Source organism: Camellia sinensis, chromosome 5 (assembly GCF_055761805.1).
Source record: "Camellia sinensis isolate YWXY chromosome 5, ASM5576180v1, whole genome shotgun sequence".
In the NCBI taxonomy this organism is placed as follows: Eukaryota; Viridiplantae; Streptophyta; class Magnoliopsida; order Ericales; family Theaceae; genus Camellia; species Camellia sinensis.
Genome location: NC_138965.1, coordinates 180,255,782 through 180,327,870, shown reverse-complemented (window position 1 = coordinate 180,327,870; position 72,089 = coordinate 180,255,782). Strand labels below are relative to the sequence as shown.

Here is a 72,089-nt window from a genome sequence, read left to right as displayed (position 1 = left end):
CCCCAATTTGTGTAGAATAGTGGGGTAGTTTCATTCGGGTGCATGCCAATTCTCCAGAACAAAAAGACTGATTTGCGTTAATTCAATGATGAGTTCACAAATTAATTCAAATGCAATATCACACTCCTTAGGTTTAACTCAAATTTTTAGTCAACCTTAAAATGGTCACAAGAAGCCAGACAGCAAAATAGCAAACTACCAATTTCAAATAGATATCTAGTATTATATATACACACACAAACAAAAGTAAAATGGTTACAATACTAATCAGGGAACAAATGCACATTCAAAAATAATAATAATAATAATACATATCAAGCAAAATTCCCTAAAACCTAAAATTTCAAAGACTGTACCTGAGATAACACAACTTGGCTGAGAATTTCACCATTACTCCGAACCAAAAATCAAACAATAAACAAATAAATACCCAAATCAAATCCACAAAGTAAACCCTACCCATAAAGTGACTAACAGTAGTATATATACTCCAAACCTAAAATCAAACAATAACCAAATAAATACCCAAATCAAAGCCACAAAGTAAACCATACACATAAAGTGAATATATATATATACAGGGTTTATTTGTGTGTGACTTGCAACAGAAGCGACAGTGTCATCACAGCTCGTCTCAATGCCCAGAATGACCAAATTATCAGATACAGTTTCTGGGTTTTCATTTTGGGGTTTTGGGGAACTCAAATTGGACATTGAGTGTATGGAAGATAAAGAATTGGAAGGAGAAGTTAAGTGCATGATTGACTTGTATGGTAATGATGAAGAGTATATTGTGAAGGGTAGGGTGGAAGTTACTGGGCTAAGAGAAGAAAAAAGCTGTCGAGAAATACATTGTACTTGTAAGAAATTTCAGAACTTTGGAATTTTATGTAGCCATGCAATCAAAGCACTTGATAGAATAAAATGTTATGGAAATTCACAAAAGGTATATATTAGGCCGATGGAGATTGGATGCAAAAGATTGTGAAATTGAAGAGAAAAATGTTATAGTAGATGAGGATGATCCAAAGTTGTTGATATTAGCACGTTATAGAGATTTTTGTCCAAGAATGGTGGAACTAGCAACTCAAGCATCTATGCACAAACTTGCCTATCAATTGGTTGATGAAGGGATTAAGGAATTGTGTGTAAAAGTAAATAATATGATGAAGGGAGTTTTTCACGACCCAAACCCGCCCTTATAGGTTTAGCATCGTAACCGGCCAGTAATCCTTGGATTACCAAAGGCCTCTGAACAGATTAACAAAATTAAGGGGCTAGCGGAAGCTAATACATAAATATAATTGTCCAATGAGCTGTGCTGACTTATATGAAACAAAATATTTAAAAACTTTATATACATAATCAAAAGTCATTCATACATTATACCCACACACGTTAGAGTATCTTAAGTACAGCCAACAGAACAAATGAGTCTAATATATACAGAAACAACAGAACTTAAACACTTGAGACACTCCAGGAACCTCCACGTGAGGCACAAGGGTTGGCTAACAACAGAACACAGATCCAGACAAAAGCCTTTAGGCTCGGGCTCCAGAATGCGCACCTATACATATATATACACACACAATGAGCTAAAGCCCAATGAATAACATTAAGGTAAAGGGGTCAGTGAACGAAATCCGAACATATCATAAGCAGAAAACAGACCAGAGCATAATCATTTTCATATCAGAACATAATAATGGTACATCCCATAGAACACATCACAGAACGTCTTCCGACTAGAGTAATCGGTTCCGGATACCGATTAAACACATATCACCACAATGAAGTGGCTAACGAGATCTCGTAATTACTTGTATGTCATAAACCCGCATTCTCATGTCGTCCCCCATGACTTGGGACTATCTATGGATGCCATAATAGATTTCAAACATGGAATATTCGTTCACAAAAACAGATATCATTTTAGAAATCACAGCTTATCATATTTCATTTAGAACATAATTCATATGAACGTATCTTTACGATAACGTTACTCACAGTGGTTCTAGTAAGTGGCCAATCAATCTTCAAGTCTTGACCTACAAACACAAAATACATAACACAAGCATATCTTATCATTACACATGTACACGGCCAACATGGTTTAGCTTTCATTACATTGGTTCTTATTCTCTCATATCACATTGCCTAAAACACACACACTTGCAGTCTCGGAACTTGGTACATTCTTTTCTTAGTGTGTTTCTAATCCATAAACTCATTACTATGGCTTAATTAAGGCTTAAGAATGCCTAAGATGCAATGAGGATGCCAAAACATGCCTTGGAATACTTAGGTAAAATTTCTGAAAATAAGGTCCACGCTCGAGCGTAGCTTTCCTCGCTCGAGCGGACATGCAAAATGTGAATGGTCGCTCGAGCGCACATTCCTTCGCTCGAGCGATCTGAAAAAGACATGAAACTTCTGAGAGCTTGCAATTCACGCTCGAGCGGACTTTTGGTCGCTCGAGCGGAGTGCACGCACTCAGAGTGGTCGCTCGAGCGTGAACTCCCACGCTCGAGTGTAGATGCAATTTCTGAAATTTCCAGATTGCACCTTTAAGCTCAAAACTCAAATTCCAACCTTCAAAACACATCTCTTGGGCCCTAAAACTTGAGATAACATAGTAAACTTGTAAAACATGAAGAATTTAGGACCATTTCATAAAATCATGGCCCAAAGGTTTGCCAAAAGTTCCCAATTTCAACTTAAACTTCAAGAATGTTTATGAACACAACATGCATGAATTTTTCTTGTATCAAACTTCTCAAAACATGATCAAACACCACAAAACAACTTGAAACTTGATGATTTCCCCAAATGAAGACGAATTTCAAACATGCAAGAGAGGATTCATGGAAATCATTCTCAATTTGTAAGAAAATGTACATGCATGCATGAATTGCAACTCAAATCTTTAGTCTAAGCTCAATATACACATCAAACTTAATCTTGAAGAAATTTTGTGTTAAATGACTTAGTTACACAATCTAGAGGTTGTAATCTTACCTAGAGTCTTGAATTACTCTTGTTCTAGCACAATCTTGGTGAGCTCAAGTCAAAGCCTTTAATTCTTCTTCAATCTCTCCCTTTCTCTCTCTAGAATTGTGCTCCCTCTCTCTCTAAAATGTTTCACTAGATTTTTCCACTCAAGGGATAAAAGAAAATGAGCTCAAAATGAGCTTATGTCTCATATATATGTTTATGGTACTAAAACACATTAATTAGAATATTAGGCCAACCAAACATGACTTAATTAATCAGACTGAATCAATTTTTAATAAAATTTGCCATATGGTTCTAAAAATTCCAAATAACACATCGGTGTAGTCAATTTCGGTTTCGAATGCTGATAAGGCTTTCGATTTACATATTAAAGTGGAATTCCAAACAGATATTTCTATAAATAACAGATAGAAAGCCAAATATCATGCAATTTACATATTAATCCCATAATTCATTTGATCCACTCAATTAGCATCTTTAATCACTTATTAGTAGCTAATTACGGGTCGGGGTTATTACAGAGTTGGAAATTTTGGTACCAAAGAATTAGATGCGGATGACCCCAACTTTGCACAAGTTAAAGGCATAAAGAAGAAAGATGTTGGATACAAAGGGAGGGGTAGATTAAAACCTTGGCATGAGATGATGAATAAGAAAACAAAAGTTATTTCACGACCAACCCGCCTTAGTAAGGTATTACTTACGTACTTTTAAAATTTCAAATGACATGCATTTATTTTTATAAATTGTGTAAAGTATTGATAATTTTTTGAACTTCTTTAGACCATTGGTCAATCATGCAACACGACAAATGTTCAAAATTCATCTTCAAGCCAACCACAGGTTAGTTATTGTTTTATGTTATTTATTTATTTATTTATAAATTGTGTAATGTATTGATAAATTTTACAACTTATTTAGACTATTGGTCAATCAAGCAATATTCAAATGTTCAAAATTCATCTGTAAGCTAACCACAAGTTAGCTCGTTTTGTGTTATTTGTTTATTTTGTAGACTATGTTGTACTAGTGTATTTACTTTTCATGGTGTTTTATGGAGTAGGATGTTGGGAGTTTCTACTGGCCACAACTGATAAATTATGGGTATAATCTTCTCACACGTGATATTAATTCATACTCACCAAGGTATCCACAATCACAACCTCTGTCTTTCCAAGCATCACATAGTCCACAAAGTTCTCAAGTAAGTAATCTCTCTCTATCTCTCTCTCTCTCTATATATATATGTTTGTAATGTAATTTAGTCCATAAAATTTATTCTAATGAATTTTCTTTTTTCTTTTTTTTTAGGGAACATCACTTAATCTAGCGGGGCACAATCCAATGGAGACCGAATTTAGAAATGAGAGTTCTTTTGATCTTTCTATTTATTCCCGGCCGCCTCCACAAAATTGACATGGGAATCCATTTTGTAGTTTTTGTTTTGAGAATTGAAATTGAAGGTTTTTAGAATTTTGTTTGAATGATTTAGAATGGTTGAGAAAGTTTTTGGATATTTGACCGAAGATTTTGAAGTTTGAATGCCTCATAATTATTATTTTTTATACAGATGTTGGATGTGAATTGAATATATTTTGGCCTTAAGTTGGTTTTTTTTTTTTTTTTTTTTTATACAACTTTTTTTTTTAAGTTACATTTTTTTTTTTTTTGCTTATGGTTTGATAAATTGATTTGTTCAATTATAATTTTTTTCCCTTTCAATTTTACTTTTGATGCATTTAAACCAGTTTTGAAAAAGTCAAAATATGTGTGATTTGCTTGATTTTAATTTTAAAATTAATCTTTTAAAAAAAATACGATTTAGTTTGATGAATTGATTGTTTTATTATAATAAAATAATAATTAATGAAACTCTTACCTATATAAAAAAATAAAAATAAATAAAAAAAACTAGCTTTTCTACTCCAACATAGCAGACACCTTTTGCTTGGAGTATAGAAAAAAAACAAAACTAACTTTTCTACTCCAACACGGCAAAGACTTTTGCTTGGAGTGTTAGAAACGACGGCAGCCGATAGGGGTACTAAAGAGTCAATGAAACCTTTACATATGAATTAAATATTAAAAAAAAGTGATAAAACGGTGCCGTTTTGAGGCACACAGCAGGCACGGCAGGGAGTAAACAGAGCAGGACCTTCCATCCGATTTTTTAATGGTTTTACTTTTTCAGATCACTCTCTTGCTTTCACCAAATCCAAAGCAAATACTTTCCAAAGCCAACTTCTTCTTTTTTTTAATGAATAAAAAAAAAATATAGCCAAAATAACGAGACGGCCTCATAATCTTATTCTTTATTTGGTTAAAATTTCCGATTTTATTCTTATATTTTTTAAAACTTGGTTTGGTAAAATAAAAATAAAAATTAGAACTCATTAATTTCATATTTTAAAATTTTAAGAATAACATTTTAATGTTTATTTTTATCAAATTAATTAATTATTATTTTTAAAAAATTTAAAAAGAAATTTAAAAACTGGACAAACTAATATTTTGATTTCCCGAAAGATACATCAATTTGACAGTGCATACCTCTGTAACTATTGCACATATTTATGCCATATCACATTTACGTATCATACATATCAATTTGACAGTGCATAACTCTGTAACTATTGCACATATTTATGCCATATCACATTTACGTATCATACATGAGATTTAAGCCATTAAATTTTCCATTATCTAAAAAAAAGACATTAAATTTCCCAAAGTTAAACTTGCTTCCATTGGCCCGCTTAATCCGCTCAGCTCAATTCTATTTTTTTAGGACTTGGAAAGTATGTTTTAGACCATAGAGTCACATTAGGTCAACATTTTTAACCCGAAATATTAATAGGCTAAGTTTGGAATTTATATTTTCATCTTCGTCTGGCCCGCTATTAAATTAATTAATTAATTAATTATAATACATTAAAATACATAATTTTTTGTTGGGATCTAAACTTTATCTTTATTGATTTTATTAAAACTTGCATACATGGTGATGTGTGATTGAATTTATTTAAGAAATTTTTCAATTTATAATGATGTCAATATATTTATTTAAGAAATATAATGTGTGATTGAATTTAATTATGGAATGATTTAATTTTTTTTTAACATATAACCAACAGATGGTCTTGGAATTTATAATTATTTTTTAGACTGAGTTTGGACAGATATAGAGACCCAATATTAGGACTGGGTCGGACTTGGTAGACACAAAATTTCTTATCATGTAATACCGGCCCGGCCCGGCCCGAATCCAGTTTGGCCCGACGTTTATCCACTCCTATTCACAAGTGGTTAATTTAATTAAAATGTTAAAAAATTATTTAAAAAAAATCAATAAGTCAATAAATTTTGAATTCATATTAAAAAAGGTTATTTTTTTTTATTTACATTATAAAGTCAAAGATTCTTTCTACTTTATTTTTATTTTTTTGCATGTTTTTTAATAAAAAAAGAAATTGAAAAACCCATCCCAAACATATTTAAAAAAAATCATTTTTCAAATAAGGCCTAATACAAAATTTGTGTACAAAAACAGCTCTGATAAGATTTTACCACTTCCCAAAACTTGCAATAATTATTAATTATTTTATTTTATTTTTTAATAAACGGAAAAACCCAACACTTCCTTGCTTATCTATATATATCTATATCTATATCTATATTATTATTAGTAGTAGTATTTATTAATTATCTATTTATACTATTATTAAGTGCAAGCTAGACTTGGTGTCAAAGCCTTCACGTCATGCCACGTGATGGACTTGGAAAGGTTATTTTAACTCATAAGTCGGCCTAGGCTAATATTTTTAGCCTGATATGTTAATGGGTTGAGTTTCAGATTTATATTTTTAATCTAGCTCGGCCTGACAAATTATTAAATTAATTAATAATTAATTATTAAAATATGCATTCTTTGTTAGGATTTAGACTTTATCTTTTGCTAATTTTATTGAAATTCACATTTGTGATGATGTATGATTGAATTTATTTAAAAAATAATAATAATTTATAATGATATTATTATATTTATTTAATAAATATAATGTGCGATTGAATTTAGGAGAATTTTTTTTAAGGTCCCTGGTATTAAGATTTTATAGCATAAAGGACACTCAATATTTTCATGATGTCTAAGGTCCCTCAACATCAATCCAGAGAAAATTCGATCCAGAGAATTTCTCTAGACAAATCACAGAGAAAATTCCAAATTTCTTTGGACACATCACAGAGAAAATCTCACCAAAGAAATTTCCCTCTCCACTCCAGAGAAATTTACTCAACCCCAGAGAAAATCCCCTCCAACCAGAGAAATTCACTTGTGTTGTCTGAGTTTGATGGCTTCAGTGATTTGGATGCATATTCACAGAGAAAATCTCACTAGAGAATTTCTCTGGATTCACCCAGAGAAATTTCCCTCTCTACTCCAGAGAAATTTACTCAATCCCAGAGAAAATCCCCTCCAACCAGAGAAATTCACTTGTTGTCTGCAGTTTGATAGAAGGGTTCAAGAATATAACCAATACGAGACACAATGCAATACATGGAACTAAAGAATGTGCATCTTGATATTGATGGCTGATCAATGCCTTGAATCAACACTTCTGTTAACACTGTAATGCACTTATCTAGAGAAAAAAAGAGAGATACCAAAGGACCAGATATAAGTGCTAATAGTTGTTTTATGACCATAGACCAGCTCAATTTGAGGATTGTATTGACAACAATAAACAACGTACTTACATGTTTAAACAAGTCACAAGTAATATACCATTAATAGAAGATTAAAAAATGAACCAATTAAACCAAAGAACCCAGTAACTGTAGCCATTACCCAGTGTTGGTCATGAAAATGCAGGATGCTGGGAGAGGCAGCTTTGGTACTATAGACAGAGTCTAGCATAATTGCATGAATTGATTGACTTTAGACTATAATAGATTAAATAACACCAGTATTTAATTGAGCATAGTTTTAGTGATGGCAATTGAACTTTCTGGCTATGAAATAGACTAAACAATATAACTTGTCCATAGTATTTTCTATAGCCAAAAATATCTGCTTGTTATCTGCAAGACTTTCTCAAAACAAGAGCATTTTTAATTCAACAAACCAGAAATTTACTCAACCCAGAGAAATTTCCCTCTCCACTCCAAAGAAATTTACTCAATCCCAGAGAAAATCCCCTCAAACTAGAGAAATTCACTTGTTGTCTGCAATTTGACGGCTTCAATGATTTGATCCAACATTATTCTTATACTACAAAAAGAGACTTGATCCAATAACCATATTTATGTCTATATTCATAATGAATTCAACATACAAAGCAATCCTTGGAATTTTTTTGGATGTATCTTGTTCAAGGTAGGCTTATCTTCAAAATCAACCATTTCACTAGAAGAGATGTCTTTTGTGGAAGCATCATTGAAAGTACTACTTGATCCTGGTTTCTCGTGATCCCTATTTTTATATCTGCTAATTGAAAGCTGCTTTTTGAAGCATCTGGTGCGCATTGTTGGATGGGTGATGGAGCCACCTAAACCACAAAATTCTCTACCTCTGATTGATTAACATCTAACCATGATTGTTCTTAATGGCTTTCTTCATGGACCATAGCGAGGAGGAGGAGAGGTTATGGGATCGGGGGATCAACGCTCTAAAGAATCTACGAGAGTGGTTGGAGATCGTCGTCGAGCCACGGTGGAAGACCTTCATATGGCAGTTCAATTGGAGCAAGAGTGGCCGATGAGTTCTTGACATAGGGCTTTTTGGATTGATTGAGCTGGATCGACAAGAGAGAGAGCAAAGCAGCGAGGAGAGGGAAGAGGCGAGGCATAAGTCTGAGAGAGAGAGAGAGAGAGAGAGAGAGAGAGAGGTGAAGGTTTGAAGCTTATACCAAATTTCTCTGTAATACATGCGTGTGGGGTTGAGGGACTTTAGACATCATAAAATAATATTGTGGATATCTTCCATTACTAAAATTAAGAGAGAGACCTTAGACTAATTTTCCCTTGAATTTAATTATGAAATGTTTTAGTTTTTTAACATATAGCCCGATTGGTGGGTTTGGAATTTATAATTATTTTTCAGGTCGGGCTTGCGCAAATATAGAGTCCCGATGTTAGGGTTGGGTCGAGTTTGGACAAACATAATATTTCTTATTATGTAATGCCAGCTCAAGTTATTCAGTGATTTGTATATTGTTTGTTTTTTTGGGGGGGGGAGGAAGGGGAAGAGAAGGGGTCTCAATTAAATTGTTTAGTATTAAAAGTCTTTTTTTTTTTTTTTTGACATTTTCTTAGTCAAACATTTCGACGTAAGTTATGAGCCTAGCTTTGTCCAATTTACTCGCAGATGTTATTAAGAAAAAAATTTGTAATAAAAATTAGGGACAATTATAAAAATAAAAATAAAAATAAAAATAAAAAATTTAAGGTTTGAGTATTGCAACAAAATAAATCTTAAATTTATAATTTTTTCAATTTAAATCTTAATCTTTTGAATTATTTTCAATTTAAACTATTTGTTTATTTTTGTTAAGTAAAATCGACCAAAAAATAATATTTTATTTATTAAATTCAATGCAAGTATATATAAAATGTCTAAAGTACATTTTTCATTGAGTTCAATAATTAAAATATCAAATCGACCTAATTTTTTTTTTTTTTTTATGAATGATGTATACAAAGAGTTTTACAAAATGAACAGTTTGGATCATCAAAACAGAATACGCAATGGATTTCATGAGCCCCTCAAATTTTTTTAGATTCATAGTTGACTATGAAAGAAGTTCAACCCTAATGGATAAGGTGGTTGGAAGTTGGTAGTGGGGTGGGTTTGGAGTTAGGGTTTAAAATGTCAGGGTGTAAGCAAATACAGGTTAGGGATAAATATGTTTTTGGAATTATGGGCTTTGGCATTTAAGCTGAACAAGTACCCAACAACTTGAATTTATGTTAATTCTCAAAACAAATTATCCCTTAGCCTTATAATTCTTATTTATAATAAAAAGCAAACCTTACCAGACTAGGAACAACCAAACTAGACAATTCATTACTGACATTACAAAACTAATAAAAATGCAAAATTCAAAAAAAATATGGAAATAACTAATTTAGACTCCTTAACAAGTGAATTCACCCAAAATCCAATTGGGTCCACTGCGAGGCAAAGGATTTTGATCCGATCCATTTGTTTTACTAGAACTGCTTGGCCAACCACATTACGCCACCTGAGGAGGAGACCAAGATCACTTGAACTTGAATCATTTGCGCTTCAAAGATAAAAATAGTAGGCTTCCTTGCATGTTGCTTGATTCAGACTGGGAGGAAAACTCCACAAATTTATTTAGAGTATGTTCAAACAATTCATTAATAATTTCACTACCAAAATGTTTGGTGAAAATTCCTTCAAAGTCAGCTTTGAGGTGCATTAGTTTTTTGTTACATCCACAACTATTTTTTTTTTCAAAATTTAAGATCTAAGCACACCTTCAAGTAGAGAGTTTGAAGGTTCAAACCAATCCACAAGTGGTACCGCGAAATACATTACGAATAAATGACATCAGCTGCAAAAAGTGGAGTCTCAAATACTTTTGCGATTGCAAGGTTGCCATTGCCATTTTTTCAACACAAAAAGCATAGAGAACTTTAGATACGAATAAGATAACAACATTATAAACAGATCATTCTTGAAAATAAACGACTTGAAATCCATGGTAACATGATTATTATTGTTAGACAAATTTCACTGTGTTAAGAATAAATTCTGTTTGTGTACTTAACAACAAACATATTTATTCTTAACACAGTGAAGTTTGTCTAACAATCTTAAGACAGATTATTTTTTGGTGTCTTCATTGTATTTATTTTTTATGATTTCACAAAGTGATATTCTAGTTGGAAAATACAAATAGTAATCATATATTGTTTGACAAATAGTAGTAATATACTGTTTATTTTCTTTGACAACTAGTAATATACTGGTGTCATTAACAATTTCATAATATTAATTTGGTAGTAGTGGTACAGAAAATTATTGACGAGTATTTTATTTTCCTAGTTTTAGTAACTAGAAAAATAAAATTATTTTGTATTATAATTTATTTTCTGGTTTTAGTAACTAGAAAATTAATTTGTTTTTTGATTTTTTCTGATTTTTGTAATCAGATATTATGGCTACTGCAACTGAAAATCGTACTCCGATTGTTACATCGACTCCGGTCCCTATCCAGAACCATGTTCAAGTTCAATAAATCATGGAGAAAAATCGAAAAAATTTAACAGTACAGAGTTTAATAGATGGCAGCAAAAAATGTTGTTTTATTTGACAACTCTTAATCTTGTCTGGTTTCTCCGTGAAGAGGCTCTGGTACTTAAAGAGGGTGAAAGTGATTGGCAAGGTGTTGTCGCTGTAGACGCCTGGAAATATTCTGATTTTCTGTGTAAAAACTACATCCTCAATGGCCTAGACACACATGCTGTATAATGTTTACAACTCTCTGAAAACAGCAAAATAATTGTGGGATTCTTTGGAGAAAAAACACAAGACAGAGGATGCTGGCACAAAGAAATTTATTGTTGATAAATTTCTGGACTTTGTTATGATAGACTCCCAAACAGTAATTTTTCAAGTTCAAAGTTTTCAATTAATTTTACATGATATTCATGCTAAAGGTATGTTTCTTAGCGAGTCTTTCCAAGTCGCTGCGTTAGTGGAAAAATTACCACCGGCTTGAAAAGATTTCAAAAATTATTTAAAACATAAACGCAAAGAGATGACAATGGATGAATTGATTGTAAGACTAAGAATTGAGAAAGATAGCCATAAGGCTGAAAAGAGGAATGGAAAAAATTCCATTGAGTCCAAGGCTAATGTGGTTGAACAAGTGCCCAAACCACAAAACAAAAAGAGAAAATTTGCTGGAGATGGTCCTAAATAAGGCAACAATAATAGCAATAAAAAGTTCAAAGGTAAATGCTATAATTGTGGCAAGACTGGACATCGTGCCTCTGATTGCCGACACCCTAAAAAGGATCGCGGAAGTGCACACAAGAAGACTACCAATCAAGCCAATGTGACAGAAGTTGATTACATCTCTGATGGGATAAATGACATCAATCTCTATACTGTGGTGTCTGAGGCTAATTTGGTTGGAAATCCTAAAGAATGGTGGGTTGACACAAGAGTAACTCGTCATATTTGCGCGAACAAGAAGATATTCACTACTTATAATGAGGCTGCAAATGGTGAGCAACTATTCATGGGAAATTCATCTACTTCTGCTGTGGCTGGACAAAGGAAAGTAATCTTGAAGATGACATCGGAGAAGGAACTGACCCTCAATAACATGCTGCATTTACTAGACATCCGGAAGAATTTAGTTTCTGGTTCTTTGTTAAGTAAAAACGGTATTAGGCTTGTATTTGAGTTTGATAAATTTGTATTAACAAAGAGTGGTATGTATGTTAGTAAGGGATACATGAGTGATGGTCTTTTCAAATTAAATGTAATGATTGTTATACCAAAACTTTCTATTAATAAGACTAAAACATCTTTTGCTTATATTCTTGAGTCGAATTTACGGCATGGTAGATTAGGACATGTAAATTTTAATGCTTTGAGTAGACTAATTAGTTTGAATTTGTGTAGAAGCGAAACTAACTAAGGCTCCATTTAAATCGGGTGAAAGAAAAACCGAACCTCTAAGATTAATTCATACTGATATATGTGACCTTAAATTTGTTTAAACTAGAGTAACAAAAAGTATTTCATAACATTTATCGATGATTGCATAAGATATTGTTATGTATATTTACTTAGAAGTAAAGATGCAGCCTTGGAAATGTTTAAACTCTACAAAACTGAAGTTGAAAATCAACTTGGTTGTCACGACCCAAACCCGCCCCTGTAGGTCTAGCATTGTAACCGGCCAGTAATCCTTGGATTACCAAAAGCCTCTTGACAGATTAGCAAATAATAAAGGGCTGCGGAAGCAAATATATAAAATAGACAAGGTCCAATGAGCTGTGGTAACGTATATGAGACAGTAGATTTCAAAACTTATATATACATATATATACATGAGCATGCCAGTCAAAGGACGCCAATATTTACAAAGTATTTACAGAAGTGTACATCCCAAGACCTGACTTTACAAAACAGTCACAGAGACTAGCGTGAATACAAAAACAGCCATGGCATTAGGCTTCGATTGGAACCTCCTCGGGAGGCACAACAGTTGACTGACAAAAACGGAACAGAAGGCCGTCAACTCTGGCCCTGGTCATACGCCGGCTCACCTACATACATAATATAAACTGTGAGTAAAAGCCTAGTGAATAATAACAGAGAAAAGGGGTTTCAATGAATGAGTCCGTACATATTCAGAAATCATAATTCAGTTTCGTATCAAATCCATAATTGGTCCAGATCATATACAGAAATAATAAGTCATGCTTGAGTTTGCGTGATACATCCATTAGCAATAACAGAGCAGATATAGAATAGAGGCAGACATGTGAGGGTTACAAGTAACTAGTTCTTTAAAGGAACCTCTGGATCCAGGTAACAGAATAGAAGCTGAGCCCCCATGACGGGGCCTCCGGTACGGGTAACAGAGTGTAGACGGATATAAGTTCCATAAAAGAACCTCCGATACCGGGTAATAGCCAATAGATATCACATGATGCTGAGGATGTCACGAATATATATCAGAAATTGAACAATCATTCATTGTACAGAACATATCATTTCGGAAAACAAATCTTATTTTATCATACAGATAATAGATACAGTTGAACATAACTTTACTAAGTTATTACTCACAGTTGGCCTTGAGACAAACAGACGGAGCAGATTAGTCAGACAGAACGCGGCACGTGACCTACATAACACATAACATATATACACTTGAAACACACGTTCTAATTGGACAAAACTTACGTTGTTGGCTCTTAGTGTGTTTCTAACCTTTAATCCTCATTAAAGGGCCTTAAACATGGCCTAGGAATGCCTAGGATGGAATGAGGATGCATCTTGAAAACCATTTCCTAAATTTTGCTGAAGATAAGGTCCACGCTCGAGCGTGGATTACCCCGCTCGAGCGGACTGTAAAATCGACAAAAGTACTGGATGAATGATTTTCACGCTTGACGGGCGCTCGACCCCCGCTTGAGCGTGAGACTTAGAGTCTCGCTCAAGCGTTGGTTCCCCCGCTCGAGCGAACTGCAAAACACACAAACTTCTGGGTATACGTATTTCACGCTCGAGCGTAACTATCGACGCTCGAGCGGAAGTGCATGTACTCAAGATTCACGCTCGAGCGTGAAAGTACCCGCTCGAGCGTGGATCAAATTTCTAGAAAATCCAGATTGACCTCCAAGCATGAAACTCAACCTTGAAGCCTTCAAAACTCATTTTTCTGGGCCAATATTGGAGGAAACATATAATAACTCATAAAACAACATGTATTAAAAATCATTTCAAGAAATCATGGCCCAAGAGCAACCCAATTTGTGCAAAATCAACATGAACTCTAAGAACATGCCATTAATACAACATGCAAGAATCTCATTGAATCCAAACCCTCCAAAACATTATCAAACTTGATAATTTGATGGACAACAAGATGAATGACCATAATGTGAGTGAAATTAACACATGCATGGAAGAAATCTTAGAATTCAAACTCAAAGCATGGAAATTTATGCATGCATGCATGGATGGACTCTCAAAACCACACTTAGAGCTAGATTTTGACTTTAAATACCAGTTTCACCATGAACCTAGGAAGAACAACTCACATTCATAATTAAAATGATGAATTCTCTACCTTTAGGTCTTCAATTTCAAGCTTAGAAGCCTAATCTTCCAAGTTGCCTTCCATTCTTCTAAGTTCAAGCAAAATTCTAGATGAACTCAATCTTGTTCTCCTACTCTCTCTCTCTCCTACGGTTTGGTCAAGAAAATGGCTAAGGAGAGATGTTTCTAAGTGTAATAAGGTGTGATAAAGTTGGTCTCAATCAAGCCACTAAGTGGCATTTGTGTAATTAGGCAAACTAATGCAATTCAACATTATTTAATCTAATTTACACATTCCAAATTGAATTTTAATTAAGCCTACTAGAAAATCACATAAAATCTAACTAGTATAACACACTAATCAATTTTTGAATCAGTCGTCGATAAGACTTTCAATTCGCAGTTCAAAGTCAACACATAAACAGATCACTTTATAGCAAACAGATAGAAACACAGAATTAATGCAATACACATGCAAATTAATCCCAGATTCCTTCTAAATTACTGTTAGGCATAATTAAGTGCGAATTAACATTAATCAGAGGTCGGGGTTATTACATTGGTAAAACCATTAAAATGGTTAGAAGTGATAGGGGTGGCGAATATGATACATCTTTAGATGAATTTTGCGCACAACATGGCATTATTCACAAAACTACAGCATCATATTCTTCCTTTTTGCAATTCCATTTTGCTGTGAAGAATAGGGTGCAATAGTTTCCTCGTGAGGTATTCTATTAAGAATATAATTAGCAAACAATATTGATTCCCTCCACAAGTTCTGCAGTAAGCCTGAGCTTAGTAACATGGCATTCATCATTTCTTTAAGGGTTCTATTCTTCAATAAGCAGGGTACAGAGTCATATGTACAATGGTAAGTCACGACATATTCATTGTCGACATAATAACGTAAGGCAATTGCTCTTAAATGGAATAATCTCAATAAATTATATAAAATCTAAAAAGAATATTATGGATTCGTTAACAAAAGGTTTGACTACAGAGCAAGTGTATAGTTCGTCAAAGGGGATGGAATCATAATGGTCACTTTACTTAAATGACTGGAGATTCCAAGAACTAAGTTCAAAGGGACAACTAAGTTATGTGTGGCTCACCAGAAATCACCAAGGGATTAAAATTCCGTACCCAGTCTTATAGTGAGAGTGATATCTGCAACATGTGTTGTATGCAGGGGTTTAAGGATAAGCTTTGCTTTTAATGATTACTTATATATTGATTTAAGCATAAAAATCAAGACGAATATAAAAGATACTCACAATAAGAATCACCTATATGAGTGTTGAACTGGGTTGGTTCTATAAGAATGAAAAGGCTAAATTTTCTAGAAACACTCATGAACAACCAGGAGCGTTCAAAGCCAAAATGAATACAACCGCGAGAACCACGATGTATCAGAAGATATTTTGTGTGAAATCTATTGTCTTGGTTTACACAAACGGCTGAACAATTCAAGGCATCACGTCCATTGGTTAGCTAGTAAGCCCGATAGGTTATCACTAGGGAAGGCTCAAGGCCGAAAGTTGTCTATCCTGATGCAAGATATTTTCGATTTATACTCTTTCCATAATTTCTGCATATTTTTGCTTTTCCATTGTTATCAAATTCCATTCATGTAGGGGATTGTTAGAAATGGTTTTGGAAAAATAAGTTTTTTCCTAAAGTCTAATTTTTAGGTGGGACCCATGCGCCAAAGTTGGCGGGTCTAAGTGGTAACGCGTTCTATGCCGCGTTATGATTCATGTGGTGTATTTGATTGCTCAAAACCATTATTGGGTGAATAGGTGCAACAACCCCGACCCATGATTAACGTTAATCCATGCTTAAGTATGCCTAACAAGTAATTAAGAACAAATCATGAGTTAATTACTTGTGCATTGCATTGTTTGTGTTTATATCTATTAAACGTAGAAAGATCTGTTCATGTTTCCGTTTTGGTTTGTGAATTGAAGGCCTTATCCGCATCTGATTCAGAAATTAACTTGATACATGTGTTATTCGGGATTTATAAAAATTTGTAGTAGGTTTAATTGAAATTCGATTCGGAACGAGTTAAATAGATTAATTTTATGCCTATGTGATTAGCCTTAATTAGTTATCATTAGGCAAGCCTATATAAGGCACCTTTTTGCCTCCACTCATCCCTTTTTCCTTCATTCAACACACTCTTGAGCATATACACACACACAAACGTGAGAGAGAGAGAACAACGAGGAGATTGAGCTCACCCAAGAGACTTGCTAAGAAGAGATAGAATTGAACCTAAAGATTCAAGAATTAAGTCTCTAGCCCTTAATCTTAGAAAGTCTAGGTAAGGATTCAGCCTTTATATTGTCTAAATATGATGTGTAGGACTTGAACTCTAAGGAATTAGGAAGGTTGATACAAGATTTGAGTTAAACTTGATGAATTGTAACTCAAATCATGCATGCATGCATGTTTCATAACATTTTGAAGTTGTTTTCAAAGATTTTCCTTCCTGCATGTTGTAATTCTAGCATGGTTTGAAGAATTCATAACATTTCTCACCATTGGACCTCCTTTGATCTTGTTTTGGGAGGTTGAAGTTTATAACAACTCATGCATGTTATGTTTAAAAGCTTTGAGTTTGAATTTTTGTACAATTCACATGCTCTTGAACCTTAATTTTGCGAAATGATCCTAAATTCACTTAGTTTTCCAAGTTTACATAAGTTGTCTTAAGTTTTCCTCCCAAAAGAACACGAATTTCATCATTGGATTCGAGTTTGGAGCTTGGGAGTGCAATCTAGAAATTCCAGATTTTGCACTTCTGCTCGAGCGAAAGACCTCGCGCTCGAGCGGCCACCTTTGTTTTCGCATCTTCGCTCGAATGACCAGAAGTCCGCTCGAGCGTGAGATGCATGCTCCCAGAAATTTCATGTTTTGCAAACCGCTCGAGCGGCAAAAGTTACACTCGAGCGGGGAGTTGAGTCTCACTCTCGAGCGATCGTCGATCGTCCATCGAGCTTGAAAATCACATAACCAGTACTTTTTCAAAGTTTACAGACCGCTTGAGCATGGAAGGTTAAGCTAGAGCGGCCCCTCACATGTTTGCTAGTCAACTCGAGCGCGGAAAGATACGCTCGAATGGGGACTCTATTTTCAGAAATTTCACCAATTGTTTTCCAACGCATTTTGGCATCCTCATTACATCCTAAGCATTCCTAGGTCATGTTTAAGACACCATAATGAGGATAAAGAAGTAAAAACACACCAAGACTAAGAAGAACTAAGTTAATATTTCCAGGTGTGTAATTTTGTATGTATTCATTTTGTACCCATGTAGGTCACGCGCCTCAAGGGATTTGAATGCCCACTCTATTCGACTATTTGGAGTCATCTGTTATTTGTGAGTAATAACTCTGTAAAGTTATGTTTGACTTTAATTATTTTCTGATGGTATGAAATGATCAGTTTTTTGAAATGCTATGCTTTGTGTGAATAAATGATCGTCTAAGTTTCTAAAACGTACTCGTGGCATCCATAGCATCATGTGGTATTTTGTGTCCCTTTATAGGTAATCAGGTCCCTCCATGGGTCATCAGAATGCCTTTATGGGTCATCGGATACATCTCTGTACACATGAGTCATCGGAATGCCTTCACGGCCGTCCCTTATGGGTCATCGGAATGCCTTCACGACCGTCCCTTTATGGGTCATCAGATTTGTTAACGCTAATGGATGTGCCACGTACGATGATATGAAATGTATGAATTTTGATAATGAAAACGAATATGTATATAAATTTGTTTCTGATTTGAAATCTGAATATGCCTAAGACTCTAATTTCTGACTTTGTGATGGATATCATTCATTAAAACCCTTTACTTGGTTATTATTCACTGGGCTTCTGCTCACTATCTATATTATGTATGTAGGTGATCAGGCACGTGACCAAGCTCAGAGTTGAGGACCTTTGTGCCTCCCGAGGAGGTTCCGAATTAAGTCAAGTTTAGTGGCTATTTTTGTGAATGTAGACTTTGTTTCTTTTGATTCACGGGCAAGATTTTTTTTGAATGATATATTCATGGACTGATGTGTAAATACTGTATTTTTTGACGCCACTCGCAAGATCATAAAAGTTTTAAATTATCCGTCTCATTTATGTCTTCATAGCTCCATAGACTACATATATTTTGTATATTTGCTCCCGCAGCCCCTATCTATATTTTGTATACTAGCCGGTTACGATGTTAAACCTATAGAGTCGGGTTTGGGTCGTGACAATGGGAAATTGAAGCCAAAGTAAGCTCCATGGAAATGGTGGTTTTGGTGAAATTTCCATTAAGGTTTGAGTTAAAGCTTGTCCCACATTGGTTTGGTGGGCAAACTTTGAATGAGTTTATAAGGCTTGGGTTTGGAACTTAAGATAGGCCCCAAGGGGTACTGAAGTTTTGTAGAGGAAGATGTTATGGGAAAAGTGAGCTAGACCTACTAGATCAAAAATAAACACACGCGCGTTGCCGTTATTCGGTCGGGCGGGCTAGACTGAGGCGCGGATGTGTGGTGTGAGTTTGGGTAATTCTTTTTGGGCCAAAAACATTTGAATTTATTTTTTCTTTTTTGGAAAATAAATTCTGACCGTTTGAATTTTATTTTTGGTTTGAAATTTTCAATTTTGGCTTACACCTTTCTATCTGTCCGAACAAATTCAGTTCAAACCCATATTTGTTCAAAATTTAAACCCAACAGGTTTGTATCTGTTCATTCAAACCGAACAGGTCTGGCATCTATTCAAACAAATTTGCCACCTATTTAATTCAAACTGAAAGGCCACTATTCCATCTATAAATAGGCAGTCCCTCATTTGGATTTTTCACTTGAATTTTCATCCTAAATTCTGCTATTGTTCTCTCTACATTTTGCTGCATTATTTTCTTGCTGGAAAGTGTGTAAACACAAAGTGTGTTCACTGTGTGAATAGTTTGTAGTGCTGCTACTATTCACTGATGATTATTTTATCCTGGGAGATAGACGTCCATAATCTAAAAGTACCGTGGAGAGGACAAATTTGTCTTAAGGACACAGTGTTAAACACTAGACTTGATCAAAAATTTGTTTGAGAAATTAATTAGGTAAGTAATTAATTTACTTGTTGTTTTATTTTATTTTATTTACTGTTTTGATTTTTGTAATCAAACAGTCTCTCACATTTCCTTTATTTCTTCTGTGTTCTGTTTGTTGTTAAGTATACAAACAGAATTTATTCTTAATACAGTGAAGTTTGTCTAACAATTATTACAAATTTAGTCAAGCTCATATGATATGATATGATATGATATGATACGATCTGATCTAGAGTATGCGCCTGCACAGTGTAACACCATCACCAATGAAAATCTGAGCGATTTCGATGCGGGGGTCAGAGGCTAAGTACCTGTTGAGTTCAATTATGGGCTTTCGGCCGATACAGAGAAAATCAGGGACTTCTTCTTCATTTCTTACAACTGAACCATACCACAAAGTGTTATCATATGCAATAACGCCTCCTACTTTCACCAATTTTATCGCTTGCTCGTGATAGTTAATATAGTTGGGCTTATCAGCATCCACAAACACAAAATCAAACTCCATTTTCAACGTACCCTCCTGCCATATATACATAATTCATATAATTAGTTCCCAAGTTTAAGAACCGACATCGTATATAAGCATGTTAGTCAGAGATTTATAGGAAATTGGCAGAAAAAATGAGATTAACAATGTTTGCAAAGAATGGCAGATCAAATTGGGAAAATGTTTTATACTCTCACATAGTAAATTTTACAGTGTGAAATTATTAATTGTGTGTAATTGCACTGGTCAATGCAACAAAAAATAGGCTTTAAAATTAAAAACTCACATTGCTCAACATTTCATTGAGAACAGAAATGGCATCTGAGTCTATGAAATTGATCTTGTGCTCCACACCAACCTTCTGAATGAATGGCAGTCCAACTTCAAATGCTTATCGATTTGGATCTATTGCTACTATCTGTTGAAAAATAAAAAAAAAATAATAATAATGAAAACAAAAAGACTGATTTAGATTATGTCTATATTGGAATCTTAACATCATTTTATGAGGGAACAAGAAAAACATTAATTCTAGTTTTCTATTGTAGTTAATTAGAATCTTTGTCGGCTTGTCATGTTTAAATCCCAGTAGAACTTAGTCTCTCATATTAAGCAAGTTCTTGTCCTAGTTACCTCATTACTGAACTCATTCCCCAACCAAAAAAAAAATGTGTTTGTTTTGGAGATAAGACCATGACCATGAGATTAGACTATGTATCTTGATCAATCTTGTATCATATTTGGATATAAAAGGCGTCTTAGGATTGATCGTTCCCCTGAATTGTATATCCCTCATATTGGGAATTATTGAGTCCCATCGAGAAGGATACAAATGACAAAGTAAGGAATCCAAATTATGAGTTTAAAAGACCAAAATACTCGCAAACATAGTCATTGCATTATGTAATCAATGTCTAAGGATTTCAAACAAAAATAGAATATGTTAATACAGGAACATTCCAAATGTGGAATAAGATACGTAATTCCAAAAAATTGGTAATTCCAGAATTATTAGTGTGTGAGTAAAAACTGCGTACCTTAGACCCACGGGGGTGCCTCTCTTTTATAGCCAACTCAATCCTGATCCCACTAGAAGCCTGACTTCTATGGACTCCCATTCATTGCTTACTTTGGATTCTTCAAGAGATAAAGATAAACTCCCTAAAAGCTTTATCCTTATCTTGGCTAAGTCTCCTCTTTACTCTAGGACTCCTGTCCCTTATCTTTTATCCATCTATCTCGGATTTCGATATCTTCGGAGATAACCTCGGCCTTGCCTAGATAACCTCGGCGTCATAACCTGGACACGTGGCACCTCGACTGACACGTCGGTGTCACCTTGCCACGTGTTGGTATCTAGAAAATGCGTCCCCACAACTGCCCCCTAGGTTCTATTACCTCGGCATTCTGAGGTGATGGAACCTATATCGGTATTTTCTTCAGTAAATCGGCTTAAAGTTTGATAGCCGAGATCATCCATTTCTGGCCGACATGCTTTCCCTAAAAAATCAAGTTTTTTAAGGAACTCCTCACGCGCATGAGCTGTCATGCACTTCAACCCAACCGTTTTAATCACGCGTTTCTTTCCTACTGGCTCGTGCCTGTGATGCGCCTATAAGTCATCTCCTTCTCACATGCGCCGTCTGACGTATGCGCTCTTTTAGGCGTATTGATTGCTTTTTTGCCGCCGTTTTCATTTTTTGACAAAAATCTTTCCCGCTTTCTTTCGTCTCTTCATTTTTGCTTATGAGTTCTCTTGTTTTTTCTCTCTCTAAAACTCTTTCTTTCAAATCCGCCATCGCTCAAGCTTCCCAAGTTCTGCAACTTTCTCCGTTCACCCCTTCCGGCGAGATTTCCTCCAGCCTTCTACTCCTGCCACCATCGTAGGACATCGGCAAATCCCTTTCCGGTCTCTTTTTTTTTGGTAAGCTTCTGTTCCTTTTCCTTTTAGTTATGTTAAGATTCTTCATTACTTGTGGCTTTTACTGCATCTGTAGAAACTTTTAATTTTTGTGATTCATACACCTGAATGTGTAGACTTCGCTTTATGTTTATGCCCTAAACACATGTATTGTTCATAGTTCTTCTTGCACGCCCTACCACTGTTCTTGGCCTTCAATCCCTTTGTATTTTTCATGTTCTTGATAGTCCATCTCACTTCTTGACTCTGAAACTTCGTATTGTTTTCTGTTTTTTATGTCTTTTCCAGATCTGTGCCTTTGATCTTCATCTTCATAGCTTAGGTTTGGGATTTGTTTGTAGAACCCACGATTTAGGGCAAAACTGAAATATTCCTTTCAAATTTCTGTACTAGCCTAAACCTAGGTCTTTGCCAAGGTCCCATCAACAAGAAACATCTCCTTTCTGAATTTCAACCCTTCTGATTCAGGCTGGTATCATGGGTATGTAGAGACATAGGGTAGACACCCTGACCAAACTTGAGTACTTTAGGCAGGAGTTCTCCATCCCTGCCGATGTCCATTTGAGACTGGCTGGGATAATGACTCCATCATGCCTACAGAAAACGCCATGCCCGTTCCCATTGTAGCTTTTACTGAGTGTGGACTCCGGCTCCCACTCAACATCCTTTTTCGCGAGATCCTTCATTATTATAAGTTGAACCTTATGCAACTGGCAATCAATTCTTATCGAGTGATTTTTGGTATTATTGCCTTAGCTAGACAATAAAACGTTAGGATCACCTTAGCCGATATACAGTATTGTTACACCATGTGTGCCCTGAACTTGAAAGAAAAAGGCTTCATTTATTATCTTAAGCCGAGGTCTATAGAATTCAAAATCGTAGCCGACCTCCCAGACTCCAACAAGGGGGCTGGAGATGACTATCTTATTACCTCGGGAAATTGAGAGTTTGCTCCAGACGAGGACATCCATCTCTACCCTCTTCCCCGATCAGTTTTAGAGGGCAAGGGTAAGAGCCCAGCATTTAGCTTTGCCCGTTTTCTTTCAAAGTCTTAAATATTCTGTCTGATTCTGACGTCTGTTTTTTTTTTGGCAGCTGTTCGTCAGCCACCAAAAAATTTTTGCCAGTCCTTTGTCCCCAGTGAAGACTTGAAGAGACTTCTGGATTTGCCAATCGAGAAGCGAAAGGCACCCCTGCTTCTTAACTTCATCCCGACATACAAATCAGCTCTCCCCGACGTCCCCAGAAAAAAGAAGAAGAAAAGCTTATCTCCACCTTCTGTCACTACTCCACAGATTGCATCCACATCTCGGACAGATCAGGGGACAACTTCTGATTCGGTCGAGCAACCGTCTACTTCAGTTCCATACTTGGTTCCAATTTCTCAGCGCCGCCGCCGACGTCGAACTGTTTCTACTGCCGAGATGGGTCGCGCAAAATTAGTCGCGAAAGACCTTCTGGCCAGTATTCCAACATCGGTTGATGATCAACCAGCACAAACCCTTACTCCACCTAAGCGAAAAAGAATAAAAAAGGCTCAACCAAAGCCTAAGGTAACTCAGGTCGAGTCCGACGATAGCCTGCCTATCTTAAAGTTGGCGGAGAACGACAAACCTCAGCCCTCTGCTAGGAAGAGGCGCTCTGATACTCAACCATCAGAGTCCCCAAAATCCAAAAAGCCGAGGTCTTCTTCTGCGACGACTTCGGGGTCTAAGCAGAGTGGTGCCCCTTGGACTCCAAAAATAACTCTGGAGGACAAGCCAGTCCTGTCCACTGACAGTGCCAATGATATCAATGTCGGCGTAGCACTCAGTACAGCTCTGCTTCTGCCAGGGGACTTGGAGCGTAATGCTGGCTTTAGCGAGTATGAGAATTACGCCCTAATGGTTCAACACTCTGTTCAGGTAAATGTCTTCTAATTGATAATTTTCCTTTTTCATACTTTGAATTTTTTCTAATACCTCTGTTTTTCTTTTAGGCCATCCAGCATGCCCACTCATTTTTAATGCAGTCCTTTGAGAATCAGCAAAGGCTGGTCGATATGAAGAGGGAGTTCTCTTCTATTCAAAAGATCAATAAGGGCCTTGAATCAAAAATGAAGAAGTTGGAGGATCAAGCCGAAGCTGCAATTAAGGCTCAGAATAATGTCGAAGAGAAGGCCGAGGCTGCTGAGGCTATCAGAAAAGTGGCTGAATCTCAAAGGAGAGAGGCCGAAGAAAAGATAGTCCAAGCTGAGAAAGAGCTTCAGGAGGCCTTGGCCACCAAAGAAGCTGAAATCAAAGAAGCCGATGAAAAGGCCTATAATCAAGGCATGGCCGACGTTACAGAGGCCTATGAACTTCAAGTGAAGCAGGCATGCAACAAGGGTTTCACCCTTGGTTGGATGTCTCTTCTGAAAAAACTAAATGTTCCTGATGATTCGCCTCTGCAAAATGCCGACAATATTCCTCTTCCATTCCCTCCAGCCCAACCTTCAAATCAAGACGTCGGCCAATCTGAGTCCAATGATGCCGATGAGGAAGAGGATGAGGCTTTGATCAGAAAAATCAAAGATGCTGATGGGGTCAAGTCCTCTCCTCAGAATGAGCAAGTTCTAGACTTGACTCAGGATGAGGAAGGTGATGAGGTTGTCCAAGAAGCTGCTCCCGACATCAAACCAGCCGACATCCCTTCTGAGGTCAAGACTGTTGAAGAAACTCTCCAAGAGATTGACGCCGAGATAGCTGCAGAGAAGGAGGCCGAGGTGGTATCTGATTTTCAAATCCAACAATCTGGAGGAGAGGAGCCTTAGCTCTAAGTCTTCTTTTTACTTGTATTTTCTTGCTTCTTTATCTTAGGGAAGGATGTATGTTCTTTGTCTGGCCGATGTGCCCCCTTTTTACTTTGAATGTCAATACAACTTTTCTCTTTTATTGAATGTTTGTATTCCTGTCTTTTCTTCTTTGTCTTCATATAATTCTATACTCAGAATTTTCTGCATATATCGTATGTACTCTTTCTTCTTTGTGTAATCTTCTCAGGGTAACACACCTCGGTTATGCCACCCGATAATATATCTCGGCAAGTATTTGTCCTGTAAATTGCTTATAAGTTTCAACAAGGATAAACATATAATGGTTATAAATTTTTCTCAAGTTATAACAAGTGCTAAGCATTATCTCGGCTTAACTTTAACTTGTAAATTGCTACAAATTTTAACAAGTGTTAAGCATTATTTTAATTTAACTTCAACTTGTAAATTGCTACAAATTTCAACAAGTGAAGATAAACAATTATCTCGGCTTAACTTCAACTTGTAAATTGCTACAAATTTCAACAAGCGTTAAGCATTACTTTAGTTTAACTTCAACTTGTAAATTGCTACAAATTTCAACAAGTGAAGATAAACAATTATCTCGGCTTAACTTCAACTTGTAAATTGCTACAAATTTCAACAAGCGTTAAGCATTACTTTAGTTTAACTTCAACTTGTAAATTGCTACAAATTTCAACAAGTGAAGATAAACAATTATCTCGACTTAACTTCAACTTGTAAATTGCTACAAATTTCAACAAGCGTTAAGCATTACTTTAGTTTAACTTCAACTTGTAAATTGCTACAAATTTCAACAAGTGAAGATAAACAATTATCTCGACTTAACTTCAACTTGTAAATTGCTACAAATTTCAACAAGCGTTAAGCATTACTTTAGTTTAACTTCAACTTGTAAATTGCTACAAATTTCAACAAGTGAAGATAAACAATTATCTCCGGCTTAACTTCAACTTGTAAATTGCTACAAATTTCAACAAGCGTTAAGCATTACTTTAGTTTAACTTCAACTTGTAAATTGCTACAAATTTCAATAAGTGAAGATAAACAATTATCTCGGCTTAAGCGTTAAGCATTACTGTCTTCTCTGTGCCCCCTAATGTGAACCTGAGTTCCACTTGGGTTCTCATTATTCTGAAACAATTATTCTGTATTTTTATCAATTCATAGGTATTGGAGAATTCTGCTAAGATTTTATTGATGATGTTTGGCAAAAAAGTAACAAGGAACATCTAATGATAGAAAAATTTTAAATTACAAGTGTTCCAAGGTCTTGGCAATGCTTTGCCCTCATTATCTTCAAGCCGGTATGCTCCATTGCCCAATACCGAAGTGATTCTGTAGGGTCCTTCCCAGTTTGGTCCAAGCTTGCCTTCTCTGGGGTCCTTCATGTTGCCAACAACTTTTCTTAGGACTAGGTCGCCGACCTGAAAATCCCTTGGATTGACCTTCTTGTTGTAAGTTCTAGCAAGCTGCTGCTGGTATGCTGCGAGCTAAATTGTAGCTTTTTCTCTTCTTTCTTCTAAGAGATCTAGATCTCGGGCTAGAAGTATGTCATTAGTCCCATTTTCTACTCCCTGGGTTCTGATCCCTGGGATGCCGATCTCTAGTGGGATAACTGCTTCTGTGCCGTAAGCCATGGCAAAGGGGGTTTCCCTTGTTGATCTTCTCGGGGTAGTCCGGTATGCCCAGAGTACATTGGGCAACTCGTTTACCCACTTTCCTTTTGCTGCTTGCAGCCTCTTTTTTATCCCATCCAAAATTACTTTGTTGGATGCTTCTGCTTGCCCATTGCTTTGGGGAAAACTCGGTGTTGAAAAGTAATTATTTATCTTGAATTTTGCACAGAAGTTCTTGATGAGTTTGCTATCAAACTGCGTTCCGTTGTCGGCAACTATTGCCCTTGGAATGCCAAATCTGGTGATGATGTTTCTCCATATGAAATTCTTGACGTCCACATCTCGGATTTTGGCAAGAGGTTCTGCTTCTATCCACTTTGTAAAGTAATCTGTTGCTACCAGCAAGTACTTTCTTTGCCCAGTTGCTTGTGGCAACTGCCCAACGAGATCCATGCCCCATTGGGCAAATGGCCATGGACTGGATACAGGGTTCAGGTCAGTAGCTGGCTGATATATCAACGGTGCGAACCTTTGGCATTGTTCACACTTCTTCATGTAGGCTTTTGCATCTTTTTGCATGTAGGGCCACCAATACCCCTGGGTAATGGCCCTGTGAACTAGTGATCTGCCCCCAGTGTGGCTTCCACAAATGCCTTCATGAATTTCGTATAGAAAATCTTCAACCTGCAAAGGGTGTACGCACCTTAAAAGGGGTCCTGTGAAGGACCTTCTGTATAGACGTCCGTCCGCTGTCAGACTGAATCTTGCCGACTTCAATCTGACCTTGTGTGCCTCCTTATGGTCTTCTGGTAGTTTTCTCTCTTTCAGGAATGCAACAATTGCATCCATCCAACTTGGACCCAAGTCCACACACATTGCTTCTTGCTCTGTGATCGACTGTTCTATGCTCGGGCTTGACAGATAGTCAATCATTATTGTTCTTGTTTTTCCAGTTTGTATTGAGCTTGCCAAGTTGGCCAACGTATCAGCGTGGTTGTTATCATCTCGGCTGACTTGAAGAAGTCGGCAATTGCGAAACAAGCTTGCCAGTCTAATGACTTCCTTTGCGTATGCCGACATCCTCTCATCTCGGGTTGCAAACTCTCCTGTTGTTTGATTTACTATAAGTTGTGAATCACAAAAAATTATTACCTCATCTGCCTCTGCTGCCACTGCTAGCTTCAGTCCTGCAATCAGTGCTTCGTATTCTGCCTCATTGTTTGAGGCCTTGAACCCCAATCGAATAGACTGTTCTAATATGTCCCCATCAGGAGATATTAACACTACTCCTGCCCCTGCTCCTTGTCAGTTTGAACTCCCATCGACAAATAGGCGAAAGGAGTTGCTGATGTAAATGCTGCAGGGTCTTAGTTTTTCTTTTCCTTGTTCTTTTGGCTTTGGCTGGGCTTCTCCTTGTTTGCTTGGACATCGTTCATCTCGGCTCAACGGAGCCTGATGTTCGATGGATTCCGGCGTGAATTCGGCCATGAAGTCGGCCAAAACTTGGCCTTTAATTGCTGTTCTTGGTCTGAATTCCAGGTCGTATTGGCCTAAGGCCACTGCCCATCTTGCTATTCTTCCAGTTAAGTCTCCTTGATGTAACAAGGACTTCAGTGGGTGTTCTGTCAGCACTATAATCCTGTGCGCTTGAAAGTAATGGCTCAGCTTCTTTGATGCCATTACTAAAGCTAGCGCCAATTTTTCCAAGGGTAGATACCTTGTTTTTGCATCGGCTAAGGTTTTGCTTACATAGTAAACAGCCCTTTGCTCCCCTTTTTCTTCACGAATTAATACTGCACTTATTGCATGTTCTGAAATGGCTAAGTACAAAAACAGTTCTTCTCCAGATTCAGGTGTTGAGAGGACTGGAGCCGTGGTCAGATACTTCTTTAGGTCGGCCAAAGCGGCCTCACATTCCTCGTTCCATAGGAAGTCTGTGGCCTTCTTTACCAGGTTGAAGAAAGGTTTACATTTGTTTGAGCTTCGGCTTATGAACCTGTTTAGGGCTGCGGCCCTTCCAGTAAGCATCTGAATCTGTTTTGCCAATGTCGGGCTTTTTAGCTCAATGATGGCCTTGATTTGATCTGGACTGGCCTCAATGCCTTTTCTTGTTACCAGGTACCCCAAAAATTTACCTGATCCAACTCCAAACGCACATTTCGATGCGTTGAGTCAGAGCCGGTATGTTTTGAGTATCTCAAAGACCTCTTTTAGGTCGGCAAGATGACCCCTTGGATCCTTGGTCTTCACGACCATGTCGTCAATGTAGACTTCCACTGTTTGGCCAATCAGATTTTTGAACATCTTGGTTACCAACCTTTGGTAAGTTGCTCCTGCGTTTTTCAACCCAAAAGGCATTACCTTGTAACAATACAGTCTTTTCGGGGTGATAAACGTAGTCTTCTCTTCGTCTGGGGGGTACATGGCTATCTGGTGGTATCCTCTGTAAGCGTCCAAGAAGCTTATCCTACCATGTCCAGATGTGGCGTCTACCAACTGGTCAATCTTGGGTAGAGGAAAGCAGTCTTTGGGACAAGCTTTGTTCAGGCTTGTAAAATCTACGCAGACCCGCCATTTACCGTTCTTCTTCTTTACCACTACTGTGTTAGATAGCCATGTCGGGTAATGAACTTCTCGGATGGCCCTGGCCTCTAGAAGTCTGTCCACTTCTTCTTCTACTGCTTCGACGTGCATTAACGTCGGTCTTCTGGCTTGCTGAATCACAGGTTTTGCCGACCTGTCGACATTCAGTCTGTGGCAAGTGACCTTGGGGTTAATACCAGGCATTTCGTAAGGTGTCCAGGCGAACACCTCAATGTTGGCTCTTAAAAAAGTCTCCAACTCTTTTTCTTCTTGTTTGGCTAAGCCCGAGCCGAGAAGAAAGAAGCGTTCTTCATCCTCATCCTGAACGAGGATTTTCTTCAGCGCCTCTTTGCTCTTTTCGACTGGTTCTTTGTCGACGTCTTCCAGGACTATCACGTCCTCATCTTTAATTTCTGCCTTTTCTGGTTCTCGAATGTTGCAGGTGGATTTCATTGTTGTCATGGAGCAATTCTTTGCCTGCAGTTGATCTCCTCTGACTTCTTCAATCCCATGCTCTGTTGGGAATCGCAGTAGTTGATGCAATGTTGAGGGAACTGCCCCCATTGCATGCAACCATGGTCTTCCCAAGATGATGTTTTATGGCGAAGGTGTGTCAACCACCAGGAATTCTGTCCTGATCTTCTTAGTGCCAGCTTGTACTTCCAAGCTTGTTGGGTCTAGTGGCCACGTCGGCGTTCCGTTAAAGCCGACCATCGAGCCATTTGATTGCTCCAAGTCATTAGGATGAAGGCCTAGCTCTTTGTAACATCTAACGTACATGATGTCGCATGAGCTTCCTTGATCAATCAGGATGCGTTTCACTTGGCACTCCCCAACCTGGAGGGATACTACCAAGGCATCATTATGTGGATACTAGACCATCTCTAAGTCGGCTTCAGTAAATGCTATCGTCGGTCCCTGGCATTCTTCAGGCCGAGGTCGTTTATGTCCAACCTGGTTCACGTGTTGCAGGTGTTTTACCTTCTGGGTCTCCCCTCGTATGTCGTTTTCGTTCACCTTTGAGTGAATTATGTTAACCACCCGTGGTCCTCCTACAGGTGGTTGCTGTGCTGGGGGAAGCGGAGCTGCTGGTGCTTGAGGCAATCTTTCCTGTTCTTCTCTAGTCCTGGCCTCATCAACAAGGTCCCTCAGATGTCCTTGCCTTACCAAGTCTTCTAAGTGTGCTTTTAGGGCTCTGCAGCCCTGAGTTGGATGCCCTTCTTCATTATGGTAAGCACAACGCCTACCGACGTTTCTTCCCATGAATTCCCCTGGTGTTCTTATCGGTCCTCTAAAATATGGCTGGTTTCGTATTTGATCTAAGACTTTGTGGATTGGGACTCGGAATATGGTCGTTACTGCCTGTTTTGCCTTCAAGTCCGTTTCTTGCTTGGTCTGTCCGTTCTTACCTCAGCTTCGCTTCGGCGAGCCGTTTCCTTTCTCCTGCTTTATTTCTTTATTTCCCGATGTATCCTCCTCGGCTCTGGCGTACTTCTCAATTCTTGCCATGAGGTCTTCCATGCTTTTTGGCAATGCTTTTGCTAAAGATTTCCGTAATGGGCAGTCATCTTTCAAGCCATTCTTGAAGGACACAACCGCCACCTCTTGGTTGCAATCAGGTATTCGATTGAACACCTCGTAGTACCTTTTTGCATAGGCCCTAAGGCCTTCATCCTTGGCGATCTTTAAAGCCATCAGTGCGTCGACCCTCAAGGGCTGAAGTTTATTCGTCACAAACCTGGCCACAAACATCTCGACCAGGCCTTCCCAAGTCTTTGCGCTTCCCTTCGGTAGTTTATGGAACCAATCTGATGCCAATTCTCCAAAGGACGAGGGGAATACTTTGCAGAGCAACGGCTCGTTCCCACTATATAATGCCATTGAATTCAGGTATAGCCCGACGTGGAAGTTGGGATCTGACTTACCATCATATATTTGGAACCTCAGCATACTGAATCTCTTTGGTGCTTGAAATTTGTCCAGTTCCACCGAGAACGGTGTCTTTGGCTTAACCGGGGAAGTTACCTCGGCCTCAACATTCTGTTGTTTCCTTTTGAGGTAATCTCTTAAGTCTTCTTTACTCCTCCCTGGAGCTCGGCTATCTTTGGACTTCAATCTTTTTGGTACACTATTGCAGCCTCGTAGTGGGCTCGTTTTGATCTCTCTCCATGTGTTGTGTCAAAGCAGAGCACCTGCCCTTGAACATGCCGATGTTCTTTGGGCTCTGGGTCCTTCGTGTGGTACATTTTTCAGGACTCCTCTCGTCTCGGCTCCTCTCGTCCGACTTCCCTGGAAGGTCAGTGAGAGTGTCTTCCGCTCCTGGCGTGCTGAAGGACTTCGGGAATTGTTCTTCCTCCTCCCTTCTGGGTATTAGTTGCTGGCATCAGCTTATCTTGCAGTGGGTATGGTGGCTGCATGACATTGTTTTGCATCATGAAGTTGACGATCAACTGTAAGTCTGCCAACTTGTTCGCCAATTCTTTTACTTCCTCATCCCTCCGTAGGCACCTCTCCCTCCATACGTGAAGGTTGTCTTCGTGATAGTACTTGCCTTGGTCTGTTCTCTTCGAAGTATCACCCTCCTGGCCGACGTCTTTTTCGCCGTGGCCTTGGTCATGAGTTTCTGCATTATGGTTGTCTCCTTCAACGTCAAGGTCAATTGGTCCGCCACTCCCAGCAGGAGTGTCTCCCCCAATGTTTTCCTTCTGTCCGTTACTGGCCATCTATTCTTCTAAGATTCCCATAGACGGCGCCAAATTGTGTGAGTAATTTTTTGACCACACTGCCTGCCTAGTAATCAGCTGGAGAGCACCGGCAGAATAGATGGCTTCAACTAACCTGCAACAGAAAGAAAAGGCTCCGGCGGTGGCTCTTCCACCCGGGGGCACTCCGACGATCAAGTCAGTATATCTCTCAAAGATATTCAAGTGCTAAACTCACTATTCAAAGCATAAAACTGCGTACCTTAGACCCACGGGGGTGCCTCTCTTTTATAGCCAACTCAATCCTGATCCCACTAGAAGCCTGACTTCTATGGACTCCCATTCATTGCTTACTTTGGATTCTTCAAGAGATAAAGATAAACTCCCTAAGAGCTTTATCCTTATCTTGGCTAAGTCTCCTCCTTACTCTAGGACTCCTGTCCCTTATCTTTTATCCATCTATCTCGGATTCCGATATCTTCGGAGATAACCTCGGCCTTGCCGAGATAACCTCGGTGTCATAACCTGGACACGTGGCACCTCGACTGACACGTCGATGTCACCTTGCCACGTGTTGGTATCTAAAAAATACATCCCCACAATTAGTTTCAAAACTAATGATCCCATTTAATCTAAGTCATCCTTTGTAACTTGGCCAAAAATTTAGTTTATTGACTAAACATAGACCCACAAAAATGCAAATGCAAACAAAAACAAAAAACAAAAAAGTTTGAAACAAACATGGTCACAAGTATTCCATTCTGTTCACAAGAAAGGGGTTTGAAAGTTTAAGATAAATTTAATATTTTAAGTGGTCATGATAATAACTCCACCATGCCATTTTCAGATGAAAGGCATGGATTAATTGGAATGACAACTTGTTGATTTAAAAATGTTAAAAACCAAATTTTTAACAAACTCTTTTGGGCTTGATTTAAATTTGATTACAATTTAAAGAGGGAGTTACAAACCTGGCCATCATGAGGTAAAGCAAGGGCAGTGGTAAGAAGAGAATAGCCAGTGAAAACACCAATCTCCAATGCCTTCTTGGCATTCATTAATTTCAAAAGCATAGACAAGAACAATCCTTCATCAGGGGGCACACTTAGCTCCGCTCTACAATTCAAATTGCAATTTTGTTATACTTTTTTTTTATAACAAAAATAAAAATTAACTAAATAAGTTGTGAATAAACAAAATTCTGAAAACTTTTTTTTTTTTTTAATGTTTCATTGGCCACTACTCGGAATCAAGACCATTCAAAAGTTGTAGTGATTTGCGGCCAAGACTTGAAGTAACAAGTTAACTAGGCCGATTAAAAAAAGAAAAAAGAAAAAATCATTTTCAGTCAATGATTTAGATTGGATGGTACTATCCGGGCTTGTGGATCATCACAGATTTCATTACGATGATCCGAGCAATTCATTTTATAGAGTCCTTTGTGTATATCATTCACAAAAAAAAAAACACAAAACAAAACAAAAAAGAAAAGCCGATTTAACAAATGCGATAAATTGAATAGATTGTGATTATCAAATTGACCTGAATTTTTTTGTGAATGATATACACAACGGACATTACAAAATGAACGGTTTAAATTATCGAAACAAAACCCGTAGTTGGCTCCATGGATCCGGACAACACCCCCTAGTCCATTATTTTGACTAGATATATAGAAGCTAGGTCCAATAATTTAATTATAAAAATATATTTCAGGTTCCTTAAAATGAAGTTTGAGTTTCCCTAACCTGTTGCCATATTTCTTGAATGTTGCATCTCTTATCCTCTTGAGCTGCTCATGTTCTCTTGGGTATGCATTGGTACCCAAGATGTACTACTTAACCAAAATTGAATCAATAAGCAAAATGATTGATATAAATCCATAAAATGGTGTTGCCCACATCTAAAACAAGTTTTTATTTTTTTGATGAACAAATAAAAACTTTATTAATGAGAATCAATGTACATATATAGTATACAAAGACAAACATCAATCAACTGGGGGACAAATACACGAAGTATCAAAGCAAAAACTCAACGATATATGAAAAAGGAAAACATAAACCAAAAAGGAACATATAAAAATAAAAGAAAAGAAAAGGGGTGGTTGGCAGTAGGAGTGTATATATTGTTCGCTTCGGTCAAGTTTTAGAAAGAATTTGGCACCAATTTTTTTCTCTACATTTGTAGTTAGCAATAATCGAAGCATACCATTGATCATTGTAAACTGCACCAAACCGTTATGCATTGTGGCGGTTTGGCCACATTTTGAAATTTCATGGTTTTAATGAACAATCAATTAACAATATAATGAAAATACAAAGTTATAAGCTCAGTTTTCCTGTTCAAAATATTGACACCACCAATATAGTTTGATTTTCTCATTTAGAGGAATCAAAGGTATACTTTACACAATAATGCTATAATGGTCAAATTTGTTTAAATGAGCGAAAACAAGTCCTCAAGACTATTTAAGCTACACCTTCAGTCCTACGAAGTTGGTGACGTAACGTAACATTCTTCATCCAATTTTGGACTAACATTAATTGTTGGATTAAATTGAGAAAAATTAAGAAGGTAAGGAAAGTGGGAAAAAAACTTTAAATGCCAAAATTGAAAAACACTAAAACATAAGGAGGCAGTGTATTTACCCTAATTTCTGCCACATGGCTTTTTTCATCCAATTTTAGTCAGATATTGGTTATTGAAGAAAATTAGAAACGTTAAGGATCAAATTGGAAAACAATTAAGGGACAAAGTGAAAAATCACTGAAATTTAAGGGAGTCAAAATGTAATTTATCCTATCAATAATGTTACAATTACCACATTTATATACAATAAAGTGCTTTCCACCTCATGTGTTACCATTGTGTTAGTGACAGATATGAAAACTGGGGCCACATAATATGTTGATGATATATGGATAATAAAATATTATATGGTGTGCAAATTTGACCATTGTAGCATTTTATCCTATATGAAACAGAGCCTAATGCCCAGGGTATACTTCAAGTTTGTTTAGTTTAAATAAATTGTTTATTACCCTTTTTCATCTTTTCTGCTTCTTTTATTCTTATTATTTATTTATTTATTTGTTAATTTTTAAAGATTTTATGTTGGACAATTTGTTGTAGATCTGCTTATAATTATTTGATAAAAAGTGATTAAATAATCAAGATGAAAAATAAAAAAATTGCATAAGGAGCGTTTCTAAATTTTGCTTGAAGATTATCAAATTATCAAATTTGGTGAAATTTTTTACGGAAGTTGATAATAAAAAATAAAACTAAATGCACCCCCATCCACTGCTTTTCAACAATCAATTTTTTCAATTATAAATTATTTTGATTGATTGGACTGGGATTGTCTAATTGAGGACACCTTGTGAAAAAATTCACACCTCATCATGTTTTTTAATCATTTAACAAACAAAAATTCGTGAGCTCCCCTCTCTCCACCAACAACAATACCATTGGAACATCAAGTGGCGGTGCCTCAAAGCCAACCAATAACTTCTCGACTCTGTGGGTCTATTTCTGTCCACTTTTTGTTGTCAATCAATTATTGCCTCTATTTCTGTCCACTATTTGTTGTCAATCAATTATTGTCTTTTTTTTTAACGCACAATTAATTATTTTGTTAAATTTGGCAAATAAATTATTTGTATGAAAAAATCAAATCCAACGATTACATTTGGTCAAAATTCTATCTTAAGAAAAAAAAGTGATGCTATACATAATTTTATTTTTTCATTAGTTTTAACTTCTTTTAAATTGTCATTTTAATTTGAGAGATCATTTGAATTTTTAAGTCTATTTTATAATCGATTTTGATGATTTGAACTGTTTACTTTTAAAAAAAATTTGAGTAGAATATTCATATAAAAAATTATAATGATTTGACATCAGTAACTATATATTAAAATCATATTTAAAAAAAAAATGGACAATAAATATAATTTCAATAATAGCCATTCATTTTTTTATATGTCTATTCGCAATTTCAAATATAATAGCATCTAAGAAATAAGATTATATGTAATATTTTTTTAAAAAAAGAATAGTATCTATTCTCAATTTCATAAATAAAAAAAAAAAAAACAAACAAACAAACAAACAAACATCTCTGATCATGTGAATATCAATGTCCAATTCAATCAATTATATGAATTATTTGCTCCATAAACTAAGTCGAATAGTTTGAATCATCAAAATGACTCTGCATGGAAAGGTGCTTCACGTAGGGTTCAGGAACATTGATAGCTGATTATCCAAAAAAAAAACAGAAAAAAGAAAGAAGTAGACCTTGGTTGAATTCGGATCTTATAGAGTGATTTTTAATAGGGTAATTTTATAATAATTTTTTGAATGATTGAAATTTAATTCTAAGAAAATTAATTGTACAAATAGTATTGAAAATTACTTTTAAAAAAATATCAAACATACGAAAAGCCACTCTAAAAAAATCCTCCCGTCGAAGTATCATAACTAGTCTAGTACAATTAATGGGGTGAAAAATCTCTCTCTCTCTCTCATGTGTGTGTATATATATAGGGAAGTGTTTGAGTAGGTAAAGCGTTTATCATGTGTACTTATATAAGTTTTTACAAATATGTATAAGCTACCTCACACAAGTTATTACATATATTTATGAGAATTTATACAAATATATATGATATATATTTTCACACTTAAAAATTACCTATATATATATATATATATATCAAAAATGCTAAAGATTCCAAAAAATTTATCAAAAATTCTACCAAATGTTTCATATGAGTGTGGAACCCACATGAGACTCATTTTGTGTAAGGCTCATATCCATATGAGACATTTGATAAAACTTTTGATAAAATTTTTGAACTCTTTAACATTTCTCTAGAGAGAGAGAAGCTAGTGTGTTATGAAATCTTGTAGCAAATGAGAAAAGGAAGACATAAAATAAGAAGGAAAACAAAAATTGAAACAGTTGTATGACAAATTTGTCATAAATAACAGCCCTACCCAGCTTCACTTTTGAGTTCACATCATAAAAGGAAAACGAGTTAGATTTCTTTTGGTTTATAATTTGGACTAGGTGTTATTTTTGTCGGTAAAGATTATCATCAGTCTTATTTTAATGATTTGAATAATTGCTTAAGATTTTTTTTGTTTATTTCATTCACACAAAAAGTTAACTTATTCAATTTATTATTTGGACTACAAATGCAAAATATTAAATATGTTATAATTATTAAATTAATTTAATATTTTTAGAAGTAATATATATAATAGATCTTACATTTCTCTAAAGAGAGAGAGAGAGAGAGAAGCTAGTGTGTTATGAAATAGCAAATGAGAAAAGGAAGACATAAAATAAGAAGGAAAACAAAAATTGAAACAGTTGTATGACAAATTTGCCATAAATAACAGCCCTACCCTGCTTCACTTTTGAGTTCACATCATAAAAGGAAAACGAGTTAGATTTCTTTTGATTTATAATTTGGACTAGGTGTTATTTTTGTCGGTAAACATTATCATCAGTCTTATTTTAATGATTTGAATAATTTCTTAAGAGTTTTTTTGTTTATTTCATTCACACAAAAAGTTAACTTATTCAATTTATTATTTGAACTACAAACGCAAAATATTAAATATGTTATAATTATTAAATTAACTTAATTTTTTTACGAGTAATATATATAATAGATCTTACAAAATAAAATATTTAAATTATTAAAATAACACTTGTGATAGAGTTCATGGATCTGACAACACCACCATTCATTGTAAATTATGGACAGCAGGAAAGCCCATTCCTTATAATTAGCTTGCTTGGGGAAGGTTTACATAAATAATTTAATGAAAAATATTTTGGAGTTCTAATTTTTTAACCTTAAAATCAACTCTAATGAATTAGTAATTGATTCCATCCACCGTGTGATATTTTTGTCTTAATTTATTTTATTTTTTTCTCCAAACCAGGTTATTAATGCTCTATTAAAATACTAAAATTAATTCTCTGAATCCTTGTTGATAATTCAATAGCATCAAATGATTGTCATTTCCTAATAACATCGAAAGTATACAAGTTCATAAATAAATACGAAAAATATTTAAAAAGTGATAAAATGGGGAAATTTTTTTCAAATTTATGGGGACACCCCGTTTGTGATAATATAATTTAGTTAAAAAATTAAAAAATTATAATAAATTATCATATTATTTTTTTTTTACATCTTTTTATAAAAAATTAAAAATTATTAAAATAATTTGTTCCTAAATGAAGCCAATTCTCTTGTTTTCTGTTAACCTATTGCACACAAGTGATTATTTTATAATCTTAAAATATTACTTTATATTATTTATCACATGACATTTAAAAAATAATTTTGCAAAAATTCAACAAAAAATTATTAAAGTTTCGTTTGGCATTGGCTACGGTAGCGAACTTTTTTGTGTTGGGATTTTTTTAGCCTGACTTTTTTAGTCTCGTTTGGTTTTTGTTTTTAGGCTTTTTTTATTTTTGTGAGAGAACAAGTGTAATGATTATCGTTTAGATGTGACATTTTGTCTTATTGGCTTATATAGCCTATTTTGTCTTTTTGTACTTTTTTAGCCCCAAAATATTTACCAAACGAGGACTAAATTCTATTATTTTTACCAATGAATATTTAGTTGAAACACTGTAATATTATCTCAGGAGTAAAACATAATTTCTCTACCATCACTTTTGCTCTTACAACAATGATAGGAAGCTTTAATTTTAGAACTCTAAACAGAACTCTAGTAATATGGTAAGAGAAAGAAAAAACAAAACAAAAATATAGCAAAAATGCTAGGGATATTTACACATTTACTAACAATCTTACTAACACACTCACAAATTTTGATAAGATCAACCATCACTTAGTATGAGACTCACATCAACTTGAGAGTTTATTAGTAAGATTGTTAATAAAATTATAAGCCTCCGTTTGGGAAGTGGGTTGGCTTTTTGGCTTTTTGGCTTTTTGGCTATTTTAGCCTGGGCTATTTTAGCCTGGTTTGGGAAGGGCTTTTTGGCTTTTTGGCTTTTTTGGCTTTTTTTGTGAGAGAGGATTGTAATGATTAGGGGTTGGATTTGATGTTTTGTTTTTTGTGGCTAAAATAGCCTATTTTGTTTTTTGTGGCTATTTTAGCCCCAAACCCACCCAAACCTTCTTGCCAAACCTTCTTGCCAAAAACAAAAACAAAAAAGTTTGACAACTTGGAATGACAACTTGTTGATTTAAACTCTTTAAACTTGTTGATCTAAAAATGACAACTTGGAATGACAACTTGTTTTCAAAAAAGCAATGAAAGGCATGGATTAATTGGAATGACAACTTGTTGATTTAAAAATGTTAAAACCAAATTTTTAACAAACTCTTTTGGGCTTGATTTAAATTTGATTACAATTTAAAGAGGGAGTTACAAACCTGGCCATCATGAGGTAAAGCAAGGGCAGTGGTAAGAAGAGAATAGCCAGTGAAAACACCAATCTCCAATGTCTTCTTGGCATTCATTAATTTCAAAAGCATAGACAAGAACAATCCTTCATCAGGGGGCACACTTAGCTCCGCTCTACAATTCAAATTGCAATTTTGTTATACTTTTTTTTTATAACAAAAATAAAAATTAACTAAATAAGTTGTGAATAAACAAAATTCTGAAAACATTTTTTTCTTTAATGTTTCATTGGCCATTACTCCGAATCAAGACCATTCAAAAGTTGTAGTGCTTTGCGGCCAAGACTTGTAGTAACAAGTTAACTAGGCCGATTAAAAAAAAAAAAAAAAATCATTTTCAGTCCATGATTAGACTGGATGGTATTATCTGGGCTTGTGGGGATTATCATGGATTTTCTTACGATGATCCGAACAATTCATTTTATAGAGTTCTTTGTGTATATCATTCACAAAAAAACAAAAACAAAAAAGGAAAGTTGATTTAACAAATGCGATAAATTGAATAGGTTACGATTATCAAATTGACTTAAATTTTTTTGTGAATGATATACACAAAGGACTTTACAAAAGGAACAGTTTGAATTATCGAAACAAAACCCGTGGTTGGCTCCATGGATCCAGACAACACCCTTTAGTCCATGATTTTGAGTAGATAGAAGCTAGGCCCAATAATTTAATTATAAAAATGTGTTTCAGGTTGCTTGAAATGATGTTTGAGTTTATTAATATTGTCAACCATATGTGAGCAAGTCCCTAACCTGTCGCCATATTTCTTGATTGTTGCATCTCTTATCCTCTTGAGCTGCTCATGTTCTCTTGGGTATACATTGGTATCAAAGATGTACTATTTAACCAAAATTGAATCAATAAGCAAAATGATTGATATAAATCCATAAAATGGTGTTGCCCACATCTAAAAAAAGTTTTTTATTTTTTTGATGAACAAATAAAAACTTAATTGATGAGAATCAATGTATACAGAATATTAAGACAAATATCAATCAACTAGGGGGATAAGTGCACAAAGTATCAAAGCAAAAACTCAACAATATATGAAAAAGGAAAACATAAACCAAAAAGGAACAAGTAAAAATAAAAGAAAAGAAAAGAAAAGAAAGGGGGTGGTTGGCAGTAGGAGTGTATATATTATTCAAAACATACCATTCGTCATGGTAAACCACACCAAACCGTTATGCATTGTGGCGGTTTGGTCACATTTTGAAATTTCGTGTTTTTAATGAACAATCAATTAACAATATAATGAAAATACAACGTTATAAACTCAGTTTTCCTGTTCAAAATATTGGCACCACCAATATAGTTTGATCCTCTCATTTAGACGAATCAAAGGTATACTTTACACAATAATGCTAGAATGGTCAAATTTGTTTAAATGAGCGAAAACAAGTCCTCAAGACTATTTAAGCTATACCTTCGGTCCTACGAAGTTGGTGACGTAACATTCTGCATCCAATTTTGGACTAACATTAATTGTTGGATTAAATTGAGAAAAATTAAGAAGGTAAGGAAAGTGGGAAAAAAACTTTAAAGGCCAAAATTGAAAAACACTAAAACATAAGGGGGCCGAGTGTATTTACCCTAATTTCTGCCACATGGCTTTTTTCATTCAATTTTGGTCAGATATTGGTTATTGAAGAAAATTAGAAACTTTAAGGATCAAATTGGAAAACAATTAAGGGACAAAGTGAAAAATCACTGAAATTTAAGGGAGTCAAAATGTAATTTACCCTATCAATAATGTTACAATTACCACATTTATATACAATAAAGTGCTTTTCACCTCATGTGTTACCATTGTGTTAGTAACAGATATGAAAATTGGGGCCACATAATACGTTGATGATATATGGATGACAAAATATTTTATGGTGTTCAAATTTGACCATTGTAGCATTTTAGTGCTGTTTGGTGCAGTTTATTATAGGAAAATGGTTTGTAGCTCGAAACATATTCCCCCGAATGGCCCGATTTTTTAAAACGACGTCGTTTTCAAAAAAAAAAAAAATCTTCTTTCCCTTCCACTTCCCTTTCTCGTTTCTCTCTTGAATCAAACCCAGAGAGAGAGAGAGAAATAGAGAAGGAAGAAAAGAGAAAGAGGAGGGTGACGGTGGTGATGGAGATGAAGATGTGTTGTTGATGGCGATGATGTTGTGTTGATGGTGATGATGTTGCTGTTTGTATGATGGGGTTTAAGAAAGAAGTTGGAAAATTCAAAGATCTTTGAAGATCCTTGAAAAACAACTTCGAATTCTCTAGAAGATGATGAGAGGCTTAGATTATTCAATAGTCTCAACTTAAGAACACAAGAGTAAAGGAGATGATGGAGATAAGAGATTGGGTGAAGAAGAAGGCAAAATGGCTAGAGAGAGAATAATGGCAAGGCTCTCCCATGAATCTCCCACTTTCACTCTCAAGGTTGATAATGGAGAAGGGAAATTAGTTCTTTCCCAAGAGTTAATTCTCCAAAATCCATCACTTGTAAAGCTATGGGTGAGTGCTATTTATAGGCACCTCATGATATAGGATGGAGCCCATGTGCAAGGCACATGGGGAATATTCTCTCTAACCACCTTGTCCGAGGAGGTGACCTCTCCGAAGATGAGGAAAACCCCGAAGAGGAGATCAACCTCTCGGCGAACCCTTCTTCTTAGCCACACCTAACCAATGATCCCGAATCATCCCAAAGGGTCAAGGGTAGTCCCAGAGGACGTCCTGCCGCAAAATATTGTCGAGTCTCATGGACCCCCCAGAGTCGTGCCACCTCAACCCGGGTATAGACTAGTTTAACCGAAGAGTGAATTTATCTCCATTCACCGTTCTCGGGATCGGGTCCTTTGTTCGAACTCCATTACGCCCATAGTTCTGGTGCGTAGATCCCGGAAAGCTCCGAGCCCACAAGTGTTCTGGGACTCATTAACGGAGCGGCTTCTAGATTGTGTTTGAATTCGTTCGAAGCCAAGTGCTTCGGATCTCTAGGTTCGTGGATCCAAACCCTTTCGAGTTCAAGCCCGAGTAGGTCTCTAAGTTCATGGATCCGAACCCTTTCGAGGCCTAGAGCGATTCGGCCCGTTTTGATGGTGATTAATCCGGGCCCACCAATCTTGGACTTGCGATAAATTCGGGCCCACCAACCTTGGACTATTGGGCCTAATTAATTTAGTGGGCCCAAATTAGCTCCTCTTACATTTGCCCCTTGCGTGTATGAGAAATTTTAAATTTCTCGGACATGCATACTGTCATTTCTTCGGCACTGCTTCATATCACGCCCCAAAAAAAAAAAATGTTGTCTTGACAGAGCCTACGGATAAAGTTGATGACACACTGTAATTTAAGGATAAAATTTGACAAAGCAAAAAAAATTTTTTTTTTTTTTTACTTTTTTTTTTTTGGTCCTACTGAAATATATATATTTTATAACATCCGAGAAAAATACACATATTCATATATATATTTTTAATCCAAGCAAATAATAACAAAGCACCCATATTTTTTTTATTCTCTGAACAAATATGAAATGCCAAACAAGTGGAGTCAGCATGCCATTATGTATAGATATATATGAAGGAATATGTGATGGAATATACCAAGCATGATGCCTCTCTTTTTTTCTATTTAAGGAAAATGGCCAAAACCCTATTCTGTGGCTCTTTATTCTCTTTGTAGCATAGTCGTTGCGGCGTTCTCTCTCTCTAGACCGAGAGGCCAAGTTTCTTCCTCTCCAAGAAGGCTTTGTTTCTGCACTGCCAAAGGCCACCGCCATGCTCTTCTTCTTCAACAAACCACATGGCCCCGCTTGCGCACTGACCTTCATCATGACTCCAGGCCCCGTTGCCGCCGTCGTCACTGAAGACCCAGCTCCGACAGCCACAGATGCCATGACCAAGCTGCTAACTTGCGCCAGTTCTGACTACTGCAGACGTTGCAACCCCAGATGCTACTATTCTATGCCATCGCCAACTCTGTCTCACCGTAGGTGCTTCATTTCGGCCTAGAGATTCAGACACTCCGAAGCTCGGTTGTGCCGACCAACACGACATCGACCTCCCTGCAACGTCACTACTCCTTTGCGTCGTTACATCCGACGCCGACCTTGACTGCCCAGCTACTCCAGAGCTCGGCGTTGGCTTCACTCTGCTGCCACTTCACCGGCGGCCTTGGCTGTCCAGCGTTTTTCCTCATCTTTGCTTTTGGTAGGCATTTCGAATATATATATATATATATATATCTATTGATTACGATGTATATATATATTATATATATTTTTTAGAGCTTGGCTTACCCAGACCTTAGTTCTGCTTGCACACGACTACATCGCCGTGGCCTAAGCTGCCGTCGGCTTCTCGTTGCTCCAGCTTCGACCAAGCCGCCATCGGCCTCTCTCTGCTCCACCTCCGATCACTGTTGGCTTCAACGGTTCCAACGCATACCACACACGTTCGCCCACTCAATGCAACGTGTGTTGTCTTGCCCAGCCTAGCTCAGTCTTATTGATCAACGCCGACGCCGACTCCGCGACGTCTTCAACACTGCCTTCGTCTTCAATTGTCCAGCGCCGACTACGCATGTTGCCCTTTCAATGCGACGTGTGTGTGGGCTTGCCTAGCACTGCTCAGCTCGGCGTCGGCCTTGGGTGTATGCGTCTCACATTTGTGGTCTTGCCATTGCTTCCAGCCATGGTTCTCCATCTCCTCTCGAATCTGTGGGTGAGTTTTTTTTTTTGTTTAATTTTTCATTTTGGTGGAAACTCTTGTAAAGACCCACTTTCCTTCTTATTGTTTTGATGGACTTTTGTGCTTAAAATAAAAAAAATAAAATAAAATGAATCCATGCTCTGATACATTAAGCCTTAATATTGGTGATTTGAAATTCCAATGTGAAGCTTGAATTTGTTTGGGCTTTGCAATTTTTGAAATAGGCTGTGGGATTTATTTAAATGGATTTTCTGACTTGAAATTTGCCAAAGAAATTCTGGGCTATTGCATAAATTGAACCATTGCTGCTGAATTTTACACTCGTAATAGAATACTTGCCACTTGAATTGAACAATTAACATTGACTTGAGAGGAATCTTCTTGTAATTCGCATGACAATCCATTGAATCTTGCTACTAATGAGAAATAAGAAATGTGAAATACTTCGGATCTTGGGCCTGAAATTTGCTATTGAACTTCACTCTATCCAAATTTTGAGCCTCGTATAAATTGGACCTTTAATATGGAACGTAGTGATTTTTTTTTTTTTTTTTTTTTTTTTTTTTTTTTTGTTGAGAAAATGACCCGCTTGAACTTCATCACAAAACGGCCTATGACATTACACCTCTTATTGATGATAGAAACTGGAAATCTGTATGTTGATGATACACCCATTGGTATTATAACTTGTTAAGCTTGAAGAATACCCGAGAAAATGAATTGTTGAAGACGTCCGAGGTTGAATTTGTTGATAAACCCATCATATTGCATGTAAATCTTATTATAAAAATGACTGATTGTTGCGACCCTTAGAATAGTAGACATCATGCCTGAATTCTTGGTGTAAAAATTCCTCGTAGAATTTGTTGAATTCATGGATTCTCTGAGAAATGGATAGTTGATGCCAAAATTTCATTAGAATGTGTTGCTTCAATTCCAATATTCTGAATTTTAATACGGTCAACTCCATACTATTTATACCTGTTATTTTAGCCATATGTCTTCTCGAAAGAAACTCGTTATCCTGGGGTCATCAGAACCGGCTCTCATGAAAGAGAGGGATGTACCTCCGACGTCTGAGTGGAGGAAATCTCCTTATTTTGGTCGGAAGGACCCCTTCTGGCAGGCGGCTACCTCCACCACTTCTCTTCTGACTCCGAAGGAAGCTCCAATGTCTCACTGAGGACATTGACTCTGGATATGAGGCCCTTATTTCTCCTTCTTCGGTGCAACGCTTTAGGATTGAGCGGGGGGACTTTTCATACTGCTATCCTTAGTTCAAGGCCTTCTCAAACCCTCCTTTTGGTTGGCAGGAGTGGGTCGATGATGTCCTCTCGGATAGGAGCCTCTGTCAACGGCTTCAGGAGGCCCGGCTATTGATCTTGGTGAAATATCTCGATCCCTATCCACCCGTCAAAACAATGCTAGCCTTGAAGCCATGGCTCTCCGGTAGAGCACAGAGACACACACCTTTATACTTGGCCAGCACAAGATGGGGCCCACCCTCGAGGATGTGTTCATGTTGCTGCGTCTGGAAGTGACTGGCCCTGATGCCTTCTATCCTGAGCAGACACCCCCCGAGGATGACTCTTTGATCCAATCTCTAAAGCTAAATCTTTAAGCTTGTGGTCGGTGGAGTTCCGTATTTGATGGTTCAGCAAGGAGGACCAATCGCCTGAGGACGTACCGTGCCCCCTACACTGCATGGATCAGCCATTTCTTCAAGGATCTTCAGTCCTTGGCTAGAGATGCTGACCTCGATTCTCGGGAGTATGAGGCCGGTCCGATGCATGGATCTCGACTTTATTTCTTGGGATTTTTGGCTTGCTTCCTTTCATTTTTCATTCTTCCGAGCACACCTCCGGATTCTCTCAATCCCTTTGTCTTTCCCTTGGCAGTTAGGCTCTTCAGAGGGGATCAGATTCCTTTGGCTCCGCTATTTCTTGAGAATCTTTATTACCGGCTAGATCTACTACATCGAGACATGGTTCGTTCCATGGGTCGATATGAGTCTGTCTCCTTCATTCACAACCAGTTCCTGCTTTGTTTCTTCTTCGAGAGGTTCCCAAAGTTTGCCCCCACTCCGACTGTATTCGAGGCAGAGGTTCTTCGGGAGATAGTGGATAAAAATAGTATCCCCGTGCTCAATACTGACGGGTCTCGGACATTTGAGAAAGTGAAGTCCTGCCAGCCGTTGATTACACGTTGGTCACGTACCATTCCCACCTTATCCTTGAATACTCTGGTGGATGATCCCCAGCGGTTTGTGGCACGGCCGTATGTATGCCCACCGGTGGGTGTGGCAACACCACTTATTTATCATGGTTCCTCCCGCTCGATGTTCTTTCTTTTGCTGAAGAACATCCCTGCACACTTTGTTGATATGCTGATAATGATCCGTCCTGGTTCGCTACCGGTATGGCATGAGGAAGGCGTTGACAGTGCCATTTATAGACCTGACGGTGTAGCATGTCAATTCGGGTTTGATCAATGTGCCCCGGGGCCAGCACCTCCTTTATTATCATTTTCGGAGAGCTACAGGTGGTTCAGTCGCGGGCTTGTACACACCATGCTTCCCATATCCGGCTCTTTGACGATGCTAGGCTTGAGCCGAGTAGGGGCTTTCACCCCCTCCTTCAGGCGATATTGGCGGAAGAATATCGATGCATTTATTGCATTTGTCCAGAGCAGACCGACCATATGTTTGCCTCCGTTGATCTATAAGAAGGACTCTTCTCTTCGGCTGTCTGAGAGCTGAAAATCTGATCACATGTACGAGAGTTTCTTCATTTCATCTGCTCCAACTGACCCTTCGGCTCGGGCGTCTGCTTCTAGCTTGGCAATTACTTCTCCAGAGCCAGTCCCTTTGAATAAGGCCTCTGGTCCTCGGACAACCCGCTTTAAGAAGATGGCTTACAAGAGAGCTTCTAATGCCAGTCCTTCCGCTCCTCGCCTTTCCAAAAGGCTCCATGAGGTACCCGAAATTTTTTTTTTTTTTTGAAGTTACTTTCTTTCTTGCGACTAGACTTTCTTAAATGAACACTTTTTATTTTCCCCTGTTGTGTAGGACCCTACGACTACTGACGTTCTTAGTACCGTGGCTACTGGCCATGCTCCCTCCACTAGGTCGGATTTAGACTTGGACGACACCCTCCCTTTGTCTGCAAGACTTGTGAAGATGCGCACCCCTCATATAGCGGTTATAGATGATGATGATGATGAGGCTGAGTCCTCTGATCATTTTTGTGACCTTATCCCGTGCATGCGTCGTCACCGTCCTATCGTAACTGAGGAGGAGCGCTATCTTGGTGACGAGGTTGTCGGGGCTCGCCATTCTGATGTTGAGATTGCTGAAGGGACTGATGCCACAGAAATTGATGTCGCAGGCCATGCTTCTAGAAGCTATGTAGAGATGAGGTACGCCTCTGGGAATAGTGTGAAGATGGATGTGCTGGAAATTTCTGAGACTCGCTCTGGCACTTATGGTGATTCTCATCCTCCGACCCTTCTTCCTTCTTCAGAGATGACTGCTACAGTTCAGGCTTCATTAGACATTGAGATCGATCAGGTGCCCTCTGTACGGCCAAGTGACTTTGTTGATGCTAGGAGTCCTTCAGTTGCTCCGGCTTTGCATAATGATTCTCCCTCTGGTAATCTTTCTTTCTGAAATTTGTCATGTACTTCTATCTGTGAGAAATCTTTACTCAAATGGCTTTACTGTTCCTCACTCCTAATAAGACTTCCTTATCTTTTCTTCAGTGTTAGTTGCCACCGGAGTCCTGCCTTCACCTGCCTCGGACTCTGCTCCGACTCTCTTTGTGACTTCTCGTGGTTCTCTTTCTCAAGGGGAGACACCTGCCTTTGAGACGACTGCTAGAGGTTCTTTATCGCCAGTTCCTTTGAATGTTTTGGATTTGAATCTCAGCGATTTCCACTTTGATAGTGATGCCTTTGGTCTTTCCCCTTACCGCTCTGCATTCTCGGGCTCGGGACCTCTACCGGAAGTTACCCCTCTAGGTGGTTCATCTAACCCGATAGACATTCGGGAGATTCCTGAGACTAGTAGCTTTCCGGTCCCAATTCCTCCTTCGGCTTCTGGCAAAGTATCATTTCTTCATTATTGGGTAGCTCCTGAGTTTGCTTGAATTCTACAGCTTGTGCATTCGAGTTATCTGGAGACCTTTGCTTCATTTTCTTGCCAGTATCCGCTCATTCAGATTGCTCTTCTTGAGTCTTTTGCCACTATCTTATATAGCTTGGATAGGCAACGACTGTGTGACCTTAATGGGAAAGTAGTCAAGACAACGTATCAGGGGATCTTTGACATGGAGCGTCACCAAGTGGATTTATCATCGCACGCCAGTCATCAGGAGGAAATTTTGTCTGTGCTTGCCTCTTATCGGACCTCTATAGATGAGACAAAGGCAACTCTTCGTGAGCTTGAGTCAGGCTATGCTCAGGCCTTGGAGACTTTAGAAGCACATTCTGCTGTTTGCCCTCCGGATTTAGATGTGACGGGCAGCTTCTTCGAGGGTGTTTTTAGGAGAGATTGAGTTTTTTTTTTTTTTTATTACTTTCTTGCCCCTTTCGATAAAAAAATGTTTTATCTAGGACAATGCAATAAAATTACAAAATCTTTGCTGTTTGGATATTTTCGCATTGGTTTCTCATTCTACTTGATAAAATATTTATTTCTAATGATACAATGGAAAGAACAATCATATGCACAAGTTACAAAAGCTAAAATATTCTCATTAATTTTCAACTTTCTTGACAAAAGTATAATATATTCACTGCAAGTGATGGGATAAACATACTCCATAAAGAAAACCAGCTTCTTCATAACGTAAGGGTAATACAACTTTTTAGACGAAGTAAGAAAATGAAAATGAATTTCAACATAGATGAGTCTAACTACGGGTAGTAATGCTTGATAAACTTTGCATTAAGCGGGCCAGTTCAGAAGCCATCTTCAACCCTTACATGCTTGTAGTACCCACTTGAGCTTGCCTGAACCACCCTGTAGGGCCCTTCCCATTTTGGAAAAACTTGGGCAAGGGTTGTCCTCGCATGATTGGGTCTACAATCTTCCATGCTAGATCACCTTCTTCGAACTTTCTTGGCACCATGGTCTGATTATAGGCTCGGGCGATGGACTCGTGATACCTTTCCATGACTTTTGCAGCTCTGTCATGCTTTTCCTCTAATGCTTCCAATCTGGTGGTTCGAGGCTCCAGTACCATCCCCGAGGCGAGAGCCATTCGAGCAGATAGTGTTTCCAACTCTATAGGTAACACTGCCTCGGACCCATACACAAGGGAGTAAGGAGTTGCTTGAGTTGGCTTTCTCTTTGAAGTGCGATACGCCCATAGGGCTACTATCAACTGTTCGGACCAAGTCCCCCAAAATTCATCCATCATCTTGCTCAGAATCCTTATCAGTGTCTTGTTTGTGGCCTCCGCTTTCCCGTTCCCTTTTGGATAATAGGGTGTGGGTTTGTGATGCTTCACTTGGTAAGTATCTAGGAGGCTCTTCACATATTTGTTTATGAAGGGAGTGCCATTGTCCGAGAGGATGGTGTTTGGTACTCCAAACCGGCAAATGATATTTTCCTTGATGAAGTTCGAGACTGCGGGACCTGTAGCTTTCTTTAGAGGGATTGCTTCGACCCACTTTGTGCTTAATTCTGCAGCTGCGAGAATCCACTTGTACCCCTTAGAAGGTGTGGAGATGGGCCCTATCAGATCAAAATCCCAGGTATGGAACGGCCATGGCGTTCGGATACTATGCAGGTCTACAATTGGAGTATGGATCAAATTTTCGTGTTTCTGACAAGATTGACACCTTTTCACGTGATGGGACGCATCTGACTCCATGGTCGGCCAGTAATAGCCAAGGTGCATAAGTTGGTCGAACAGCTGAGCCCTTCCTTGATGCTCAATTTTGTGGGCTCTTCCGAGGACTAGATCTGACTCCTCCTTGGAGAGACACCTCAGAGGAGTGCTCTCAATACTTCTTCTGTAAAGCTTGTTCTAATCAAGAAAGTACCGCCTTGCTCTCCTCTTGAGGTGTGCAATGTCCCTTGGGCTTTCAAGTAGTGTTCCCTCTTTGAGATAGTCAATGTAGACTTGCCTCCAGTCAGGGGTATCAATTTCAAAGCAACTCTCATCCTCCCGAATGTATGACTGACACTTGGGGCATTCCTTCTGTAATTGATTCGAGGCCTTCTCCATCTCGGGTCAATAATAGCCTTGTCTTTGAATTCTTCTGTACAGACTGATATCCCCATCCTCGCAAGACTTTTCATGGATCTGTTATAGTCGAAAACTTGCTTCTTGTTGGCCAACACACTGGGCTAGGAATCCGGTACCCCCTCGGAAGTAAAGTTCACCTTGAATAATTATGAATTGGGCAAGCTTGGCTATAGTCAGTTTTCCAACTTTGCTTCTGAGTTGTTCGAGGACTTCTCCTCTCCAGTCCTCCGGAAGGTCTTTGTCTTCGGGTATTATTGAAGGTTCTGTTCTTTTCTTGATAACAATTGTCGCCTCTTCCTCTGGAATGTCAACTCTTGCCTCTAATGTTGTGAGGGCATCTGAAAACTTGTTGTCGGAGCGAGGCACATACTCTATTTCGACCTTCTGAAATTTGTCAAGAAGCCTTTGGACTGTTGTTCGATATGTGGCCAAGGCAGGCTCCTTTAAGACGAATTGTCCTGAAACTTGCTTCACTATCAGCTTTGAGTCCCCCCGAATCCAAATCTTCTTGATACTATGCTTCTCAGCTACTATCAAGCCTAAAATAAGAGCCTCATACTCGGCTTCATTATTCGAACAATGGAAATCCAGTTTATAAGACAAATATAACTTTTTCCCACTTTCGCTTGTAAGGACTATCCTGGTTCCTCCTTTACCTTCGGCTGCTGCTCCGTCAAAGCTCAATGTCCAAAAGCTTTCCTCGGAAGCCATAGCTGTATGCACCTCTCCTCTTAATTCTTCATTCACTGGTTCATAGTCACCACTTGGAAATTGAGCAAGGAGATTAGCTAAGGCTTGGCTTTTGATTGCCTTGGGGGCTACACATGTGATCTCGAATTCACCCAGTGCTAATAACCATCTTGCCACTTTCCCGGTTAGAGTAAGCTTCCTGAGGAGGTATCGGATTGGATCACTTTTAGTAACAATCTGAATCTGATGTGCTAAGAAGTAATGTCTGAGCTTTTGGGCGGTGAATACCAGAGCTAAGTATTGTCTCTCTATTGGAGTATATCGGACTTCTGCTCCTCGAATCTTCCGGCTGATGTAATACACAGGGCGTTCTGCTCCATCTACATCTTGGACCAATAATGGACTTGAGGGTTGAAGTTAAGTACAATATTAGAGGCACCCCGGGTTGCGGGGCTATCATGGTCTGAGGCGAGGTCAAGGCCACCTTGATTCTCTCGAAGGCCTTTTGGTGCTCTTGGTTCCACTCGAACTTGGCATCTCCTTTTAATAATGAGCCGAAAGGGGCGGAGATCTCTGCAAGTGCTGAGATAAACCTCTGAATATAAGACACCTTCCCAAGGAACTTCTTTAACTCTTTCTGAGAATGCGGGGACAGCATTGCTCTGATAGATTTGACCTTGTCTTTATCTGCCTCGATACCATGCCTATGTACAAGAAACCCGAGGAACTTCCCGGCCGTTACCCCAAAAGCACATTTGAGAGGATTCATCCTCATTTTGAATTTATGGCACCTCTTGAATACTTTCTCAAGGTCTTGGAGATGGTCCTATTTTTTCTTGGATTTCACCACTAGATCATCAACATAACCTTCCACCTCATGATGGATCATGTCATGAAAGATTGCAGTCATAGCCCTTTGGTAAGTTGCTCCGGCATGCTTGAGTCCGAAAGGCATGACTGTATAGAAGAAGTTTCTGAGAGGTGTTCTAAAAGCAGTCTTTTCTGCATCCTCTTCAGCCATCTTAATCTGATTGTATCCGCTGAATCCATCCATGAATGAGAACATTTGGTGTCCCGAGGTGGCATCCACAAGGGTATCGATGTAAGGTAGAGGGAATTCATCATTCGGGCAAGATTTGTTCAAATCTCAAAAGTCTACACATGCTCTGATTTGACCATTCTTCTTCTTTACTGGCACTATGTTCGCCAACCACGTGGGGTCCTGTATTGGCCGGATGAAACCAACCTGTTAAAGTTTTTCAATCTCCTTCTTACTCTTCTCTTCGAGATCCGGATGATATTTTCGAGCAGCTTGCTTAATTGGCTTGGAGTTTGGGAACACATCAAGATAATGGGAGACTAGGTCAGGATCTAGTTTGGGCATTTCCTTATATGACCAAGCAAACACATCCGAATACTAGCTTATCAACTTTAACAACTGTTCCCACTTCTCTGGGCTAAGGCTCAAACTTATGAATATCGGCCTCGGTGCATCTTGTCTGTCACTCAGATCTATTTCAATAAGTTGTTCAGGCTGAGGCTTTGGCCCATCTTGCATGCATTATGGAGCAACTTCAGGCTTTATCACTATGTCATTGTCAGGAGGCTCTTCTTTTGACTCGGAGTCTACTGAAGAAACCGACTCCCACATCTTCATAAATAGTACACCATCTTGCCCCCTTCTCAGACTTTTATCACCTTCTGAGGAACAGGCGGACTTTCTGGTCTAGACATCGCCCGTTTACTTGATTCTGCCCTTGGCTCCTTGTCATCTTTGATATCCTCCCAACAAGGAATTTTGACCCCCCGAGGCTTAGAGGTGGTGGGAACTTCTTCGACAGCCAGTTCGGTGAAGTAGATAGCATCAGAGTAATGAGCTTCATGGGTCTCGAAAGGCCTTTCTGTAGCCTGAATTGTCACCGTCTTCTTTCTCCATTTAGCCTTAACACATTGATGATAACTCGATGGTACAACCCCATATCTATGCATCTAGGTCCTCCCTAGGATGATGTGGTAGTTTGCCTCGGAATCGATAATATGGAACTTGGTGGCTGAGCGAATTTCTCCGACGGCTAAAGTCAACTGTTACGCATCCGATAGTAACTCTCCTTTCTCCACCGAAACCAGTGATGACTATCGGCTGCTTCACAATGAGTTCTTCAGAGATTCCGGCCTTTTCTAAAGTAGCGCGGGTCATAATGTTGATAGAGGCTCCACTATCTAGAAAGACCCTTTGAACTCAACCCCGTTAATAAAAGCAGTCACATAAAGCGGGCGATTGTGAGAAAAAGGATACTTCCGATCAGCCTCGAGGAAAGTAATGGCACTAGATTGCTCTTTCGCCTTCCTCGGAATAGATCCGTCAGTCGACATGCATTCCTCATGGTGTGCCTCAGCTATATTGATGATAGACTTGGTGATTTCTGTTCTTGCCTCCCTGGAAAGTCCAAACTAGTTAAAGAATTGCTTGAACTTTACACAGTCTTGCAAGGTTTTGGCATAGTGATCCGGATCTTTTTCCACTCTTGGAGGCTCATAGTTAACCATCTCCTCGGTCTCTTCAAAATAAGATGCCACATAAACATGGAGTCCTCCTCTTTCGTAGTACTCTTCTCCTCCTTCTGGATCAAAGGGATCGTCGACATGAATTGTGAAGGTTCTGCCCTCTGGATCGAGATCACTTCCATAGTAAATTGCTCACCCTCGGGCTCGAGGATGTCGTTCAGATAATAATCATCGTCATCGAGATTGGCGATAGCCTCAATCATCGGGCCTTCATAAGCTATCATAGCAACATTCTTGCCCTTGTCTCGGTGCTGAGGATATGGTTGTTCTCAGATATCTTGAGTCCCTTGCTTTTTGAACCTCAATTCGTCTGCCTCGACTTTATCTCTAAAGATTTTCCTGAGAGTCCAACACTTCTCTGTCGGATGTTTCAATTTATGATGGTAGACACAAAATTTAAGGCTCTCACGGTCCTTTTTTGATGGCATTTCTTCGACATAAGGCAATTTTAGCTCTCCGCCGGCCACCCATTCCTTAACTAGAGCTTTTACTTCCTCGATTCCACATAGATAAGAAACATTCCCCTTTTCACCATTATATTGCTTTCTCTTCTGGCCTCTATGACCTCCTCCTTGTGACTTTCGGGTATCTGGGGCAGAGGCAGTAGCAACAATAGGTCCACGAGATGATTTGAAGCTAGTCTTGTAACTGGCCTTAAATCCGGACTCCTGAGTCTGAGGAATGCTAATGTTCCTTGCTGCTTCTATTAATGCCGAGAAGGTGGGTAGCTTGTGATTAACTAGAAACATTTTGTACCTGCTCAATGCCCCTTCTAAACAGATTTGAACGAGATAACTCTCCTCCACTGCTTCATGGCAATCCACGGCCTTGTCCTGAAACCTTTTGACGTAGTCAAGGATGTCTTCACTTTCCTGCTGCTTTTCTTTACACAATGTAAGTGTGGTCACCTTCTCCGCCACTTGAAAGAACTTAGAGTGGAATTTGTTAACCATTTCCCCCAGCTTCGGACAGAGTTTGGGGCCAAATTAACATACCAACTATATGCTCGGTCGGTGAGGGACTTAGGGAATTCTCTCAACTGGAGGACGTGGTTTGAACCATGAATACCTAGAGTCTCGATGAATCGCACAACATGTTCTCGAGCATTTCCTTGTTTGCCATCGAATTTGATGAACTTCGGCATTGTATACCCCTTAGGGTATGGATAACTCAGCATCTCAATGGGGTAAGGTGGCTTGACATCCAGATCAGGCAAAGAGGGTAAAGTCCTCTTGCCCCGTTCGAGATCGAACATGGCTTGCACATTGGCGAGAGTGAGAAACTGTTGAGGGAGAGAGTTTGATGGTGGTATTCCCGGAACTTGGCTTATGGACCTAAAGACTGAGCTAGGGGCGACTTGGCCATTCTGGTGCTGTGAATTCATCATTGGTGAGGACATTTGACGATATTGGCCCTCAGCGCCTATAGACAAGCCAATTGGTGATGAGACATTGAATTGAGGCCCATAAAGTCCACCGCACGGCGCCGCTATACCGGGTTGTGCTTGCAAATTTGTTGTTGACACGAAAGGAGGCCCGCCTGGTACTTGAGTAACATTTACTGGTGGCGTAACAAGATTAGGTACGGGCAGAGCTCCCTTTTGCGCCATCATGCCCCTTATATTTTCCTGGACACCAACAGTTGCCGGAGCGCCATTCATTACACCAGAACCTCCCCTAGTCACCATTGGATCTTGGCTTGGCACAACATGGAGCCCGGGCATAGGCAAACTGCTGCCGCCTACTGTGGTTTGAGCATGTGTTATTGTGGCCGTGTTGCCATGAGCCATAGGCTGATTGGGGCCTGCTTCTCCTTAGATTTGATTTTGCGCTCCAGCGGGAATAACTCCACCAACATGGTGTGAGTGAGATTTTGAAGAGTGGTAAGAATCTCCTGCTGAGTATTTTGAAGTCCTTGAATGGCCTCAAGCAAAAGTGGTTGATCTGGAGCCATGGTCTTGTCATCACCACCATTAGAGGATCTATGTTGGTGAACTTCATCTTCTCCCGCCATCCCTGTTGGAGTTGTGTGAATTCCAGATCTCGTTGAGAACATTAACCAATCCTCCTCCCCAGTGGAGTCGCCAAATGTATGATGGGGTTCAAGAAAGGAGTTGGAAAATTCGAAGATCTTTGAAGATCCTTGAAGAACAACTTCGAATTCTCTAGAAGATGATGAGAGGCTTAGATTATTCAATAGTCTCAACTTAAGAACACAAGAGTAAAGGAGATGATGGAGATAAGAGATTGGGTGAAGAAGAAGGTAAAATGGCTAGAGAGAGAATAATGGCAAGGCTCTCCCATGGATCTCCCACTTTTCACTCTCAAGGTTGATAATGGAGAAGGGAAATTAGTTCTTTCCCAAGAGTTAATTCTCCAAAATCCATCACTTGTAAAACTATGAGTGGGTGCTATTTATAGGCACCTCATGATATAGGATGGAGCCCATGTGCAAGGCACATGGGGAATATTCTCTCTAACCACCTTGTCCGAGGAGGTGACCTCTCCGAAGATGAGGAAAACCCCGAAGAGGAGATCAACCTCTCGGCGAACCCTTCTTCTTAGGCACACCTAACCAATGATCCCCAATCATCCAAAAGGGTCAGGGGTAGTCCCAGAGGACGTCTTGCAACAAAATATTGCCGAGTCTCATGGACCCCCCGGAGTCGTGCCACCTCAACCCGGGTATAGGCTAGTTTAACCAAAGAGTGAATTTATCTCCACTCACCGTCCTCAGGATCGGGTCCTTTGTTCGAACTCCATTACGCCCATGGTTTTGGTGCGTAGATCCCGGAAAGCTCCGAGCCCACAAGTGTTCTAGGACTCATTAACGGAGCGGCTTCTAGATTGTGTTTGAATTCGTTCGAAGCCAAGTGCTTCGGATCTCTAGGTTCGTGGATCCAAACCCTTTCGAGTCCGAGTTCGAGGCCGAGTAGGTCTCTAAGTTTGTGGATCCGAATCCTTTCGAGGCCTAGAGCGATTCGGCCCGTTTTGATGGTGATTAATCCAGGCCCACCAATCTTGGACTTGCGATAAATTCGGGCCCACCAACCTTGGACTATTGGGCCTAATTAATTTAGTGGGCCCAAATTAGCTCCTCTTACACTGTTGATGAAGATGTTCGTCGATGAAGATGTTCGCCACCTCCGATCTCTGATCTCCGCCTTCGATTTGTGTATGAGGATGTTGTGTCGAAATTGTTTTTCAGATTTTTATATTTTTTTTTCATTGATCTCCATTTTGATTTTTACATTTTTTTGGGCCCTCTGTGCTGTGTATTTATGCTGTGTTGATGATGATGTGTTGGGGTAGGTTTGATTTTTGGTTGATGATGAAGATGATCTCTCTCTCTTTCTCTGCTCTACTCCTTTCCTTTTCTCTTCTTTCTCTATTCTTCTTCCTCTTCTTCTTCTTTGTTCCTCTTCTTCAGCGTTATTGAAAAAAAAAAAAAATCAAAACAATGAAACAATGTCGTTTTGAATTCGGGGGATTCGGGGAAGGGAGGATTCGAGCTACGTAGCATAATTGTTTATTACAAGCTAAAAGCTTATAATCAAAAAGCAAAACCAAAAGCACCCATTTTCTAAATAATTAGCTTTTCTCAGTTTATTTAAATTATTTCTGCCTAAAAGGCTGCAAACAAAAGGTGCACTAAATAATCTAGCACAAATTTCTAAATTAAAATAAGTTATAATCACTCCTATAATCCACACCAAATACCCCTTTATCCTATATGAAACAGAGCATAATGCCCATGGTATACTTTAAGTTTGTTTAGTTTAAATAAATTGTTTATTACCTTTTTTCGTCTTTTCTTCTTCTTTTATTCTTATTATTTATTTATTTATTTGTTATTTTTTTAAGATTTTATGTTGGACAGTTTGTTCTAGATCTGCTTATAATTATTTGATAAAAATAGATTAAATAATCAAGATGAAAAATAAAAAGGAGCGTTTTTAAGTTTTGCTTGAAGATTATCAAATGATCAGATTTAGTGAAATTTTTTACGAAAGTTGATAATTAAAAAAAAAAACTAAATGCAGCCCATCCACTGCTTTTCAACAATCAATTTTTTCAATTATAAATTATTTTGATTGATTGGACTGGGATTGTCTAATTGAGGAGATCTTATGGAAAAATTCATTCATAATGTTTTCAATCATTCAATACAAATTCGTGAGCTCCACTTCCTCTACCAATCACAATATCATTGGAGCATCACGTGGCGGTACCTCAAGGCCAACCAATAACTTCTCTACACCGTGGGTCTATTTTTGTTCACTTTTGGTTGTCAATCAAATTTTTTTTTTAATGCACAATTAATTATTTTGTTAAATTTGGCAAATAAATTATTTGTATGAAAAAATCAAATCCAACCATTTCATTTGGTCACAATTCTATCTTAAGAAAAAAAAGTGATACTATACATAATTTTTTTTTTCATTGAGTTTAATTTGTTTTAACTTGTAATTTAAATTTGAGAGAGCATTTGAATTTTTAAGTCTATTTTATGATCGATTTCGATGATTCAAATTGTTTAGTTTTTAAAAATCTCTGAGTAGAATATTCATATAAAAAATTATAATGATTTGACATCAGTAACTATATATTAAAATCATATTTAAAAAAAAAAAAGATAACAAATATAATTTTAATAATAGCCATTCATTTTTTTATGGGTAAATTACAAACACTCCCCCTGATATTTACTTAAATTATAAATTACCTATGCGGTTCTAGAAATTACATTATCCCCCCTAAGGTTTCTAATTTCATAACAAATAGATCCTTTTGTTAATAAATTATCAAATTAATTAACAGTTTTTAATAATATTAAAATTTATTTCAATTAATAATTTAGATAATTTTATTATTGTATAAGTGAACAATTAGAGAAATTTTATTTTTTCAATTAATTCTGTTAAATAAAAATTTTTGACAATAAGGCATCAAATCACATAGAGCAATTCATATTTTAAACAAGTCTCAATGAGAATATTTGTGATTTATCCTTTTTTTTTTTATAATAATGTCTATTCTCAATTTCAAATATAATAGCGTCTAAGAAATAATATTATATGTAATATTTTTCACAAAAAAAGAATAGTATCTATTCTCAATTTCATAAGAAAAACAGTCCCATTTAATAGCTCGAAACCAAGACGGCTCGAATGGCCCCAGTCCAAAACGACGCCGTTTTGGAATTATTATTATTATTATTATTTTCTCTCTTCTCTCTTTGAAGACAAAGAACACAGAGAAGAGGAAGCTGGGGAAGAACATGTAAAGTCTTCATCAACAACAATTGGAAGACTTTTGTTCAACAGCATCTTCATCAACAGCATCTTCGTCAACATCAACAAAAGTCTTCATCTTCATCAATAACATCTTCATCAATGCATCATCATCATCAACAGCAACATCTTCATCAACATCATCATCATTAACACATCATCATCATCATCAACAACAACAACTTCATCAACATCACCATCGTCATCAAACACATCATCATCATCAACAACAACATCATCATCAACATCTATCGATTTTGTGAAATCCATATCCATCGATTTCGATGAAATCAATCAATTTCAAACCATGAAAAAAAAAAGAAGAATAAGAAGAAGAAGAAGAAGAAAAAAACTAGTTGAGCTCTCTCTCCTCTCTCTCTTTCTTCTCTTTTCCTCTCTCTTTTTACTGTCTCTCTTTCTCTTCCTCTCTCAAGGATCTAATAGAAGGAAGAAAAAAAAACACTACCCAGAACGATGTCGTGTCGTTTTGGGCAGTCAGGCCATTCGAGCCGAAAGATTTTTGAGCTATGAATCATTTTTCAAAAAACAAACATCTTTGATTATGTGAATATCAATGTCCAATTCAGTCAATTATATGAATTATTTGCTCCATAAACTAAGTCCAATAGTTTGAATCATCAAATGACTCCGCATGCTTCGCGTAGGGCTCAAGAACATTGATAAATAATTATCCAAAAAAAACAAAAAAATAGAGAAAAGAAAGAAGTAGACCTTGGTCGAATTCGGATCTTATAGAGTGAATTTTAGTAAAGTAATTTTAGAATAATTTTTTGAATGATTGAAATTGAGGCTAGGCTTGGCATCCTTAAAAAAGTCAAAAAGTCACTATCTTTAAGTCACATCATCTTATTTAAGTTACACCACATGTCTATCACATCACTTCAAATTCAATTCATACTTTATAAAAAGTCAAAAAATTCAAAAAATACGAAATTAATGGTACAATAGTATAGATAATTACTTTTAAAAAAAATATCAACCATATGAAAAGTCACTCTAAAAAATCCTCTGGTCGAAGTATCATAACTAGATCCTCTAGTACAATTAATGGAGTGAAAGAAAGATTTTTCAAAAAAAAAAAAAAAGTAGAAAGGTGTGTAAGAATTGTTGAGAGGGGGAGAAAGAAGAGAAAACATCCAAATGCATGTATGAGATAAAAGGTTAGGAGAAAGGCTGAACAGACAACAGAGACTTTTAATTTGATGGTGTAATACTTTTAATTCAACCAGAGAACGTGCCTAAGAACACATTATTATAGATATGTTGGCAACAAAAAGGCTTACCTTTTGAAGAGCCTCGCTTTGCAGGATGGTCTTTAAAACAATATTATCCGCCATGGCTTTACCTGCAAAACCCAAACTCAAAATGTTTTCTTAGATGAGACTAAACAACTCTCTCTCTCTCTCTCTGCGCGCATGTGTATATATATGGGGATGTGTTTGAGTGTGTACGGTGTATATCATATGTATTTGTATAAATTTTTACAAATATGTATAAGCTTATCTCACATAAATTATCATAAATATACGTAAGTTGTTATTTTTAAAATTTTTATGGGTTAACTTATGTATTATTGTGAAAATTTATACGATTTTGTAAGATATTTATGAGAATTTATACAAATATATATGATATATATTTTCACACTTAAAAATTACCCATATATATATATATATATTAAAAATGCTAGAGATTTCAAAAAATTTATCAAAAATTCTATCAAATATCTCACATGAGTGTGGAATCTACATGAAACTCATTTTGTATAAATTTCACACCCATATAAGATATTTGATAAAATTTTTAAACTCCCTAACATTTCTCTATAGAGAGAGAAGCTAGTGTGTTATGAAATATTGTAGCAAATGAGAAAAGGATGACATAAAATAAGAAGGAAAACAAAAATTGAAACAGTTGTATGACAAATTTGCCATAAATAACAGCCCTGCCCAACTTATTTATGGCGGTAAGGATTATCATCGGTCTTATTTTAATGATTTGAATAATATTTTAGGATTTTTGTGTGTATTTTATTTATACAAAAAGTTAATTTATTCAATTTATTATTTGGGATACAAACAAAATATTAAATAAGTTATAATTATTAAATTGACTTAATTTTTTAATGAGTAATATATATAGGATAGATCTTACAATATAAAATATTTAAATTATTAAAATGAGACTTGTGATAAAGTTAGATGGATCTGACAACAAGCCATTCATTGGAAATTATGGACAGCAAGAAAGCCCGTTCCTTGGGGGAAGGTTTACATAAATAATTTAATGATAAATACTTTGGAACTCTAATTTTTTAATTTTAAAGTCAACTCTAATAAATTAATAGTAAACTCCACTTATTGTGATGTGATATTTTGGTATTAATTTATTTTATTTTATTTTTTCTTCTTATTATGTCATTAATATTCTATTAAAATATCAAAATTATTCATTACTGATAATTCAATAGCATCAAATGATTGTCTTTACCTAATAACATGGAAAGTATACAAGTTCATAAATAAATACGAAAAATATTTAAAAAGTGATAGAATGGGAAACTTTTTTTCAAATTTATGGGGGACACCTCGTTTGGGATAATATATTTTAGTTAAAATATTAAAAAATTATAATAAATTATCATATCATTTTTTTTTTACATCTTTTAATAAAAAATTAGAAATTATTAAAATAATTTATTCTTAAATGAGGTCAATTCTGTCTGTTAACCTATTGCACACAAATGATTTTTTAATAATCTTAAAATATTACTTTATATTATTTATTACTTGACATTTTACAAATAATTTTTCAAAAATTCAACAAAAATTATTAAAGTTTCGTTTGGCATTGCTTACGGTAGCCAACTTTTTGTGTTGAGACATTTTAGCCTCGTTTGGTTTTTATTTTTGGACTTTTTGACTTTTATAAGAAAAAAAGTGTAATGATTATAGTTTGAATGTGATATTTTGTTTTATTGACATATATATCCTATTTTATTTTTTTTATACTTTTTTAGTCCCAAAATATTTAGCAAATGAGGACTAAATTCTATTATTTTTGCCAATGAATATTTAGGAATGGTTTGGAATGATCTAAATAAGTGTATTTTTTAACTTTTTATGAAATATGGGTTGGGTTTGAAGTGATGTAGTAGAGAGGTGATGTGACTTAAATAAGATGATATAACTTAAATAGAATAGTGACTTTTTAACTTTTTTAGAGGATGACAAATAAGGCCTTGGTTGAAACACTGTAATATTATCTTAGGAGTAAAAAATAATTTCTCCACTATCACTTTTGCTCTTACAACAATGATGGAGAGCTTTAATTTTAGAATTTTAAAGAAAGTTTTAATGACGCGGTATAAGGAAAAAAAAAACAAAAATATAAGTACATACATTACATCACATCACATATGAACTCCACTCCTTATCACATGAATAAAACTCTTTTTAAAACTTTAAAATTAAAAATATCAATCTTTATTATTGCTCTTAAATACTAAGGAGTTGTTTGGGATAAACTAAATAAGTGTACTTTTTATCTTTTTAAAAAAAATATACAAAAAAATAAAAAAATAATATAATAAAAAAATAAATTATTTTGTATATGTCAAACTTAATCTAAGCCGCATCAATGTCCCTTCTACACGTGAACATGATGTGATTTTAATGGTTTTACTTTTTCTGATCACTCTTACTTTAACGAAAGCAAATACTTTCCAAACCCAACTGCCCATATAGCCAAAATAATGAGCCGCCTCACCTGAATCCAAAAAAAAAAATGAGCCGCCTCACAATTATAACCGGTATTATGTACGGAATTTTATAAATTAAAAAAATATATATATATTATAAATATATTAAAATAATTTAATATTTTATCTTGTGTATATATGAAATTTATAAATTAATTTTTATATTTATAATCTTTTAAATTATTTTTGATAATTTGTTATTAAAAAATAAAGTTAAACCAAATTAAATAAGGTTACATGAGTTATGATATATCTCTTCTTGTTATAAAAATATACAAATTTAAAAGTTACAATTAAGACAAATATACAATTTTATTATTAAATGTAAAGTGAAGTGATATTTAATAATAATTAATATGATATTTCTGTTATTAATCCAATAATTTAAATTACATTTCTTTTAGTTTTAATTTCATCATTAAAAATACAATATGAATATAACACGCCCATAGAATTCTAGTCTTTAAGAATAAGAAGGTTTTAGAATGTTTCCAACCTTTCATCATTTTCTTTTAATTTTTGTATCTAATTTTATTTTAAATTTAAATAAAAAATTTAATTTGATATAAATTACTTTAAATTTTTATTAAATTTTTATCAATTTTTAAAAAAACTTTCATTCTTATTCATTTTTTTCGTTTCATCAATATAGAAAAATAATAATAATTTCTAACCCTTCATCTTTTTAAATTTTTATCAAATTATAATTCGATAAAAAAAATATTAAGGGTTGAAAATTCTCTTAATTTGAATTATAGTGAAATAACATCTTGATATAGTGAAAGTTTGTGTATGTGGGTTGAAATATATAATTTGATTAATTCTATTCTCATATTTGTATAAAAATTAGTACTTATGACCACATCATTATAAGTTGGATTTTGGAAAGTTTTTTGAGGTGTGAAACATTCTTTATTTGTAAATATCCTACCTATTAAAAAAAGAAAAAATAAAAGAAAAAGAAAAAAATGTGTAGTTTTTGGATATGTGTTTATCAATTTTATTTTGTGGACATAAACAACTGGTGTTTCAATTTAGAAAATTAAAAAGTATTAAAAAAATTGGATTTTTTGGGGATAAAGAAGCCATCTAACTCCTGTATATACTATTTTAAGATGGACTATTTTAATCACAAAAAATAAAATAAAAATTATATTTGGAGATTATCCCTATATATTATGCTATTATATACAAATATACTGGTAACAAATTAATTAATATATAAGAAAAGTTATATAAACTTTCATTTTCAATTAATTGAATTATGATTAAAAACTAACGAATAGCACTAATAATATAATAGGATAGAAATAAAAAACATAATAATATTGAAAAATTTTAAATTTATCTAGTTATACAAAAGTCTAATGTTATAGTACAATCTTAGATTCCCAATAAATTTTCATTTCTATAAAATAAAATGACAATAAAAAACAAAAAAATTGATACCCATTTTTTTACTTCAGTTTTACGGTTTTCATTAAAAAAAAAAAATTTAATCAAAATCCTTGGCACAGAATGGGCATAGATACTTCGATTGCAACCATCATCACCAATAATTCTCCTCCACCATGTAAACCTGTAAACAAATACATAAATCTCACAAAAATCAAAACCAAAACCAAGCCAACAACAGAGAAAAAGAATCATACAAGGAAAAAAATAAAATTAAAAAACAAATAAATTTATGGAGGGTAGGATATTATGATGTGAGTTAGATATGTGATAAATATGTGAGTTTTATTAATTTAAAGTATGATGGTGTGAAATATTTTCAAATTAGATTTGTTTAAATAGATTTTAAAGATTTTTAAAATTTAAAATTAGCTATTGAGAGGCAAAAGAAAAATTTTAACTAAATAAATAAATATCATATTTATTAATTTTATCTGTTTGTATATCTGATTTTTATTTTTTTTATTTTTTTTGTTATGTTATAATATGATATATAAGATATAGATAAATACTCACAATTCTCATGAAAAATATTATCTGATCTTTTTTAAGGAGAGAAAAGGAAAGTAAGTTTTAATATTTTCCTTTGGAAATCGATGAAAGAAATTAGAATGGAGAGATTATGAAATATTTTTGTTATATTTCCATTTGAAATCTATAAATTAAGGGATAATTATTATTTCCAAAATAATTAAATAGGTATGGGAGAAGTTAAAAAGGGGGATAATTATTATTTCTAAAATAATTAAAAATGTATGGAAAAAGTTAAAAAGGGTGTGTCTAGGAGAAGTCAAAAAGGCTTGAGAGAAGTAAATAAGTGTTAAGATTTTTTTTTGGGAGCTTTTTTGATAAATCCATTTTCTAAGAGCTTTATTCCATCCAACCCATATTCTTTTTGACTATTCCATTAGGTCCAATTTGAGATAAGAAGACCAAAATACCCTTTTCATCTACTTATGTTCCATTTAGTTCACATTATTTTCTTATATTTTAATAAGTCCTATGGGTGACATAATTACCAAAATACCCTTAATGTGAATGTTCACACCGTCAACGTAAATGTTCATATCGTCAATGTGTAGGGGCCCGGCCCATGTCGATCCTCGTGGGTGCCCGGAAAAATTCGAGTCGGGCCGGGCCGGCCCACAGGCCAAAAAAATAGGGCCGGCTCGACCTGTTGATAATATGAATATTTACATTGACAAGTTAACATTTACATTGATAGGAGTGTAAAATTGGCCTGCGGCCCGTGGGCGGCTCGAAACCAGCCCGCCGCCCGGGGCGGGCTCGGACCGGCCCGTTCACAATGTGAATATTCACATTGACATATTAACATTAACAATAACATTGACAAGAGTGTAAAATTGGCCCATGACTCGTGGGCAGCCCGAAGCCCGGGTCCGGGTCGGGGCGGGCCCGGCCCGGCCCGGCCCGTTGACAATGTGAATATTCACATTGATATGTTAACATTCACATTGATAGGAGCGTAAAATTAGCCCGCGGCCTGTGGCCCGCCCGAAACCCGCCCGCGACTCGTGGGCTGCCCTGGGCGGGCCCGGCCCGACCCGTTGATAATGTGAATATTCACATTGACATGTTAACATTCACATTGATAAGAGCATAAAATTAGCCCGCGCCCCGTGGCTGCTCGAAACTAGCCCACGGCCCGTGGGCGGCCCGGGGTGGGCCCGGCCTGGTCTGTTGACAATGTGAATATTCACATTGACATGTTAACATTCACATTGATAAGAGTGTAAAATTGACTCGCGTCCCATGGGCGGCACGAAGCCCGTGGGCGGCGCGGGGCGAGCCCGGTCTGGCCCGTTGACAATGTGAATATTCACATTGACATATTAACATTCACATTGATAGGAGTGTAAAATTGGCCCGTGGCCCGTGGGCGGCCCGAAACCCGCCCGCTGCCCAGGGCGGGCCTGGCCCGGCTCGTTGACAATGTGAATATTCACATTGACACATTAACATTAACATTGATAAGAGTGTAAAATTGACCCGTGACCCGTGAGTAGCCCGAAGCCTGGCCCCGGGCCGGGGCGGGCCCGGCCCGTTGACAACGTGAATATTCACATTGACATATTAACATTCACATTGATAAGAGTGTAACATTAGCCCGTGCCCCGTGGCTGCCCGAAATACGCCCATGGCCCGTGGGCGGCCCGAGGCGGGCCCGGCCCGGCCTGTTGACAATGTGAATATTCACATTGACATATTAACATTCACATTGATAAGAGTGTAAAATTGACTCGCGTCCCACGGGCGGCCTGAAGCCCGTGGGCGGCCCGGGTTTGGGTCTGGGCCTACCCTGGGCCGCGGGCGAGCTTCGGGCAGCGGACAAATTTTACACTCCTATCAATGTTAATGTTAACATGTCAATGTGAATATTCACATTGTCACGGGTAGGGCCAAGCCCGCCTCGGGCTGCGATCAGGCTTCGAGCCACCCACGGGCTGCGGGCCAATTTTACACTCCTATCAATGTGAATGTTAACATGTCAATGTGAATATTCACATTGCCAACGAGTTGGGCCCGCCCCGGCCTGAGGTCAGGCTTCGGGCTGCACACGGGTCACGGGCCAATTCAATGTGAATGTTAACATGTCAATGTGAATATTCACATTGTCAACAAGCCGGGCCGGGCCCGCCCCGGGCCACCCACGGGCCGTGGGCGGGTTTCGGGCAGCCACGGGGTGCGGGCTAATTTTACACTCCTATCAATGTGCATGTTAACATGTCAATATGAATATTCACATTGTCACAAGTCGGGCCAAGCCCGCCTCGGGCTGCGGTCGGGCTTCGAGCCGCCCACGGGCTGCGGGCCAATTTTACACTCTTATCAATGTGAATGTTAACATGTCAATGTGAATATTCACATTGTCAACAGGCCGGGCTGGGCCGGGCCGAGCCGCCCATGGGCCGCGGGCGAGTTTCGCGCCGTCACGCGACGGGGGCCAATTTTACACTCCTATTAATATGAATGTTAATATGTCAATGTGAATATTCACATTGTCAACGGGCCGGACCGGGTCGGGTTCGCCCTGGGCTGCTGTCCAGTTTTATACTCTTATCAATGTGAACATTCACATTGTCAACAGGCCGGGCCAGGCCCGCCCACGGGCCGTGGGCGGGTTTTGGGCAGCCACGAGGCGCGGGCTAATTTTATACTCCTATCAATGTGAATGTTAACATGTCAATGTGAATATTCACATTGTCAACGGGCCGGGCCGGGCCGGGCCCGCCCCGGGCCGCGGGCGGGCTTTTGGCCGCCCATGGGCCGTGGCCCAATTTTATGCTCTTATCAATGTGAATGTTAACATGTCAATGTGAATATTCACATTGTCGACGGGCCGGACCGGGACCGCCCCGGGCCGGCCATGGGTCACGGGCGGGTTTTGCGCCGCCATGGGACGGGGGTCAATTTTACACTTCTATTAATGTGAATGTTAATATGTCAATGTGAATATTCACATTGTCAACGGGCCGGGCCCGCCCCGGCTCGCGGCCGGGTTTCGGGCCGCCCACGGGCCAATTTTATATTCCTACCAATGTGAATTTTAAAATATGAATATTCACATCATTAAATTGCTAATCGTTCAAAAAATATTTTTAAGGGTATCAAAATTAAATATAAGGGCATAAGTGTCCAAAAAAATAGTGTAAATCAAGAAAATGGACTTTATGGAATAAAACTATACATACATGGGACTAAATGGGTTAAAAAATTCCTTCATGAACTTCTTGGGTTAAAACACTTCTAAATTGGACTTATCAATAAAAATCCCTTTTTTTTTTAAATCAAAAAATTAAAAAATTAGAATTGAGATATTAGAGCTCACACAAAACTTATTAGTTCCTTATGTAATATGTAGATTTGGTTAAATTTTCAGCATTTATTTTTATTTTTTTTAGCTTGGTTTGGTAAAAAAAATAAATAAATTAGAACTCATTATTTTCATATTTTAAAATTTTAAGAATAAATTTCTAATGTTTACTTTTATCAAATTAATTAATTAATATTTTTAAAAAAAATTAAAAAGAAATCTAAAAACTGAACAAATTAAGGTAGTGCTTGATTTAATTTTCAAAACTCAATTCTGTTTTCAAATCATAATTTGAATCAAAATTTATAACCAAATAAATTTTTAAAATGTAATTCAAAATTACTTTCAAAACTCATTTTATTATTATTATTAATCAATCAATCAATTTCTTTTTATCTCTCATCTCTTCTCTTACATTCTCACATTATGTACATCAATCAATAAATAAATAAAAAAGTACAAATCATCTCAAAATTATTTTTAAAACTCATAATCAAACAAATTTTTTTTTCAAATTATAATTCAAAAATTCAAAACTCAAAACATAATTTCACACTCGAATCATATTTTAAAACTAAACCAAACAGATTCTAATATTTTCATTTCCCGAAAGATATATCAATTTGACAGTGCATACCTTATAACTATTGCACATACTTATGCCATGTCACATATACGTATCATACATAAGGTTTAAGTCATTAAATTTTCCATTATCTAAATAAAATAAAAGAAAGTCATTAACTTTCCCAAAGTTAAACTTGCTTCCGTCGGTTCGTTGGCTGCTTAATCCTCTTGGCTCAGTCCTATTTTTTTAGGACTTGAGAGGTATGTTTTAGACCATAAGTTCAGATTAGGCCAATATTTTTAGTCTAAAATATTAATAAGCTAAGTTTGAAATTTATACTCTCAACTCGGCCCGGCCTACTATTAAATTAATTAATTATTTATTTATTTATAATATATTAAAATATATTTTTTTGTTAGGATCTAAATTTTATCTTTATTGATTTTATTGAAACTTGTATTTATGGTGGTGTGCGATTGAATTTATTTAAAAAATCCTTCAATTTATATACAAAATCTTTAAATTTATAATGATGTCAATATATTTATTTAAGAAATATAATATGTGATTGAAATTAATTGTGAAATGATTTAATTTTTTTAACATATAATCCGATGAATAGTCTTGAAATTTATAATTATTTGTTGGACTAGACTTGGAAAGATATAGAAACCCAATATTAGGAGTGGGCCGGGCTTGGCAGAGACAAAATTCCTTATCATTTAATACCGTCCGGCCCGAATCCGGCTCGGCCCGACGTTTATCCACTCTTATTCACAAGTGGTTAATTTAATTAAAATGTTAAAAAATTATTAAAAAAATCAATAAGTCAATAAATTTGGAATTCATATTAAAAATTTATTTATTTTTATTTATTTACACTATAAAGTCAAAGATTTTTTCTTTTTTATTTTATTTTTTTGCATGTGTTTTAATTAAAAAAAAATTGAAAAACCCATCCCAACCATATTAAAAAAAAATCATTTTTCATAAAAGGCCTAATACAAAATTTGTGTACAAAAACAGCGGTGATAAAACTTTACCGCATCCCAAAACTTACAATAATTATTAATTCTTTTATTTTATTTTATTTTTTAATAAACGGAACAACCCAACACTTTCTTACTTATCTTCTATCTATCTATATCTATATCTATATCTATATCTATATTATTAGTAGTGATATTTATTAATTATCTGTTTATACTATTATTAACTGAAAGCTAGAAAGCTCTCACGGCATGCCACGTGCTAGACTTGGAAAGGTTATTTTAGCTCACAAGTCGGGCTGAGCCAACATTTTTAATGGGTTGAGTTTCAAATTTATTTTTTTAACCCAGTTCCTGACCAACTATTAAATTAATTAATTATTAAAATATATATTCTTTGTTATGATTTAGATTTTATCTTTGTTAATTTTATTAAAATTTACATTTGTGATGATGTATGATTAAATATTTTTAAAAAAATTAATTTATAATGATATCAGTGTATTTGTTTAATAAATATAAGGTGTGATTGAATTTAATTACGAAATATTTTAATTTTTTTATCATATAACTCTGATGGGTGAGTTTGGAATTTATAATTACTTTTAAAGCTGGGCTTGCGTAATTATAGAGTCCCAATGTCAGGATTGGGTCGACTTTGGATAAATACAAAAAAAAATTATTATGTAATGTCAGCTCAAATTATTCAGTGATTTGTATATATATGTATATATTTTTTTGGTCTTAATTAAATTGGTTAGTAAAAGTCATTTTTTTTACATTTTCTTAGTCAAACATTTCGACCAGCTGTGACCTCAATTTTGTCCAATTTACTCACGGATGTTATTAAGAAAAAATTTTGTACCGAAAGTTATAAACTTTTGTAATAAAAATTAGGGATAGTTATTAAAAAAAATTAAAAAAAATTCAAGGTTTGAGTATTGTAACAAAATAAATCTTGAATTTACAATTTTTTCAATTTAAATCTTCATCTTTTGAATTATTTTTAATTTAAACTATTTGTCTATTTTTATTAAGTAAAATAAATGAAAAAAATAATATTTTATTTATTAAATTCAATGTATATATATAAAATGTCTAAAGTACATTTTTCATTGACTTCAACGATTAAAATATCAAATCGACCTAATTTTTTTATGCATAATGTATACAGACAATTTTACAAAATGAACAGTTTAGATCATTAAAATATGACACATAATGGACTTCATGAGCCCTTCAATTTTTTTCAAATTCATATTTGAATATGAAAGAAATTCAAACCTAATGGATGAGGCGGTTGGAGATTAGTAGTGGGGTGGGTTTGGGGTTAGGGTTTAAAATGTCAGAGTGTAAGAGAATACGTAAGGTTAGGGATAAATATATTTTTGGAATTATGGAGATTGTAATGGGATAAAATTAAAAGGAAGAATAAATAATTACAAAAGAATGAAGGTACAAATGAGTTACGCATTCAACTATATAAATAATACCTTCATTAGTTAAAAAAAAAAAAAAAACAATCTCACTCTCCATTTTTTTGAAATTCTCTCAAATTAACATGGAGGAGTTACAACAATAAGAATTTTGAGGATTGGACCCCAGTAACAAGTCAAAGTCCTTTATTATGTAGTATCAGCTCAACCTGACAAATGCCCACCCCTACATACAGATATGCACTATTGTATATATAAAAAATGATTTATCATTTTAATTATAAAATTATGTATAATCGTACTATCAATCCAATTTTATTCAAATAATAATTAAAATAATAAATCATTTTTAAAACTAAAATAGTATAGTCGTCACATCTTATGATTGTCCAAGGAAGTGTAAAATCGGCCCACTGGCCTGCAGTCTACCCGAAACTCGCCTCGCGACTAGGTACGGCCCGACACAATTAGACCCGACTAGGCCCAAGCCCGAGCCCAAGCCCAACCCAAGACCCTGGGCCTGGGTCTGGGCCATCTGTTTTGAGGCCCAGCCCGTGATCCTGACCCACGCTCAATTTTTGAAGAAAGCCTGCTAGGTTCGACAGTGGGCTGGCCCGAGCCTAAGTGTTAGAACAATATTTTGTGTAAAATAAATAACTTGAAACCAAATCAAACAATTAAAAATAAATTATTTACAGAATTTATTTACTGAAATGAATAAGTACAAAAATTGATCAAGTTGAGTGTGAGACACTCTGTCTTTAAAACAGATTCATCATGTTTCGGTACTTACGGATAAATGGCATCTATCTCCCAAGATACAATGATATTACACAGATTGTAGTAACACTCCAAACAATCTGTACGACGAACTAGAACCTGTGTTCTATACTCTCAAAAATTTTCTCTAGAACTAGTATGAAGAACAATGCAAAAGAGAGAGCAAAACGGGAAAGGAATTGAATTTTCTGGAT

The 72,089-nt window shown here is 36.6% G+C and overlaps 1 protein-coding gene, 1 long non-coding RNA gene and 1 pseudogene across 3 annotated transcripts; 1 reads left to right on the top strand and 2 right to left on the bottom strand.

Annotated features, from left to right (window-relative positions):
- The first annotated feature begins 2,988 nt into the window (after positions 1 to 2,988).
- On the top strand, positions 2,989 to 4,626 carry LOC114275660 (uncharacterized). The gene is made up of 3 exons (XR_014328975.1): positions 2,989 to 3,861; positions 4,082 to 4,222; positions 4,330 to 4,626. It is a non-coding gene; the product is annotated as an uncharacterized LOC114275660 (long non-coding RNA).
- Positions 4,627 to 20,138: 15,512 nt separating this feature from the next.
- LOC114295544 (caffeoyl-CoA O-methyltransferase-like) lies at positions 20,139 to 34,934 on the bottom strand (annotated as a pseudogene). The gene is made up of 5 exons (XR_014331207.1): positions 34,890 to 34,934; positions 33,814 to 33,902; positions 33,037 to 33,181; positions 20,712 to 20,843; positions 20,139 to 20,458 (listed from the first exon to the last, which is right to left on the bottom strand). The product of XR_014331207.1 is annotated as a caffeoyl-CoA O-methyltransferase-like (transcript).
- A 4,531-nt stretch (positions 34,935 to 39,465) lies between these two features.
- LOC114275659 (caffeoyl-CoA O-methyltransferase) lies at positions 39,466 to 60,515 on the bottom strand. The gene is made up of 3 exons (XM_082870573.1): positions 60,356 to 60,515; positions 40,296 to 40,381; positions 39,466 to 39,652 (listed from the first exon to the last, which is right to left on the bottom strand). The coding sequence occupies exons 1-3, from the start codon at positions 60,407 to 60,409 to the stop codon at positions 39,481 to 39,483; spliced, it is 312 nt and encodes a 103-aa protein (XP_082726699.1). The 5' UTR covers positions 60,410 to 60,515; the 3' UTR covers positions 39,466 to 39,480.
- Between the last annotated feature and the right edge of the window lie 11,574 nt (positions 60,516 to 72,089).

Coding starts and splice junctions, on each gene's coding strand:
- LOC114275659 (XM_082870573.1), bottom strand. CDS start 60,409: ATGGCGGATAATATTGTTTTAAAGACCATCCTGCAAAGCGAGGCTCTT. Junction 40,382..60,355: donor AAAGCGAGGCTCTTCAAAAG/GTAAGCCTTTTT, acceptor TTGGTTAAATAG/TACATCTTTGATACCAATGT. Junction 39,653..40,295: donor ATCAAGAAATATGGCGACAG/GTTAGGGACTTG, acceptor TTTGAATTGTAG/AGCGGAGCTAAGTGTGCCCC.